General features: G+C 37.0%; 1 protein-coding gene and 1 pseudogene across 4 annotated transcripts; one reads left to right on the top strand and one right to left on the bottom strand.

The window, feature by feature from the left end:
• Window positions 1-13264: 13264 nt before the first annotated feature.
• On the bottom strand, window positions 13265-56861 carry LOC149848293 (aminodeoxychorismate synthase, chloroplastic-like). Of its 4 annotated transcripts, XM_089988663.1 has the most exons (15): window positions 56752-56861; window positions 53517-53956; window positions 39550-39681; window positions 39321-39388; window positions 32278-32342; window positions 31982-32048; window positions 29164-29451; window positions 28978-29085; window positions 28508-28756; window positions 25375-25454; window positions 25166-25268; window positions 15139-15221; window positions 14615-14968; window positions 14321-14434; window positions 13265-13961 (listed from the first exon to the last, which is right to left on the bottom strand). In XM_089988663.1, the coding sequence occupies exons 2-15, from the start codon at window positions 53857-53859 to the stop codon at window positions 13451-13453; spliced, it is 2565 nt and encodes an 854-aa protein (XP_089844789.1). In that variant the 5' UTR covers window positions 53860-53956; window positions 56752-56861; the 3' UTR covers window positions 13265-13450. The 4 variants fall into 4 exon arrangements, with proteins under 4 accessions (XP_089844789.1, XP_089844641.1, XP_089844714.1 ...); XM_089988515.1 differs by having other exon boundaries at window positions 14321-14968; XM_089988588.1 differs by lacking the exon at window positions 56752-56861 and adding an exon at window positions 56418-56589 and having other exon boundaries at window positions 14321-14968.
• Window positions 56862-57710: 849 nt separating this feature from the next.
• LOC149848292 (zeaxanthin epoxidase, chloroplastic pseudogene) lies at window positions 57711-58724 on the top strand (annotated as a pseudogene).
• The last annotated feature ends 13365 nt before the right edge of the window (window positions 58725-72089 follow it).

Genomic DNA, 72089 nt, shown 5'->3' with positions numbered 1-72089 from the left:
AGATGCATTTAGCATGATTCCTTTTCTAAAAATCACACCTTAATTCATGTTTTTCTAAGATAAAACCATGGTTTTTTAATTCATAAATATTCCTTATATATTGTGCACCATCAATTTTTTAACCTTTGGAAATCATACTTAATTTTGCAAGCATACGATCGAAAGCATGTGTCCTACCAAACAAACTATGTACATCACATCCATATGGTTACATTTTTTAAGAAAAATGAACACAATCGCCCATCATATATATATATATATATATATATATATATATATATATATATATATATATATATATATATATGGAAAATATAAGGTGGTTTTAATTATACCATGATGCTATACAGTCGTACATACTCTTTGTTTATATGGATCTACCCACCAAATGGCAGATCTAACCATGCAGATATATTTAGCCTTGTTCATTTACTATTTTAAAAAGTCAACAAAACCACGTGGCATTCATCCAAAATGCAAACAGACGGCCACGATGTCGGCATGAGCAAAAACGCTCATGTTCAGCATGACCTGATCTGCTTCCTGGGAGGAGAGGGAACATTAATATTCAATGGGGAGAGAGAGAGAGAGAGGTATAATGAATTAAATGATAATGTTTAATAGTAAAATAATGATAACAAGTGATATCGTATTCACTGAAAATGGCACTATTTTAATGCATTTTAAATAACTCTCACGCAGTTAACTCTCTATCTAAATTTTTTGAAAATTGTCATGTCCAAAACATAAATATCGCTATTAGATTGTGATATTTACATTTTATCAAATATATTATGATACTTTGCAAATATCGTTTTTTTGGCAATATTTTGAAAATATATCCCATATTTTCTATGCACACACTGGCATATATTTTTTTAAAGTTATATGTTTTATATTTGTTATTATTAATAACAAAACACGCTTTTATGTTAATTTTCTAATGTTTTGTATTATAAATCATATATTATTATTTATTTTTAATGAATTAAAATAAAAAATACTAGGACTGGTTCAAGTCACTGAGTTGACAGGTGGGTTGGTCGATCGGACAACGAGTTGGCTCTGAGAATGCCAACCATGATCTCGATTACAGTACAGTTGGGTAATCTAAAGCATGTTTCCAAGAAGCAATATTGCTGCTCTTGGCAAGTTGGATCATGAATCTTACTCATACCCACGAATTCCTATTATTTTTTAAGTGTGTTTTTAAAACTTGATAATATATCAAATATATGTATAATACATATAAATATATGTTTAATCCATGTACAAAACATATATAATGTACATTTTATGTATATAATATACAAGTATATATAAATATATAATAGTATGTACAATGACCTATACAAGTCAAACCAATCGAGCTTGTCATGTTGGTGCTCGCCTCATTTGCCTAAATAAACTAGCTAATATCTTGATTCACTGAGCTCAATTTTTAAGACAAGTCGAGTCAAGTCAAGCCAAATGATAAGTTGTTCATCTTGTTAATTTCCCAGCGCTAGAGTTTGTGCCCATCCTAGTTCAAATTCATAGCTCCTCCGTGAATAAAAGCCTCGTCATGTAATTATTCATTAAAATTTTCAAACAAATTGCTGAATTATTTAAGAAAGAGAAAAGTTTCTAACTTAAAGTAATAAAATAACAAGTTTGATGTAGCTTATAAATGCCTCAAGATTTAGATTAATGACTATAAATTTGCTATTATTGTTTACATATGCAATATTTAGTAGAGAACACTATTTTTTTGTTGGTAGATCTAACCTTATAGATGTGATCTACATAGTTTCTTTACTAGAAAACAGGTTCTATCACGTTTTTGCAACATGTAAGTTGATTTTTCAAGAGCTTCAAAAATCAACAGACCACAATGTATCAAAGTTTCATGATTAAAAAAAAAACAAATTTTTACATCAATTAAAATAAGATTATCGAAAGTGTGATCCTTAGCGAGCATACTTTGTTGAACACAACTATGAGGTTAGATTAAGTGGAAGAAACTTGCACATATAATTTTTCAACTAGACTCTACATACAGTAGACAGTAGCAAATATATATTTATTTTAGAATCCATCCCTGGATTATCTCGTTTTTCAAATTCGTCCTTTACATTTCGTTTTTTAGTTTTCACAATAGTCCTTGAAACTTGAAAGTAATCCTTTAGCTCACTTGACCTGAAGGATCTTTCAGGGATGGTCCAACAAAAGGTATATAAGTACAAATGCGAGTAATACTTATTTATACATGACCCATAAGTTAGGAACAATTATGGAAAAGAAAAAAAGAAAAGAAATCAACAACAATATATATGTGGCCTTTCCTAAATAAGTTGCTGTACTGCATGAATCGATTCAAACTTTAAAACTATGATCTGAGAGATCCAACAATTCTTAAATTTTATTCATCAAACAATTATTGGTACATGAATGCATATATCAATCAAAAGCACAAAATAATTGTTTCTAATTAAGTGCTAAAACACTAGTTATTGCCACTAATTTTTATTTGGATCCAGACAAGAACACCACATGTCCAGCCCATTGGCAGTACTGTCTACGATTTCTCACAAAATCCAACTTGACCATGGAAGATGTGGGAGAAAGACAAACTAGTGTTTGGTTGCACACGATAATCAGCATCCCAACTTGCACATGATGATAAAAAAATTCAAATTTAGTCCACAAAACCACTGATCATTCTATATTCTCAATTTTCAATGTTGATACATTATTGAGGGACCTAATCTTGTCCCTTATGGATATTTGTTGTTTTTAAAATAAATTTGAAAGGGCTCCCCTTAGAGCAACAAATCATTTACCAACTTTTTAGTGATGAAGGAAAACTGCCAATTTTATTGGGAAAATAGTGAAAGAAAAATGCATTTGATGCCCACAAGGGCTCTCTGCTCATCTGGTAGTAGGGATCACTTGTGAATGTCACCAACTTGACAGGACGTCACAAGTTCGAAACCCACCCACAGGTTGCATCCCTTGCCGCAAGGTCGAAGCTGGGTGTACTCCCCAGTGATCAGGGCTGGGACCTCAAAGGTTTTACCAATCAGAGGTCAGCCAATATGCGGTCGATTCGGAGAGAGCGGATCCATGTGGATTATCCAAAAAAAACATTTGACGAATTCATAAAAGGTTTGTGCCCACAATGCATGTTTATAATTTTATTAGTTTCCGAAGCACAGAATGTGCGAGAAAGTGCCAAAAAATTTTAGAAAGCGAACTACTCAATTTTTTTTGGCCCCCAATTTAGGAGAAGCACGCTTTCTATTTAAGAGAAGTGTGCTTCCCTCGCTTTTCTTTATTTTTTTATTTTTTTTCTTACTTTTTTTCTCTTTTTTTGCTTTCCCCTATCTTCTGGTTTGCTTTTTATGTCGCTTTCGGTTCACTTCCTAGGTTGTTTTCAAGACGATTCTTGATTCGCTTTTTAGTCATCCCACGCTTCCCGCTTCCGCTTCCCCTCCCACTTCCCAAAATAACAACTCTGGTTTTAACAACCATTAACTGGTCATAAGCTAAAGCAAAGTTCCCAAATTCAAACCTGAAGTGTCAAACCAATTATCATTAGGGTCGGGCCAATCCAGTTATAACTCAGTAGGCTTGCCGAGTTCAACTCAGTAAAGTTTTTCCCTACAGTGGAGACAGAGACTAGTTGAATACCGTGCCCAGTTCATGGCCCAGCTGAACACTCCCTTGTCACTTGTCAGACCTTATTATGTAGTTCAGATGCAAGCTTTACTGAATCTGACCTAATCTGATCCAGAATCGAATTCAAATTTGGATAGTAAAAGGTTAGTGCCGATCTAGATGCGATAAGCTTAAAATATCTAACCATATATACTTTTCCATATAATCAGATCGGATTTACATTCAGATCTAAAACTCTGTTTCAAAATCCAAATCTCATTCAATTGTCTTTACTCTGCCAAATCTGATGCCTTTACGAAATCTGGTTAAAGATATTCGGATTTACTTGGATATCCAAACCCTGACATATCACATTATCAAGGGGAAGATTCAGGAAATAATGAAGCCGTGATTGGTGCTATGACGTTGAAAATTTAAAAGGGGGTCGTTGCCAGTCATTAATATTTGTATTAGGGTTTTCTAATGATTGAAAGATCTCAAAAAAAACTAAAATAATTTACTCTTGCTTTTGCAGCAAGAATGCCGAGATCCAGTGGTATATCTTAAAGATTAAAAGAAACTGATGTTTGGTTGAATTTCATGTGATTTGAAGTCATATGATTTCAAATCACATATTCCACTGTGATTTGGAATCACATGAGATTCACTTAAAATGTGATTTCTTATTTGCATATGATATTCCAAATCACATGTTTGGTTATCCGTGAGATTCATTCTCATGGTCATTTGCATGACATTTCAAATCACATGTTTGGTTAGCTGTGCAAATGAGATTCCAAATCACATTTGAATGAAACCAAACATGCCTTGAAGAAAATGAAAAGTAGATAGAAAGCTAAAAACATATAAAACCGTGCTAAATTTGTGATAAATTCAAAATATCGTCAATAATTTTCAGACATCACATGCATAGTGACAAATGTTTTTTTCGGTAAAATCTTGTTTTTCAAAAACTCACAAGAAATTAAAAAAAAAATCATAAATCTTGCATTTTTTTCAGCAAAATCTGGGCAATAAAAAAATAAATTAAATATATATATATATATATATATATATATATTATAAGAAAACATTAATAAAAATAATTTAAAAATAAAAATACATGTTTTTTTCATGATAAATAGCCATTTAAAAGGTAAATATCGCATTTAAATCGAGGCATTTATGTTTTTTCATAAATCTAGCGATATTTTGAACAGAGAAATTGCCGTTTTAAACGCAATTTCTCACGAGATTTTCATAAATCTCGCGATATTTGTCACTATGATCACACGTCTTTAATTAATTTATTTATTTGTTTTTTTATAAAGAAAAAGAGTCCCGTCACAATCATCAGTTCCGCGTAGACACTCATCGGTGGGGTCTACCCCCGAAGACAGCTGAACAAGACGTGGACCTCAATCTATAGGATAGTTCAAATTGGGTTGGCCCAAGTGCTTTTCAGAAGCAAACAGCCCCAAATCAAAAAAATATTCGCTTGTAATCATCAAATTAGGGTTGGCTCTACTTTTTGTATGACCTGATTTCAACCTGTACCAGACCCTGTAGGATCAAGGTTTGGTAACAAAGAAATGGGTCCAATTAACTATTCGGGTCAGACCCGTGAGGCCTGGCTATTATATGGGATGGGTCTGGTTTATGAAACTATATACCAAATCTGGGTCCGACCTGAATTCCGATTAAGATCAGAAATTTCAATGTAAAAAAATATAAAAAAAAAAAACTATTTTACCAGGTACATACTGGATCTCATTTATATAATTCTTATTGGATCCAGGTATGATATTTCTTATGAAGGATCTGGTCCAATCGGAATCCAGACCCAATACCAGTACCTCTTAGTCAAATCTAAGACTAGATCCACTCATTTTAGCAAGGGTCCAACGCATTGACACCTTTATTTGCCACAACAGTGTGGGGCCAAATCCAATTAGGGCTCAATCATGTTGGATTCTAGGTCAAGAGTAAAAAGACAACCCCCTACTAAAGATACCACGGCTGGACCAACTACAGGTAAAAACTTAGCTAGACTGCCGACATGGGTCTGAACTGGATCAACCATATTATCCTACTGAGATATCATATATCCGAATCTAGGTCAGATTCCTAATAAATATGTTTGGATCTAGTTTTCATCTATGTCGTCAGGTTAGGCATAAATGAGGTGCAAGTCTAACCCAACCGGTTCTATAATTTTTCAAATAAAAAAAGAGCAGATTTTTTGCCATTTTTAGCAGATCTAAGTCTGGGATGAACTAGAACCATATTGGAGTTGAATTTGGATCCGGAACTGAACCCACTCTTCAAAAGTTGGGTACAATGTGAGGTAATTTATTAGCATATTCTGAACAAATTTACGGCTCCAAGAATGTTCATCGTTAACATAGAGACCGATGAAGAATCGATTGTCAGTTTATGGATAAATGCATCCTCAACATCAAACCAAATTTTAACATGTAATCGTATTTGGATTTAGACCAAGAAAAGCTCATACCAGACCCAAGGGTTTTGGCGTAGTGGGATGGAGCCTACACTGTTTGACGGCCACTCTAAGTTCAAATCCCATGAGCGTCACCCGGGGTCGAGAGGGCAGAGTTTTACGCCAACATGAACAGAGACCGTAAGTATGATAGACTGAACCAGCGCGGCTAGGTATATGTGCCTGCGGCTGTTTCTCTGAGTAATAAAAAGCTCACACCGTATCCAAAATTTGATCCTAATGTCATATATCATAGAAGCTTGCATGAGGGCGGCCCCCATGAAATGATTCCTCTATTACTTTCCACCTCCACGGAACCGCTTTGTGAGCCGGAGCCCTTAGACCACGCGTGCGCCCATCTCGACTCGCGCCCGATCACGTGCAGGGCTTGTCTTTTGTCACGTGACTGCGGACGCACCTCGATTAATAAACGAACGTCTTCCCCGCATCACGCACGCGGTTCGAAACCCTTCACCTCTCGAGAACATCGTGCGAGGTACCGAGACTCGGGCTTTGGCGCGGACCAGGACGAGCGGCGAGCCCATTCTTGGTTCGAGCTCCGCGCGTGTCTGTGACCAGTCTAAGACTTGACCCCACCCAGTCGACCGAGCCATTTGAGTGCAGCCACTCTAATGGTTTTACCGTCGACAACATTTCGTTTGTTGATTGACCTTAAGTGGGGCTAGGACTTGACCAAGTCACTCAGACCCCGACTCTGCACCATAGCTAGCCTTTTAGTCGTTCCAGTTTCTGACAGGAGAAGAGTCACAATGCCGTACCGAGGCAAAAAAAATGCGGGACACAGACATTCTAGATTATAGAATTCGGGTCGTGAAAGGAGGGTGCAGCGTGGGGCTAGGGTGGGACACCTTACACCTAGGTTCTCGGAATCCAGTGTTTCTCCCTTAGCAAGCGGAATGGTGAAATGACCAACATACCCTTAAGTCAATTTGAATGTTACGCTCTTAAGCCTTTTATACCGAACAAATTAATCATTTCGTTGCATTTGTATTTTTCACGTTTTCTGGTGGATATTTCCCGTGATTTTAACAATTTAAAAATATGCCATCGTACACCGAGGCGGCGAGACCATCTCTCTCTCTCTCTCTCTCTCTCTCTCTCTCGGGGTAGGAGAGAATGGCCAAGCTCAACGTTATAAAGGCGCAGGAGGAATCTGGCAAAAAGCGCCTGCTCGCAGCGATGAGGAAGAAGATCGTTCGTTTTCCGGTGACTGGAATCCTGTTTTCCGGCATCGCCCTCGTGGGTTTGCTCTTTGTGTTGGGGCTCCGATTCGAACGGTGGGGCGACTGGGGCGGTTTTGCGGCGGGGACAAGGGAGATTGAGGTGGTGGAGGGGATGAGGAAGGAGTGGGATGCGGTTTACGGGAGGTTGGCCGGGGACGAGGTGGTTTTCAGGTTAGGGTTCCGGCGTCCGTCCGAGACCTCGTGCTTCTTGTGGGTGGAGCGGTGCGCCACCCTCGCCTCACACCCCGCCATTATTTCGGTCGGTAAGCTGTCTTTTTTTTCTGTCAGTTTTTTATTTAATTACTTTTTTACCCTTAATCTTTGAGTCATGGACGGAAACGGGATTTCCGTACATGAGATGATGAGAATATGAGACTCTACGGCGACGGGCGAGAGCGAGAACTCGATGGCCATGTCAATGGTTTGGGTTCGGCTTGGATATGGATAATAACTCAATTAACCAGATTCGGATCTGGATCCTGAATTGATGGGGAGACCTTTTACCGGATCCAAATGCAGTTAGCTTCGTACTAACCTTTGGGTAAGGTTCGGTCTGAGGCAGATTGGATTACTAATGCCAATCTTACAATCATTTATTCGGTTATTACATGTATACGAACTGAATCCAGATGGGGAGATCCGACCCTGTTTAGTCGGGAAATAAAAAAAGGCATGAAGTTGGGTTTGAGGTTAGACCCTTATTTGGTTTATAAACACCCAAACCAGTTCACTTAATAATCGGACGTCATGGATCCAATCCCATTAGCATTTCGGGTCCATACTTGTTGGTTAAAGTCTGTTTTTTATTGGTTTGGATCCGGTTGTATAAAGTATATTACAAGTATCAACTCTTAGCAAGTGGGCTATACCGACCACATTTCTATAGTCAGATTTTCGGGTCTTATCAGACCCATTTCTGAATGGGGTCTAAAAGTAAGACCCAAACCCTGCCCAATCTCATTCGGGTTTGAGTATGGCTGAAAACTGTGGACTCATATGGGTTAACGGGTTCAGGTGTACATTGGGTCAGGTCTTTAGTAGACCCGTTTTGATTCGGGTCTGGGTATGGCTGAAAAATGTAGACCCATATAGATTAATGGGTTCAGGTATTAATATGAAGCGGGTTCGGGTACAGGTCGGTTCAGGTGTGACTTGAATCGAATCCGATGGGGCCTGGTTTTGGTGGTCGGGTCAGAACCACAAGATTTGAGTAGCATATGGACGTGGGTCTGGCTTATAATTTTCCTAACCTGGGTTTCAAGAAATTTTCAGAGTAAAATGTGCAATGAAAATAAAGAATTGAATCTTGCCCACACCCGGGACCTAAAGTTGGAATTGGTTCTGGACAGGTCGGATCCGTTGACATCCCCACGCTTGCTGCGCTACTTTTCTTATACAAATCTGCTGGGAACTATTTTCCAGAAGGAAAATTCTTTAGGGGCCATCTGATATCCCGGGAAAAATATTCATAATGTTTATCCAATATGCCTACCTTTCCTGGGCAATCAAACGGCCCAAAACTTTTTGCTGAGACATTTTTCATTGAAGAAAGTGTTGGGCTAACTGTGACACTTTTAGTCAAAGATATTGTAACGTACGCTTGTTGGAAGAAAAAAAAATCTCTGTTTTATTAGTTTTAGCTGAAAAATAAAATTGTAGGTCCCATGCACTTTTCCATTTTAAATTGGGAAAAGTTGTTAGACCCCATGATATGGGAATCTTTTTTCGGAGAAAGTTATTTAAAAAGACATTTTTTTAGAAATCAAAGTGTCAAGCGTTTGTGATGTGGCCGAGAAATTGGCAAAGTACATCCCCCCAACAGATGGGGGTGAGCCAAGAGTAGGGGTGGTAATCGTGTCGGGTTGGCGGGTTGGCGCGTCGACCCAATGGGTTGGTGGGTCAGCATACCTCAACCCGAACCCGACCCGTTTAATAAACGGGTAACCCGACACGACCCGCCAAGCCATTTAATAAATGGGTCGGGTAAACGGGTTCACGGGTCAGGTTGGCGGGTTCACCCACCCGCCTAACCCATTTATTAAACGGGTCAGCCGGGTTGGCGGGTTGGCATACCCCCAACCCGAACCCGACCTGTTTAATAAACGGGTTACGCGGGTCGACCCGTTTATTAAACGGGTTGGCTTTAGCCCAACCCGAACCCGCCTAAGAGGCGGGTTGGCGGGTCGGGTTGGCGGGTCGTGTCAGGTTTTGCCACCCCTAGCCAAGAGAGACCCATAGAGGTCTATCTAACGAATAACCACCAGCTTACAGGACGATGAGCCCGCCACCAACACACGTGGCGCTATTCTATTGGGGCCAAGTACTTCCGTAAATACTCGGCCTCGAGTATTAGATCTGCTATCTATGGTAAGTGATCACGTGATTACAAGAGTCATGTTGGCGAGACAAGTCCATGAATCCCCATCGCCAATGAATTGAAATCAGGTACAATCTGATTGTACACATTTTAAGTGTGCTGCTGCACCTAATCACCCCTCATCTGCCTATAGGCCCCACAGACAGGTTGTACCTCAAGTACGGGTGATTAAGTGCAGCAGCACTTGCACCCAAGGCTGGTAAACGAGCCGAACCGAACAGGGCATGTTCGGGCTCTGCTCGTTTACTAGTGGATTGAGCTCGTGGATTGGCTCGTGTTCGTGTTTAACCGAGCCAAGCTTGAGCTCGGCTTGTCCCTGAAGGCGACAAACACAAGCTGGCTCGTGTCAAAACATTTCATGTTATTTATACATAGTACATATATTTTTATATATTATACTTAAATATATATATATATATAGCTTTTTATAAATTACACTTAATAGTCCATATTTTATGTATATATTTTTCATTCATCCTTTTTATATATATTTTATGCATTCTCCCTTTTATATATTACAAAAAATATATATTATTCATAAAAAATATATATGTTTTATCTATACGAGCCGAGCAGAGCTGAATGCCTTGTGTTCTAGCTTGACTCGTTTAAGCTAAACGAGTTGCTTGTGGCTTGGCTCACCAACTATACCAATCAATCACAAATGAGTTCGTGATGAGCCCAAGTGAGACGAGCTGCTTGGTTCGTTTACCAGCCTTACTTGCACCTGATCCTTCCTCATTTGCCAGGTGGCATTTGTTCAGGATGGGGTTCAACTCGTGAAAAGATCAAGTGCAATATGATTGCACAAATATTTGTGCATTAAGCACCTGATCGCCCTCCATCTTAGGGACAGGCCCTTCAGTTGTGGAGCCCAAGGCCTGATGGAAGGAATCAGGTGCTTAATGGTTCGAAACTGTTGGAGTTATCACTTGCAGCAAGATGAAAGTTAAGGTATTGCCTGTGGATAGGAGGGACCTCAAGGGTTTTACCAATTGGTAATCAGTGATGGGGGTTTTCTCTTAGACTAGCCAAAAAAAGTGCATCCCAATGATAAAATATTCACATCTAATACTCTTAATCTTTCCTTCTCTTTTTCAGAGGCTAAATGGCACTTTGGGTCCAAACATCATCCTCTATGCCATCAAGTTCTTGAGCTCCAAGGACCCTTCTGATGTGGTCATCAACATGACCATAACTGCCAAGAACTGCCACCAGGTTGCTGATGTCATCATCGGAAATCTGGCCGAGATTTCCCGGCAACCCCACCATAATCAGACCTCTAACCTCACCACCACAATTATGAACTTCCCATATGAGTCCTCTCTCAGTGACAGGCTTGGACTCATCATCCATGGCAGCCAACCTTACCTTGTTCGGCAAGCTCATGACCAGAACTCGGTGATCCTCCGGTATGCCTCAGCTGCATGCCCGATTCGGATGCACGCAAAGCTTGACCCGTACCTGCCACCAGTACTGCAAGTTTCTGGTCAATCTCTCCGTGAATTGAACGATGTCCGAACCGGTCTTGCGGTCTCCGAGCTTCCTCTCAACTTCAAGCCAGCTCATGAGTTTAAGCTGCTTCCTTCAATCCCAAAGTTCAATATTACCTTATTTTCATGGAAGAGTAGGAACTTGAGCAATCCCATATTCGGGTGCACGGCGACTCAGATCCTTGATAGAGTCACCTTTGAGTTTCTAGTGTACCTAAGGGACTTGCATGTGTTCGAGCCCACGACTTTACAGTCGAGCCAAGATGAGACGGCTCTAGTAGCAATTACTGGATCTTTCAGGATCCAAAGGTTAGACCGGGGACCAAGCAGACTGAAGGAAATTGTGGAATTGAATGATCATGGGTTTGCTTATGTTCCTTCCGGAGTATGGCACTCCATAGCCGCTGCTTATGAAGGATTTGGCTCATTGGTTAGGATCAGGTGGAAGGGAAGGAAGATGACTAAAGACTACTACTTGGCGAATGGTGAACGACCGGTCAGGTTACAGAGTGGCCAAGCATACGATCCATGGAACGACGGTAATTGTGATGTCGTGGTGGTTGTGATCCAGGGAGAAGGGTTGCAAGTCTTGCCTCATGAGGGTGTGGTAGGGAAAGGCCAGGCTCTAGTTGTCTCTGCTAGGGAGCCATGCTTACTGTGGAACTCTAGTAGGGGGTTGGTGATGTTTGTGGCATTTCATGTTTGTGAGAGGGACAAGGACACACATAGGACTTTTAGTGGGGATTGGGATTTGGCTTCATATTTTAGTAGTGGGGGTAGGCTTATGAGAAGATAACGAAAACTGCAAGATGTGTAACTGTACAGCTTTAACTACAGGAAATTACACTGCAAACTAAAATTTCATGAGCATTCTTTTTCGCTTTTTTTTTTCTATTTCGGAAGCAGTTCCTCGGTTCCTGAAGCTACTGACTGTAGTTGGTCCTTTCAAACTATGGTCATCAGGGTCCAGGGCGTGCGTGTCCAGCATTGATTGGCTGGAAACTAGTAGAGTATGTACTTTATTTTCTTTTTCTCCCATACCAAAGCTTAGGGGTTAGGCGTAGTGGGATGGGGACCTAGGGGCAGTCTAGGTTCAAAAGGGAATTAAGGTCCCCTGCTTTTTACATTGGGTAGAGGTTAGTAATTCAACACACTATACCCGTGGGGAATCGAACTTGCAACGTCCCTGCACTTGGTGATGTGCACAAGCTGCACCTACCAGATGAGCAGAGCCCTTGTAGGAAGTAGTGCATGCACTTGCGAGCATTAGATCTATTATAGGGTTATCCAATACCATCTGGAATTGCCCACAAGGTCTCCGCTCATCTGGTAGGGGCGATTTGTGAATGTCACGAAGTTGACAAACCTTCACAAGTTTAAAACCCACAGGTGGCATCCCTTGCAGCAAGGTCGAAGATGGGTGTATTCCCCGGTGGGTAGGGGGACCTCAAGGGTTTTACCAACCAGAGGATAGCTAATGTGTGGTCAGTGATGGAGGGGGTAGGGGGGTTTCCCTTGCAATACAAGCTCTACCATTTCTAATAGGTTTTAATCATAATTCAAAAAAAGTACATTATTATATATTAATAAATAAATAATTATTGATTAAAAAATTGTCTGTGTGTGCGTTTGTTGTTTATGTGCTGTACATCAAATAGAATTCAGCTCAAAAACGTATTAGAATGGACCGTCCTTGGGATCGGCTTGTTAGATAGCAGTAACTTTCAAATGCCTGAGGCGCTCACCCAGGAAGTGGGTTGAGCTACTAGGCTCATTTCATCCATTGGCACACCAACTCTGGCCCTGCAAGTTGCATCAGCTACTTCCACAAACAAAACAAGGTTGAGAGTTCACCCCTTGGAACTCAGATGATACAGGCTGGTTCAGGTGGTTCAATGGAACCGACTCATACAGATATGATGAACAAATTGATCCCAAGCCTGCATTTGAATGCTGTTACTGAAACTCTCCTCAACTCAAGCACACAGAACAGAGTCATCTGCTATCATGGTGAACAAACCAAATATCTATGGCATATTCTTTATTACAACTGTACAGAACAAATGATGTTTAGGTTCTTTATCGTATAACTGCCGGATAGCAGAATATGAATTGATAACTGCCGGATAGCAGAACATGAATTGATCTTTAAATTATCTAAAATAGAAATAGAAAATGACTTACAACATACACTCCCTTAAGCATCGGATCTGAAATTCTCAGACTGCTTTTCATAATCAACTATAGCTTTCATGAGGGCAGATGCCTTCAACATGGTCTCCTCGTACTCATCTTCTGGTTTTGACAAAGCAACAATTGCCCCACCAGCTCCTATAGAAGCTTCATCGTTGTGGATAACAATGGTTCTGATCACAATGTTCAAATCAAATGTTTGGTTATAAGAGAAGAATCCAATACAGCCAGAATAAATTCCCCTGCTACTGTCCTCGAGAGAATCAAGGATCTCAACTGATCGCCGCTTTGGTGCACCAGTCATTGAACCTCCTGGAAAGGCAGCTCTAACACAAGCAACGGGTGATGTGTCCACCTTTTTTTTGCCCCTAATCGTACTCACCAGTGTGTGAACAGTTGCATATGTCTCCAGTTCCATGAGATGTGGCACATGCACTGAACCTGGTTCACATACTCGGCCCAGATCATTCCTCAGAAGGTCTACAATCATTAAGTTCTCTGCTTGGTCCTTTTCACTGTTAATAAACCATGAAACAAATAATAAAACTCCATATTTACAAAAACAAAACTTCTAAAACAGAAAGGTATCTATACACACGAAAAAAAAATGAAGACTATGAAGATACCGCCAAGGTATCATAGCAAGCATTTGCATGAAGCCATGAGCAAGGAGTTTCTTAACTAAAACAGATGTAGTCAAGGAAAGATACCTCAATTAAAATCAACATACTAAGGATATATATTGTATCATAAGTCTTCGATTAAAATCAAAGTATCAAGGATATATTCACTCGATCTGAATATACAACTAATAACACCTGAGGCAAAGTCGTTAAGCTATTGATGAACTGAATTGAAAAGCACTTCTTTTCACCTGTATTGTAGTTGCAATCTATTATGTTCATCTTCCTCTCTTGATGAACCACGGCCGATGGTGCCCTTAATTGGCTTTGCTTCTAAAACACCATCACGATCCAACCGTAAGAATCTTTCAGGGGAAGAACAACAAACGAGCAAATTTTCATCAGAAAAGTGGAGCCAGGCAGCATAAGGGGCTGGATTTTTTGTTCTCAAATATAAATATAGTCCAAGAGCATCTATGTTTTTGATCTTTTTTTTAATCTGCATCGTTAAGCACAACTCATAGCTTTCACCATCATTTATATACCTCATACATCTCGCCACATCTTTCAAATACTGACTTCTTGACTTTTCCATACTAAAGGCTTCTCTGTAATGCGTCGATGTCAAGGGAAGCAACTGCATCTTCTTGTCCTTAGTTGTCACTGCTTTTAGCCTAAGAAGTTTCAGTTCAATCTCATCCAACCATGATCTTTCACTTTGGACATGATGCAACCCTCCATTGGTATATGTGGAAGCATTATCGCATATAGATAGGATGTAGACATCATTATTGCTATGATCAACAACAATAAATTGATCAACAAAGAAGAAGCACGCATCTGGAGTTTCAGAAATATGAGACTTAGGGGTCATGCCACATTCCTCCATGATACCATATCTGTGTGAATGAGTCGATCAGACTTAATGGATCATAAACTATAAACTTTGCAAAAGAAATACCCAAAGTATGTCAGATTATGAGCATTTTCTTTTAGAATCAAAATTATTTCTTTGAAACTTGTGAACAAAAAAAGAAAGAAAAATATAAGAACTAAGTGAAAAGCTCACCCTAGGAAACCGACATATCCTCCAACAAAGTCAAAAGGCAATCCTTCAAACTCTTCCTTCTGACAGCGAAATGAGAGGAGTTCCTAATAAAACGTCATACGATAAACAATATGAATACATACAACAAAGTCTCAAAAGGACGTGCAGAAGATGATAATAGTATGTACAGTATAAAAATACATAAAGCATAAATATAATGTATAACGCACCAAAATTTTGAACTTATAAACTTTTAGAATAGCTTGAAAGAGGCTAGAAAATCCTTTGCTTTTCAGAGTTTCTGTTTTTGTGAATCAGCGAAAACGATTTTTGAGAAAAGAAAAAAAACAAGTCGACAACCTTGGGCGCATTAGCGTAAAACCTTCATTTTACAATAGATTGTATCTTCACAAATCATTTAGAAACTGATGCAGAGCAGGACCGGATCGGGTCTGTACCACGTGACCAAGGCATGGCCAGGGAACCCGATCCAAAGGGGATGGACGATCGAACCCAGGAGTTGGATCCGATCGCAGGTAAGGTGCATCGGCGCAGGGACGTGACCCTGCGTACCTACTCCAGACGATGAACAACCCAGAGCGTCATCGATCCAGCTCCAGAATGATGACGTCTCGGGTCCAAGATCGGACCCGAGACCCGGGTCCACTTGAAGCCTTTAAATAGGTCATTCTAGGGTTGCGTGCGACAGAGAACTTTTGAGAATTACCGCAGCCTTTCTTTTTGAGTTTTTTTTCTTGTTTTCAGCAGTTTTAGCTTGAATTCTTATTCTCTTCACTTTGTTGATTTATTTTCTCCGTTACTTTTTCATTCGATTGTTGATTCAAGTCTTCATTGAAATAAAAAGAAAACAAGCACCGTCATTTTCGGTGCTCATTCATCGTGTTTCTGCACATTGCACGATCATGGAAGTCGTGATCTCCATTTCCACACCCTAGTGCCCGTGAAAGTCGATCCCCTCGCTGCATCAGAAACCCTATGTATAAGAAGAAAATATCAAGTTTATACAAAATGGGATTTCCTGAAGAAACCTTTATACAAAATGCAAAACTCAAAATGTATCTAGGACGCGGAATATCGGCAAAAACAGTGGGATCTTAAAACCATCTTGCAATCGCATCATCGCCCGTTTCATAAACCTAATCATAACATGTACCCATAAGATAGGTCAGTTTCATGAAAAAACGGTAGGTACACAAGTTTGACAACATAGAACAATTCTAGCATATGTATTTAATTCATACATGATACACAATTCATCAGTAATATAAACAATTCTAGCATATGCAGTTAATTCACACATAATACGCAATTCAACAAGTGATGTGAGCAAGATAATTTTGTTTTGATATTAGTTGTCTTGCGGGTACGCACAGACGCGAAACGTAGAAACAACTGAGACTAATTCGGGGGTTTATTATATCATGTATTTTCGATACCCCGGATAGCTAGCTGAGTCCGCTCTTAAGGGGACGGTCGATGACCGAGAGAGGATTTTCCAAAGGCATATGTGGCAACGGATGCATCCAACTTCTGCAAAAGCCCATGGGATCTACGACGTAGTATAATCTATATTAGTCTTGTCCCCTAACTCCAATGACTGGGGACACCGAGTCATTTGCCCAAGGGGTGGTTGTTAACAACATGTCCAACGAAGTTTTAATATCAATCCATCATCTCCCTTGACGGAAACAAGAAGCGAATGGGTGCGTCAGGTTTTATTTAACTGACGACTCATTCTATATGCTTTAGTCTTTCAAACCAGCTCGAGCATCTTGCCTGTGAAGGCGATCATCACCATTATGTGATTTCAACAATGTGCTATTCGTACACTTCGAGATTTTCACAAACCTCTCATCCAATCATCGTAGTACTAACATGTGTTTGTCTAAAAGTACGGTTACGATAAAAGGGGCATTGGTTTCTCAATAGAAACCCCAACTCAATGTTTCATAAAAGAAACGATGCAACTATTTAGTTTAGTTTGACATGATTTGGTCTTTCCAACTATTTTTATAACATTATGCAATTTGCATGATACGAGATTCTCAGGAATCTCTCATCCAGTTATCGTAGTATCAACATGCTTTGCATGTCTCGCGATACTCCTTACGATAAAAGAGGTACGGGTTTCTCAGCAGAAACCCCGTTCAAACACATTTTCATGCCCCAACCGAGGATATCTGGGTCATATCGGATATAAAACTGAGTTTGTAAAACATTTCACCATAATGTGCCGGCTTGAAAAAACTTAGTTGCAATTTGGCAACCCCCAAGTGTGCAGAATTTGCTTTGCAAAAACTATGTATTTGGAAAGCTGGATTCTCGCAAGGAATCCCTTTTTCTTTAAAACTCTAGCGCCAATGCGCACACCCGTGTCTTTTGAAAAATAGCAAGTAGGAAACAAGTAGGTTTGGATACGCTCTTACACGTCCCACGAGGTTACGTTTATTTAAGAATAATACATATATAACAATGCAAGCTTGTACACATTGCAGCGTGACGGCAATGTATAAAGTAAGACTCGATGTACAAAACCGCACATCAAGCTAAATAATTGCGTAAGCATTGCATGAGGTATGAAACTGTACCTCAACTAAATAAATGTGTAACCAGTAGCCTGTGCACTAAAACATAACAGCAAAGTAAATGACATAAAGGAAAGAGGACAAGGATTACAAAACTACGTCCTTGAATTAAATGCGTAAGCAGTAGCCTGTGCACTAAAGTGCGGTGGCAAAGTAAATGACATAAAGGAAAGAGGACAATGATCGCAAAACTACGTCTTTGAATTAAGTGCATAAGCAATAGCCTGTGCACTAAAGCACGGCGGCAAAGTAAATGACATAAAGGAAAGAGGACAAGGATCGCAAAACTGTGTCCTTGAATTAAATGCGTAATGTATATATATATATATATATATATATATATATATATATATATATTGTTTAGTTCACAAGTTTTAAGATTTGTCCTTTATTATTCATTGTGCAACTTTTTCCTACCTCGAAGATTGTCGGAGTTGTTGACGTCTTCGGGCGTAGGTGATCAGTGTCTCGTGCCTCGGTGTGCGCATAGAGTCTGTTGCGTTGATGGGGTGTGCTAATGGGTTAGTCGTACTGCAAAAAAAAGTAAGAATCATATGTTGCATTTGGGTCACCAAGGGCGAAACTTGAAAAAGGGAGGGCAGGGTTGCACCCTTGCTCGTCATCCTCGAAAGAAAAAAGGAGGGCAGGGGTCGCGCCCCTACCCGACAACAGAAGAAAAAGAGAGGGGGCAGGGGTTGCGCCCCTGCCGGCCTGTCTGAAAGCGGGAGGGGGCAGGGGCGCAGCCCCTGCCCGCCAGCCTGAAAAAAATGAGGGAGGGCACGGGGCAGCGGTTGTGCCCCTGCCCACCGACAGAGAGGGAGGGCAGAGGCCGCGCCCCTGCCCACCGACCTGAAAAAGGAGACAGCAGGAGCATCGCCCCTGCCTGCCAGTCAGAAAACCCAAGTGACGGCAAGAGAGTATGCCCTCCTGCCGGCTGTCCTGAGAAAGAGAGCGAGAGAGGGAGGGAAGGGAGCGGTGCCCCTCCCCTGCGAAGCTGAGAGAGAGAGAGAGAGAGAGAGAGAGCAAGGAAGGGGGCGGCGCCCCCTCCCTTGCGAAACCAAGGAGACAGAGGGAGACAGAGAGAAGACGAAACTGCGAGGAGGTGTTGCCTGAAATGAAATGGGGATCTTCGAAACACGAGCTTTGATTAACAAGAGCAAGTGTCAAGAATGACACTAAAGCATAACCCTTAAAAAGGGTATAACTGGAAACAAAATAAAAATAAAAATGTATTCTTTATTGATATGAAAAACCAATTGCTTAAGAAGCATTGGAGTGAAATACAAGAGGGGCTGCACCCCTTTATATACACAGCTGAAAGAGGACTCAATAGAGCTGTTGGGCACAGTCCAACAGCTCTATTAAGAGTTGTTGGACTGTGTCAGTCCAACAGCTCTATTGCTAGTCAAGTCTGGACAGGACTTGACTAGCAACAGTCATTCTAGTTCAAACTGAACTAGATGACATAAAGACAAAAAATAAAAATAAAGGAAAAAAAATACAGAAAAGAAAGAAATTAAAAATGTATTTATATATATATATATATATATATATATAATAATATAATATTATTATATATACATATATGTACAGTTTTACATTTTAACACTCCCCCTCAAACTTACGGTACAATGAGTGAAAGTTTGTCTAAGAGAAAGTGAAATCGGGGAGCAGCGAGAGGCTTTGTAAAGAGGTCTGCTAACTGATATTCTGAAGTGACATATGGCAGATCAATTATCCCGTGTAGATATTCCTCTCTGACGTAGTGACAATCCATTTCGATGTGTTTGGTGCGTTCGTGGAATGTTCTGTTACTGGCAATGTAGATCGCACTTTTGTTGTCACAACACATTTGTGAAGCCTTTGTTGCTTCAACTCCCATGTCAGCAAGCAGTCGTCGGAGCCAAACTACTTCCATGGTCGTGGTTGCCATGGCTCTGTATTCAGCTTCGGTGGATGAGAGAGATACCTTCTGCTGCTTTTTACACCTCCACGAGATTAATGATTCCCCTAAAAAGACACAAAAGCCAGTGGTTGAGTGTCTGTTATTGGGATCACCTCCCCAATCAGCATCAGTATATGCAATTAAATCAAGAGAAGAAGAGGAAGATAAGAAAAGTCCTCGTGAAAGAGAGGACTTGATGTATCTGATAATACGCATGACTGCTCCCATATGAACAGAAGTAGGAGCATGTTGAAATTGACTTGCTGTATGAACAGCATGTGCTATATCTGGTCTGGTAATGGATAGATAGGAAAGTGCCCCGACAAGCTGTCTGTAAGGAGTAGGGTCTGCAAGAAGTTCTCCATCATCAATCTTCATTTTAACATTAACAACTTCTGGAGTGTCAACTTTCTTATCATCAGTAATACCAGACCTGAAAACAATATCAAAAGCAAATTTAGTCTGAGATAATAAATATCCTCTAGGAGAATAAGCAACTTCAATGCCTAAAAAATATCTCAACAAGCCCAAATCAGTCATTTCAAAATGAGATTTAAGAAGTGTTTTGATTGTTTCAACTCCCTGTTTATCGCTTCCGGTGATGATCATATCATCCACATAGAGAAGAAGCACAATGATCCCTGCATCAGAATTCTTAATAAACAAAGCAGTGTCAGTTAAACAGAATTGAAAACCAATATCAATCATAACACGACTAAACCTATCATACCAAGCTTTTGGTGCTTGTTTAAGTCCATAAAAAGCTTTTTCTAAGCGAAGGACTTTACCCTTAGGAATACTTAGACCAGGAGGGGGTTCCATATATACTTCTTCAACTAGCTTTCAATTTAAAAAAACATTTTTGACATCCATTTGAAAAATAGACCATTTTTTGATAGAAGCTAAGGCAATTAAGGTTCGGACAGTAGTCATACGAGCCACCGGAGCAAAGGTTTCTTCATAATCAATCCCATATTCTTGGGCATAACCTTTGGCTACTAAACGGGCTTTATATCTTTCAAGAGTACCATCACTCTTGGTTTTAATTTTATAAACCCATCGACATCCTATAGTTTTCTTCCCTGGAGGAAGATCTTGAATATTCCATGTAGAAGCCTTTTCAAGTGCATCTAATTCAACTTTCATGGCTTCTATCCATTTGATATCATTTTTTGCTTGAAAATATGTGGATGGTTCTTCATATGAGTGAATTAATGCAATAACTGCCCTATATGTGGGTGAGAAAGACTCGTATGATACAAACTTTTCTGGAGGCCTCGAGATTCGGGATGATTGTCTAGTTGGAATGTTAGAATATTTCTCAAGTGCACATGGAGTATTAGACTCTTGTCGCCTGGAATATTGAATACTAGTATCTCTATGAACTTCTTCATTTTCAACATTAAGATCAATAATTCTTGGGTCATCATCAAAGTTACAATCAAGGTCATATTCATCAGATGTTGATGTTAGATCTAGCAAAAAGGAGTACTCAGTGACGTCTTTTAATTTTCTAAAATCAAAGAAGCTCTCCTTTTCAAGAAAGGAAACATTTCTAGACACATATAGTTTATTATTTTTGAAGTCAAAACATCTATAACCTTTCTGGTTTTCAGCATATCCTAAAAAGGCACAGGGAATCGCACGAGGGGAAAGTTTATCATTTTTGTCAGTAAATATGAAACATTTGCACCCAAATATTCTTAATCTAGAGTAGTCTGGAGAAATGTTCATAAGTTTTTCAATGGGAGTGATATTTTGTAACGAAGAAGATGGCATCCTATTAATGAGATAGGTGGCAGTTAAGGCAGCTTCTGCCCAAAAGTCTTTAGGGACTTGATTTGCTATTAATAAAGTTCTAGTGGTTTCTATAATATGGCGATGTTTTCGTTCTGCCAGTCCATTTTGTTGAGGTGTATAAGGACAAGATCTTTGATGTGTGATGCCATGCAATTTAAGATAATTTTGAAAATCTGTGGATAAAAACTCTCCCCCTGAATCTGTGCGAAAAATAGTAATATCATTTTGAAATTTGTTTTTAACCATATTATGAAAAGTTTGAAAGTATGAAAATACTTCAGACTTATGTTTGAGAAAGTACATCCACGTATGTCGGGAGAAATCATCGACAAAAATAACATAGTAAACAAATCCTCCTTTAGAAATTACTGGTGCAGGACCCCAAACATCCGAGTGTATTAATTCAAGTGGTCTTGAAGAGAAAAAGGTTCTGTTCTGAAATGGTAATCTTTTCATTTTGCCGAGAATACAATCTTTACAATCAAATGATTCAGAGTTACAAAATTTCCCTAGATTTGGAAAATGTTGGATTTTGGCTATATGTGGGTGACCAAGTCTCTTATGCCACAGTTCCAACTCTATTTTTTGAATATTATAACAAAAAGCTTTCTTCGGCATTTCCAAAAAATCCATGTAATAGAGTCCTCCTTCTCTATGGCCTTCCCCAATCAGCTTGCCTGACTGGCGATCCTGTACCCAACAACCATGAGAAGAAAAAGAAATATTACACCCATAATCAGAAATTTGAGATACAGATAAAAGATTTAAATTTAATTTGGGAACATGTCTAATTTCTGAAATAAAAAAATTTTTGTTTTATAAATTTTTTCAAAATCTCCTATTCCTTCTATTTCAAGAGAAGTCCCATCAGCAGTAAAGACCTTTGACACACTTGTTTTATTTTTAACACATTTGGATAGACTTTGATTATTTGGGGTCATATGAAAAGATGCACCAGAGTCAAGAAGCCAAGAAATTTTACCTAAATCAGAAAAAGATGAGGCTGCTGCGCCGGTTGAAGCTTCAGATGAGGAAGAGGCACCTTTAATGAGAGGTTGAAGGATCTCCATTAGTTGGACCAGGGAAACTGGTGCATCCTGATCTTTAGGCTCCGATCCAGCAATTGCAGCTCTTTTTTCTCTCAGCTCCTTAAGTTTAGGACATTGTGGCCTCTAGTGTCCCGGTTCATGACAGTGATGACAAATAACTTTCTTCTTATCATAGTCACCATTTTGTCGGTTAAAGTGAGGAGGCCTATATGATCGAACATGATTCCCTGGTCTAGACACGGCTAAAACGGAATCATCTTCAATTTTTAAAGAACCTTTCCGGAGACGATTTTCTTCCATTGTTAACTCTTCAATAGTTTCAACAATAGAAGGAATTTTTTCCCGGTGAAGTAGGGCCGATTTAGTGGTTTCAAATTCCGGCCTTAATCCAGTGATAAACTGGTAAAAATGTTCAACATCGAGTTGTTTCTGACGAAGCTCGATGTCTTCGGCACAATGTCACTTTGGTTCTAAAAGGGAAAGTTCTTCCCAAAGTTCGGACAACCCATTGTAATATTCACGAATAGTTTTGTCTCCTTGTGTCATCATTCGAACTTTTTCTTGGAGGTTGCACACGTGTGCAATATCTTTAAGGGAATACATATTCTTAAGGTATTCCCATGCCTTATCGGCATGATCAAATTTGGCAAGACTTGAGCATTTTTTAATGTCAACGCTATTGATAAGCCATGACATTATCTTCGCATGAGATATTCTCCATTCTTTCCATTTCTTCTCGTATGAGGCAATAGCCTTGATTTTCTCTTCTTCCGATAGAGGGACGTCTTTATCTCCCTCCTTTTTAGTAAGAGATAGCTTAGGTTCCGAATCGGAACCATCCACAATCCCCCATAAGCCTTTTCCCCATATATGGTGCTTCATGATTGAAGCCCATGTTACATAGTTCGTATCGCTTAGTTTCATAGGCATGATGGTGACTTTATCATTGTCATCCATCGATTACAAGGAGAGAAAGAATAGGGATAGAAGAGAAACAAGAAGGAAAATGAGAAAGAAAGAAAAAAAAAAACAATACAACAAGATGTGAAATCTTCTCCAATGAAGTGATAAAACACTTCTCTTCAAGTGGCGAACACTTTTGCAAACGGGCACCGAAACCGAGGCAGCTTTTCCTCAAGATTTAGTACTTCCGCGGCTCTGATACCATGAAATGAAATGGGGATCTTCGAAACACGAGCTTTGATTAACAAGAGCAAGTGTCAAGAATGACACTAAAGCATAACCCTTAAAAAGGGTATAACTGGAAACAAAATAAAAATAAAAATGTATTCTTTATTGATATGAAAAACCAATTGCTTAAGAAGCATTGGAGTGAAATACAAGAGGGGCTGCACCCCTTTATATACACAGCTGAAAGAGGACTCAATAGAGCTGTTGGGCACAGTCCAACAGCTCTATTTAGAGCTGTTGGAATGTGTCAGTCCAACAGCTCTATTAAGAGCTGTTGGAATGTGTCAGTCCAATAGCTCTATTGCTAGTCAAGTCTGGACAGGACTTGACTAGCAACAGTCATTCTAGTTCAAACTGAACTAGATGACATAAAGACAAAAAATAAAAATAAAGGAAAAAAAATACAGAAAAGAAAGAAATTAAAAATGTATTTATATATATATATAATAATATAATATTATTATATATACATATATGTACAGTTTTACATTTTAACATTGCCCCTCCCTGTAAACCGAGGTGACAGAGGGCAAGGAGGGGGCGGCGCCCCTCCCCTGCGATACTGAGGAGAAAAGAGGGAGACAAGATAAGCGAAGAGAGAGGGGAGCTCACCTGAAAAGAGGTCGGCTGGGGGGTTGCCGGCATCGGGTGGCCAGAAAAAGGGAGAGAGAAGAGGGGAGCCGGAGAGGAAGACGCAGGGTGAGAGAAGAGAGTGGGGGGTTTCCCTTTTTGCGTAAAAGGGAAACCCCCTGGTGCTTATTTATAAGCACGGGAGGGGGAAAAGACTCGGGTCTGGATATGAGTCGGATCCGGATCCAACCCGGGTCCAGTTTTTTTTTTCTCTTTGAAAAACCGGGGTTTACATAATGTATAATCACTACTGACAGCACGACAGCTACCTAAATGGAGAACAAATCAACTATATAAAATAATTTACTTGTTTATTTCAGGACATCAAGAGACAAGCTGCATTCAATTTGAGACCCAATATCCAATAACACTTTCATAGCATGCCTAACCATAAGAAACACAAAATTTATTCAGTGATGGAAATCATTTCTAATGCATTGATAGAGCCAAATTAGATTTTCTTAACGGACATGATAATAAGTAAATTGATATCCATGTATGGGAAAAGCAAATTTCCGCATTAAAAATATATCAGTTCAAAAGGTATAAAATGAATTTGGACTGCACAAAAACAAAAAGATACTGTATGCTCAAGAAATTTTAGTTAGAAAAAACTAGATGTAATGCAAGGCAACTATGCCCTCTTGACATACAAGGCCATGTATGAATAGCATGATTTACTTGATCCAGTTCGTAGATTCAAAGAAGCAAGAATAATAATATAGAAAGACTTGCACCATCAATCACCACTACAGTATAGTCAAAGTACCTACGTGCACCCATATGTGAAAACAACTTTAATCAAGCCATATGCAAAAAAAAAAAACCTTTTCAAGAAAATCAAGGAAACCATTCTCTAAAAATGTGCTTCCACTTATGCCACGAGCATCTTCAAATGAAAGGTATCCACCACCTTGAGCAGTTGTATCACTGAAAAAGTCAGTCCAAATCTTGAGGAATTATACCAGCAGTTTTGGAGAGAAATAAAACACTAATTCAATGTTAAAATAAAAATAATATGCTGCCAGAAACATACTCCTTATTTGATACACGAAATGTGAACCGTTTCCACAGTTGACCACCAACTCCACCCATAAATGAGAAGCGTGCCCTTCTCTATACAGATGCCAAAGAAAGAGAGAGAGAGAGGGAGAGAGAGAGAGAGATGTAACTGTTAGAATATAGGTAGTTGTATATGTTCTTATATATATATATATATATATAGTTCAGGGGTATTTTGGTCTTTTGACCATTGTATAGGTGTCACCTCTTCTTAGGGAGTCATTTTTTTGTGTACTTTGTTGTATTGTCAAGGGCATTCTTGTCCTTGACAATTACAACAGCTATATAGCTGTTGGGAGCTCCCAACAGCTAGATTTCTAGCCATTAGGGAGCCTCCCAACAACTATATCTTGGAGCTCCTTACTTCCCCTTGTGTATAAATATGGGTTTTTGACCCCCTTGTATTCTAATACATTTTGTATGCATTTTCAAGTGAATAAACATATTTTTAAATTGTTGTGTGTGTTCTTCTAAGCCCCTAAGTGGCTTTTGTGCTTTTCCTTCTTTGTGGGATTTGTATTGGCCTCTTTTATCGTGGTAGAAGCAAGCTCGTGTGGACGTGAGATCGTGGATCGTATGACGTAGACTCGTGGTGCCCAAAAGAATTCTGCCCTCATTCTCTTCTTATTCATCTCTATTTCTCTATCTTTCTCGCTCTTTCTCTTCTTGTACCTATGAAGGATGAACGAGAAGTGGTCACCACCATACCCGTGAAGCTCAATGACTCAAACTATGTGATGTGGGCATCCATAGTGAAACACAAGATTTGGAAAAAGGGCCTATGGAGTTTGGTGGATGGATCCGAGAATAAACCAAAGCTCGTACTCACCAAGAATGAAAACGGCAAAGAAATTACACTTCAAGGAGATGAGATGAATAAAGTCATTGCCGGCTATAAAAAGAGATGAAAGGAATGGAAGATGTGTCATTCCAAAATCATGGGATGACTCATTAATAGTATTGAAATAAAGAAATATTTTAGCTTAGCAAAGTTTGAATTTGTTAGTAACGCTTAGAAATATCTTCAAGATATGTATTTTTTAAGAGATGTAGCCCATATATGTAATATCCAAAAGAAAGAAAGATTCATGAGCCAAGAAGATATGAGCATAAGAGAATATTACAATGCTCTTTCTCTCTTTGAGATGAATTGGTTTTCTTTGAGCCTAAGCGGCATTGCCCACTTGACATTGAACTCCGATAAAAAAATCAACTAAGAGAATTTTTACCATTTCATAAATGGGCTTAGGCCTAAATTTAAAGGAACTAAATCGGCCTTTCTTTATAGAAGAGGTGTTCCTTCCATAATAAAAACTTTAGAAGAACTAACTATGGAAGAAAATAGATTAAAGAAAACCACCTCTATCAAATAAGAAGAATTGGTGCTTGTTATGTCAAGCCCGGGAATCATACAAAAACATATAGGCCTCCTCACTTTGGAAAAGGCCAAAATGACTATGGAAAGAATTCGAGTGAGTATAGGAAGAGCTCAAATGACTATGAAAGAAATTTTAGTGACTATGAATACAAGAGAAGTGGTATGATAATATGTCACTTTTGTAAAGAACCGGGCCACATCAAGTCATTTTTCTAAAAAAGGAGAAATGAAAAGAAGGTAAGCCTCTATGAAAGCATCAAGCAAAAAGAGCGGCGTAGATGAAGGTTCCAAAAACATCTCCTTTGCTCAACTTATGGAAATCCTCCAACCACTAATCAAAGGTCAATCTTTCTCTTTCTCCGGTGCAGCCGTATTAACATGCATAGACCTCGGTAAGAACTCTTGGATTCTTGATTCTGGTGCCTCTTTCCATATGACTTCAAATGAGCTCATACTATACAAATGTTTAATTAACTCAAATGATTTTTATGTTTCAACCACCGATGAAACATCTTTAAAAATCAAAAGTTTAAGTATTTTTTAAAATTCTTCTAAAAACAATAAAAAAAATTATGTTTCAAACATTAGAGTAGTACCCAAACTTAACTTAAATATCTTATCGCTTTCTCAAATTACCGACTATGGGTGTGAGGTTACCTTTTCATCTAATGATTGTTTAGTATAGGATCTCCAATCCAAGAAGCTGATTGGGCGAGAGGCCATAGAAGAAGAGACATCTACTACATGGACAACTTGGAACTATCAAATCAAAAAAATTGTAGTTTTGTTGAAAAGAAAAGTATTGAATATTGGCATAAGAGATTAGGACATCCAAATATGTCGAAAATGTATTTTTTTCTTTTCTTGAAAATTGTAATGAAAAAGATTTGACTTGTGAAGATTGCATACTTGAAAAAATAAAATCTCTACCATATGGGGTACTCAAGCATGCTTAGATAAGCTCATATCATCTTTTCTTTCATTTTTCTGTTTTTTTTAACTTCTAGTGAAACCATATGGGGGCCAAGATTCAAACCTATCAAGCCCTTATTGAGCCTATGGCGAAGCTCAAACTCCACTTGTATGATTCACAGCTTGTATAGCTAAATGATCCCAGGCTTAGGCTTGGTGCAAGCTCAACCCAATCTCTTACTGAGCTGAACTCAAGCTTCTCATGAAAAACTCAGCCCAGTGTGCACCCCGAATATTTCCCATCTACATGGTATGCAATTTTTAATAAGTCTCTCCACAACACTTCTTAAACTTCAAATTTCGCTTGATGCTTCCCACACACTTCATGTTCACTCCATTGTGGGCTTCCTTATACGCTGTTTGCTAATGATCTTTTCTCTTTGGAAAAACCAAATTTCCCACCTTTTTTGCTAGCTTCCTTCACCAGCAACTATGATCTAAAGTTTGGTAATCAAGGGCACACAAATGCACAAGTTCTGGAACTTCAGAAAGTTTAGAGTTCTGATTATTTAAATGGTACTAGGTTATAGTAATACTTTTCATTCATTATGAGGAAGAAGTGTTATTTAAAGAGAAAAAAGAAGGAAAATTATTCTTATTAACATAAGAAAGTTCTTTCTCACATTTGTAGTTAATATAAATGCAAGCTTTATTGCATCCTTGAAGTTCAGCAACTATGTTTCTCTAGCCTCTCAATCAAAAAGATACCACAGCACAGCATGTTAGACAGAATTTTTGTGATGGCATTTTGTTTTACCTGATCTGCAAATGCACTGTCCAACCAAAAGGTGTCTTTAGCCTTCTGATCGCCGAACAGTTCACAGAATATCTTCTCTGATCCACCAACTTGATTAGAAAAGTTGTCCAACTTTTTCCATTGCAACTTAAGATTTTTAAGTGCATTCAATACCCTTTCATGCATATCTGGAGATTTTCTGATATATCCATTCTGAACTGGAAACTTTCCTCTTAGCAGTGCTCTATCAATGGAACAAGCATGAGATACCTACAAGTAACTGAGAGCAAGTGAGCAACAAATCAATGTTTATTTTTCTATTTTTGGATAAAAAAGGAAGACCATTATTGTATGAGAAACAAAGCAAAGTGATGATTAGGAAATATGCACACTTCCATAAAATCTCTCATCACAAAATCTAGCTCAATAAGAATAGACATGGAAATGGAAAGCAGTAATGAAAACAACTCAAAGTTGCCACACACGCAAACCTTTCTTTGATCTAACAAGGATGAATCAGACCAATAGTCCAACGTGATGTTACGAAAGTTTTCAAGTATTTGCCTCCCATAACAAGTTGCAACGCTCTCGGGATGAAACTGGAAGAGGATAGTGACAAGATAAGCTGGAAGGAGACCATAAAATGAACATATTATTCAAATGTATTGAAAAGTTACCTGTACACCATAGTGAGGCCTGGTTGAGTGCATAACACTCATGAGGACTCTGCTGCCATCCATTCCCCTAGTACTTTTGAGGCACTGGCTGAATCCATTATCTCCATGACCAGTTGCAATATCATCAAGGAAATGTTCATCAGACCAATTCTCTGAGATGGAAGATGCCATTCTAGATCCCTCAGTTTCAAGATATGAATAGGTACGTGTAGAAGATGTCCATGCAATTGGTATAAGTTCCACTGGGAGGGAATCTGAATCTATGACAAGTGAATGATACCGCACAACCTGTAAACCAGCAACTGATAGCATTAATATGAGCTAATATATAGGATTCCTAAGGAATTCAGAAGAATGGCTAATTTGATATTTGAGACAATAACTATAGCATGAAAATAGCATTCAATACATGGACTTGATCATCTACCTGCAATTATGCACTGAGTTTGTCGTGCACTAACAGTGCCAATAGATTTGAGGATTGTATCTCATATTTTTACCTGGTAGTGAAAACACAAATACTATGTCCCCAACTATCCTCTTTGTTAACAACTGTCATTTGAGTCTTCCATATAAAAAGTCATAACAGTTATCAACTTTCCATTTTCTTCTCCATCAAATCAGACACCCCACTTAGCATGCATATCTGTTGACACAACAAGCTAGAGGAAGAAGATGGAGCATGGGTATAGGGGTCACTTAGTGAGGCTAGAGCTAAGTCACACGGACTCGGCTAGGGAGGCGACGCACCCGCGTCGACACGCCCCGACACAGGTGCGAACGCGGGTGCGGCTTCAGACACGGGCCGGACTCTGTCAACAATGAGTCGGACTCGGTCAACGAATCGAGGCCAAGTCCATCCTTGTTTTGGACTCGATCAACATTGACCGAGTCCAAAAATGTCCATTTCAAAATATGTTTTGGATCTGGGTCGGGTCTGGAAACTTCATCCAGAAACCTAAAAGGGGTTTACGACAGGAGAAGAGGATTACCCTGTCGATTTTGCCTCCCCCCATCCCCTGCAGCTTCCTCCTACACTCACGTCGGCGATCCAGACTCCGACGACGGTAGCCGCAGGCAACACCAGCCACCGTCTCCCCCTTTCCTCCGTCAACAGGTATGCCCCCTATTCCCACTCTCTCCTCTTCGTTCAGCAGGAGGCTCCCCCTTCCTCCTTATTTTTCGGCAGGTGGCGGAGCCCCTTGCCTCCGCCCCCTGCCGGAAAAAAAGAATGAGGCAGGTTATATTTTGGTAAGTTTGTGTTGTTAAAATTTGCTTTTTTATTTTTGCTTTAAAATTAACAATCTTTATGTGTTAATTTCTTGTTATATATATATAATTATATATATTTAAAATATATATATTTTTAATATATATATATAGCCGAGTCCCCATGTCCAAATTTTTTGAAATTGCGCCGCACCCGTGTCGCACCCGCACCTGCACCCATGTGACATAGGGCTAGAGAAAACAAATGCAAGGCAAAAGAAAAAGCAAGAGGATAAGGCAAAGCAGGTTGTCCTTTGATTGGGAACCTTCTCTTTATGCTAGCTTAGAAAAGTAGAAAAGATGGTGAAATTTGGTTAGGTTCAGCATAAGGCAACAGATTAAGAGATGTTGGTGCACGTCTAATTATTTGAGAAGCCTATTTTAGACCAACCTCCTCTCACAATTCAATGCAAAAGAATTTTTCCCCATATATATATATATATATATATATATATATATATATAGAGAGAGAGAGAGAGAGTAATGTGTTCCTTAGGCCCCCTTTTTCGTTAGGCCTCATTAGGCCCCTTCAAAAATCATAATTTTAAGTATTTTTTCTCACATCTAACACCGTAGATGTGATCTATAGGCTCTTTTAAAGGGAACTGTCTTTTGGATTGCCAGAATCTGACCTGTATACAGGTTTTTCCAGTGATCTAAAATCAATGGCTATGAAGGTAACAGTTTTTCCCGACTCAGAAAAACATGTTTTTTTGTCGAAAAAACATGATCCAAGAGTCGATTGCCACTAAATCGTGCATGATAAACACATCTAACGGTTCAGATCTATCATAAAACACTTAAAACCTATGGGGCAGAACAGGGAGAACGAGAAATGGGGCCTAATATGTTCAGTTCTTATATATATATATATATATATATATATATATAGAGAGAGAGAGAGAGAGAGACTTTGCTAACATAACATTGTCTTGTGCCAACTCACTGATTGCTCAAACACATACACATCCATGGGGTAATGGCAGATACAGGGTGCAAGAGAGGATAGGTGAAAGGATGGATTTTATAAAAGAAATTATCCCTTAAAATATAGTTCCTGATACTTAAAGGTCCAAAATACATGGAAACCAAAAGGTTACTTCCATTTAAGTCCATGAAATTTTGAAATTTAGCGCAACCACTAGTAGATTTACTTCTGTGGCAAAATTCTAAACCGAATAGATTTCTCCTATAAAAGTGAGAAAATGTAAATATCTTAATATATTAGAACTCTACTCTTTCTAAACCGATACTTAAAACTACTTTATAAATGTTTCTCTTTTAGCTAATATCATTTACCATCTACCAAACATCCCCCTCTCTCTCGTGCGCACATCAATGATCTGGTTTTGCTTGCATTGTTCCCCAAGTTCCGATGGCAATACATAATCTTCATGGCGGGACAATGCAAAGTAATTTAAATAAATTAACATAATCTTTTCTCTGTATTATCCCACTTCTAATTGAACCCTCTTCCCCTCATTGGCAGAGATCAATTCCTTCTACAAGGACAAGGGCTTCGTACTTCAACTAAATTTCTGTAACTCACCTTGAACCCAGAATTTCTCCCGGATGGGATGCCTTGGAACAAGTTACACCCAGTGTGCTCAATTTCACTGAAAAAAAAGAAAAACATGTTCCAATTTACATTTGATCAAGAACAAGTAAATCTGTCACTAACATTCAAATAAAATATATGAAACATCATGCAACAAAAACTAAATCTAATAAACATGTTTAAGACAGAATAATCCTCAGTAGAGGTATCTGAGAAAAAAAAAGAACATTAGACCCTAATTACGTATAGAAAATGAATCAATAAACTATGGACACAAATATAGATACCTCAAACGGCCATGGATTGGACTAGGTGCATGAACTATTTGAGCTCCATGTGCATATCCCAAGGCCTAGACAATAAAATGATGTCAACCAAACATATTTACGAGTATATCCACAGCACAGACAGATGTCTACTGGGCACACACTTGTAGGTGTGTGTAGCATCAACAAAAATCAAGTATCATGAATATATTTCAGTAAGAAAGTGAACTTCTACCTAACATGCTTTGACCCAATCTGATAGGTAGAAGTGGCTTTCAAATATATAAATAAATATATATATACATATACTTTTAGATATATGATTACAAGCTCAAAGGGCTTCAAATGTAGAAAATGACCTTACTCTATCAAGACTGGAGTAAGGGGTAGCTGCCTACTTCGATCCATGCCTACCGCGCCTATCAGGCTTCTGAAGGATTTTTTTCTTGTTTTCTTAAATCTGACCATACAAATGTGTTCTACATGCTTCGTTTTATAAGAATGAACTCTTGGATCATCTGACTCCAACACGTGGGTAGGCTTTTATAAGGTTTGAAAATAGATGGTTTACAATTTTCATGAATATTCAAGCTGAAAATTAATGTTTTTTCAACAAAAAACACGCTCCAAGTCTTGTTTTCTAGCAAATCAACCATGTCGAACACATCTACAAGGTCAAATTTGCAACACCCCAAAAAACCACCGTTCAATTGCAGTAGGCTCCTAACTTTGGTAGGCATCTACTCCCCAGTCTGCCATATAAATGTCAATGTAGTCCTAGTGATTGTGGTGCTTGATACAATATAGTCGGGTTGGATATGTTGGATATACTTGGTCAAGGCTGGATCTGCAGGTCTGGTACAGCAAGGAACCATGTAATCCAAGTCCGACACAGACCCATTTGTGTGCGACATAGGAAAGGGATGACTCCCCTGCATAGGTCAAGTTGTTCTCCCCTGTTTGCAATTAATTCTGACACCAGGTTAGTGAACACAATCATTATCATTGCTGTCACTCGACTGGACAAGTACTATCAACCATGATTAGCATGATCAAGAAGTAAATTTGTGCTTAAAAGAAAAGGGGTAGAGGATAAATTAAAATTTAAATGGCCAGTGGGTAAGGGTTCATGTAAATCCCAGCTTCAAAAGTACTATTTAGAAGAAATTCTTGAAAACTTGAGGTTTAAAAAATTATTGTTGGAAACCAAACTATTGAAAATTAATCTCTAAAAACATAGTTTTGGGCTTGGATAATTAAATGGGTAAGCATCATCTCCCCCCTTCACCAATGCCACCACCTGCTCTACTGACATATCTTGCGGAAGCCACTACATTGGCATCATAACTCATGGAAGCCAAGATTGGGCAACTAGGTCCCTAGAAACGAAGCTACTATCATTGAGTTGGAGTGCACCTAGGTCGAGGCCATGGCCGAGCTTATGATCCTCTTGAAGCATGGTGACGATGAGGACCACCCTAAACTATTGTCATCAAGGTTGTCCATATCGTACGATATGGCACGATATGTATCGTTACTTTTTGACTTAACGATACGATAGACACTCGTATCACGATACAAGTCGATCATATCTATATCGGGTGTATCGTATGATACACCCCTATATCGACATGTATCGTACAATACGGGGTCTGGAGCACTTAAAAAAACCCGAAATGTACACTTTTTGTTTTGAGTTTAAAGGCCCTCTTAAGGTCTGACTTCTACATTAGGCTCTTGGAAGGGAACCCACGCACCCTAGGTTCCGTGAGATCGTTTTGTGGGCCAATTCATGTGAAAAGGAGAGGGCTTTTGCTATTTTCTCAATAGTGCATTTTCACTCATTTTTTCACTCGAGGAAGTGGGTTAAGGTAAAAAAATCTCTATTCTTTGTTTGTTATTGAGTGTTTTGGGGGAAGATGGCATCGAAAAAACCGGCATGGCAATGGTGCACTCAAGTAACAAGTGAAAACCGATTAAGAATCAAATGCAACTATTGCCAAAATAGTTTTCAGGTGGTATCGCTCAGTTGAAACATCATTTAGTCGGGATACATCATAATGTTGTGGCATACACCTCAAGAAAATTGTCGAATGTCATAAAATGGCAATGCTAGCAATTACTTGATGATCTGAGAGAAAAAAGATAAGAAAGAGATATGAATGAGTAAAAAATGGGGTATGTGTAGCCCTAAGAGGATGTGTATTACGAAGATGAGCTCCCTACTTCTAATCCTACAACCCATAGCATAGGATCAGAAATAAGAAGTTCTACAGCGAAGAAAAAATGTGTGGTTGGTGCCAGTAGTAGTGTCGCGAGCAAAAAAAGAAGAGGAGCATGAGGGAGTTCTTCGAGAGGAGGACCAGGAGGTAGAGCTAGAAGCTCTATTAGGAGTTTTTTTCCTCCTAGGACTGCTCCTGGGGCGTAGTCTGACATTCGTACTGCTATAACTCCTCAGCATTTAGTCGAGCAGGCGAATGTCACGACTGGGAGATGGTTCTATGATGCATGCATTCCTTTTAATGCAGCAAATTTCTTTCATTTTCAGGCCATGGCAAATGCCATAACCAGTATCGGGTCTGAATAGAAGGTGCCTCCATATCATGCTTTAAGAGGAAAGATTTTAGATGTTAATGTGAATAAAGTTAAGGTTTATTGTGATGAGATGAGGCAGTCATGGAGAAAGATTGGGTGTAGCATCATGGCAGATGAGTAGACAGATAGAAAGTCAAGGACCTTGATAAATTTTTTTATCTATTGCCCTAAAGGAACTATGTTTTTAAATCACTTGATTTGTCTAATATGCCCAAGACAACAGATGTATTGTTGAGGGTTTTTTACCAGGTCATGAAAGAGATTCAGCCTCAAAACATTACATAGTTTATTACTGATAATGCAGCAAATTATAGGGCAACAAGTAAAGAATTGACAGAAAATTTTAAGACATTCTTTTGGACCCTGTGTGTTGCCCATTGTGTAGACCTCATGCTTGAGGACATTGGTAGCATGGATGAAGTACATCAAACACGTGAATGCTGCCAAGAAATTACTAAATTTATTTACAATCACGCATGAGTTTTGAGCCTAATGAGAAAGTCCACTAGTGGTGCTGAGTTGATTCGTATTGCAGTTACTATATTTACTACAAAATTTTTTCCAGTGCAAGGTTTAGTAAGGAATAAAGTTGTACTAAAAAAAATGTTTTCATCGGATGAGTAGAATGCATATCCCCATGCACAAAAAAAAAGCCCACAGAAATTGTATATATTGTATTCAGAAGTGAATTATGGGATTCCTTGAGAATAACTATTCCTTTGGTGAAGGTGCTTCAATTGTTTGACGGTGAAGACAAACCAGCTATGGGTTATCTCTATGAGGCCATGGATAAGGCAAAAGAGGTTATTAGAGATAATTTGAAGGGGAAGAAAAAATTTTACGTACCTATATGGAACATCATTGATCATAGGTGGATTGGGCAACTTCATACTGCAACATACTATTTAAATCATGCATTTAGATACGCCCCTACTTTTAAAATCAACAAAGAAGTCAATAAGGGACTTTTGGATTGCATTGAAAGGTTGAACCCTAATTATAACATTCAAGATGAAATTCATAAGGAAATGAAAACTTATGATAATACATTTTATGATATAGGAGGACCTGCAGCAGTCCAAAATCGTGCCATAATGCATCCAGGTAATTTATTTTGTCTATTTCAATTTTAATTTCAAATTGTTATTTAGTTATGATGTTTTATATGATTGTATATCTGTTATTGTCTTATAATTGATTTCTTATTTTCTTGTTTTTTTTTAGACTTGTGGTGGGACAAGTTTGGAAGTGATGTTCCAAATCTAAGAGCTTTTGTCATTCCATTCTAAGTCAAACATGTAGTGCAAGTGGATGCAAGAGAAACTGGAGTGTCTTCGAGCAAATCCATACCAAAAGAAGAAACTGATTGGAGCACAAAAGGCTCAATGACCTTGTATACGTTCGCTACAACTTACGACTGAGGCAAAGGTATATAAAATTGTAAAGTTTATTTGTTATTTTCATTTAAAACTCAACTAATTTTAATTTTTTCATGTCATCTTTTTAGGCAAATTGAAAAGTTATCAACAAGGAAACACAAAGACCAATTTGATCCCAATAGTTTGGAACATTTTGATAAATTAGATGCATAGGTTGAAGAAGAAGCAGAGGCTCTTTTGAATGAAGAGGACATTCAATGGATTAACATGAAAGGAGCACAAGAGGTAAATGATGAAGACCCCACATATCTTGGGGCGATGTGGATGTCAAAGAAGGAGAAGAAGAAGAAGAAGATAATGAAGATGATTATGATTATTAATCATTGATGTATCATGTATTCGTGTTTTATTAAAAACTTGTTCTTGTGAGATGTTTTTGTTTATGTAATATAAAAGTATGACCCTTGTGGTATGTAATAGAGATAATAAATGCTTCATAATGTGATTTTATGTATGTAGTTTGTGCAATTCATCATTCTTTCATGTGATATGATTTTTTAGAATTTTTACTTAATTTGTCTGTTTTTCTTGATTTTTTAGATTTTTTTAGATTTTTTATTAAAAATTTATGATACGTTTACGATACGATACAATGCGGTGTTACTATAGGGTCGACCCATACGGATAACGATACGATACAATACGGTGTTACTATAGGGTCGACCCATACGGATAACGATACGCTACTTACAACCTTGATTGTGAGAGAATGCAGGATAATGCAGTGTTATTGATCGAGCTAATCATTTTTCTTTCTCGATCACTGAATTCAGCTACATAACATTGTATTAGTTTTGTAATATTCTAAATAATTTATCATTATTTTGAATAAAAGTATTTTATTTGTGTTATGTTATCATATTTTAAATTTAGTATAATCTTTTTTGTGTGCAACGTAACCCATCAAGGGTTTGACCCCTATTAAAAAATGTTTTTGCTGGCAATTTTAATAAATTTTTATAGTTTTTTCAAAAGTTGAAAATCTCCAAGGCTTTAGAGATAATGAAGGTGAGTGAAGAGTTTTTTTTTTGTTCTTTTTAGTCTAACACTGCTAGGGTAATTCCCCCAAAAATACAATCAATGAATTATAACACTGTACCACTTGATGTGCCCAAATGTGGACACCAATCCACCTATTTATTCACGTTATTGATGACAATAAACAAATCAGACATTAGAGAGGAAGGCCCTCCAAATGAAAAATCTAAGGGCATGTTCGGCAGCTCCCAAATCGCAAATGTCTAAGAGATAAAAACTGTTTGTGAGCTAATGAGATTTTCTCTTGTTGGATCCATCTCAATGGTGCATTCTAGAGCATGAACCCAACCTTGCAGAAGAACACTGACACCATGCTTCTCAACCATTTTTGCTCGTCTTCAACAACCCCTTTGGTGGGCTCCTCCATGTCCTTCATCACTTGCTTCACCATTTTGGCCTCCCATCTCACCAAAGTTTTTCCAACTGTTTAGCAAGCCCTTTTTCTCTAGTACCCAGCAGATACAAAGCAGAGCCATGTACCAAAGGCATTGCTTTGGTAAGTTCCTGGTTGTCCTTCCCAACTTGATTGTGTTTCATCTTTTCTTGATGACACAATTACAATCTCCATTGTGAAGGAGAAGAAGATGATGAGTTGCCAGCCAATGAGAGTGGGATTGGAAAGAGGGGTTGTAAGAATGAGCTTGATAATCAAGTGATACTTAAAACAAAATAAAAAAAATCATGAAGTGAAAAAAAATTGAAAACCTTTTATTTGGGAACAACGTCAGCCAAACAAGCTAAAACAAAAATTCTACGAAAAGGTCATTCTAAAAACTTTATTTTGCGAGACATCCAAATTGCCCCTAAATATTTTTTCCAGAAATATGTGATCGTGAAAGAGGTAAGTTAGGACCCAACAAGTGAACAATATAAAAGTATTTTTCACAAAATTCAATTATGGATTCCATTTTGTTAGATCCCGAGTTCGAATTACCCTGATTCTTGAATTTGATTCCCATAGTTCCTATATGCTAATGTGATCTTCAAGGACAAATCCCATACCCTATTTTATAAAATCAAAACTGAATTAAACCCATCTACATTGTTTGTGGATTTTTGAAACTCGTTTTTATTGCATTTTTTTATCCATCTTTTAAATCCAAGATCATGTAGCCAATATTTAAGAATTTTTGTTGTTTCACATATTGTTAACTATGGCTTTCTTACCACCAAAAATAATCCCTAGTGATGAACAAGATACCAAAGAAACCTGACATAGATCTGTCGCATATGGATCATCCATCTCTATGCTGCTATGCATCTTCAAGAAGAATTAAGGTTCACAACTTCGTTAAGAAATGGTTGTTTGCATCACAACCGCCAAAGATATTGAGTAAATTCTGTGGCATGGAAGACCTAATTTACAGCACTTGCAAATGTCAAAATCATAATAACATAAATTGTTTTGATCACATATAGATAAAATGTTGGCATTTATTGTTCTGAAGCAACAATCTCAAAATAATAAAAACTATTGACATTCTCCATAGATTCTTAAAATGTTACAAAACATAAAGCGCCCTAATGCATCACGCTCTGTGTCATGGAGAATAATGTTTCAAGTGATTTCTTCAATGGTGAGAATAAGCAATTATCTAAGGCCATATGTAACATGTCCTAAACTACAATCAAACCAGACACAAAAATATGCTGGAAACAGTATGAGAAAAGAACAAAAGTGCCTCTTGCATGATGAACCTTGTACAGAACATTGCCAGGATATGATCCCAGTGTGATTTTCATACAAAACATACACAAATGGTAAGTACAAGGAGTGGATCTTTCAGTAGAAATGTGATCCAACATTTGCAGATTTTGGTCAAAGCATATTCTTTGGTATGAGATTCATGATTAACAATTTCACTTTATGCTAAACAATTACAAATGACCAATGTTGAATATGAGGATTGAATCATACATCTAATATCCTCAATCTGAGATGCAAGAATAGACAATATCGCTTTTGGCTATGCCACAAAAGTTTGCCCATACCTGGTGACCAAGACAAATACCCAGGATAGGAAAATCCTTGCACTCCTGCAATATCTTTAAGCATATTCCTGTATAATGAAAGCAAATAATCTCATTTTATCATTAAAAGCCCATTATCTGGAAGCAAGATAACTTAAAATACCTATCATTCCTATTAAAAAAATGTTCATAGGGTGTCATCACGTGTCCAACATAATCTATGAGGTCAGACATACTTAAGATTGTTTACCTATGTCTGATGGAGATGTTGGAGATCCAGGGCCAGGGGACAAAACAATATTGTCAAAAGCCTTCTCTTCATACAAATAACAATGAATATCCTCCCATGTCAACTCATCATTGCAAACCACCACAGGAGGCACTGTCATAAAACAAACACATGAAGTAAACAGGCAGATAAAGCTACATTCCTCGAGTGAGCAGCACTCAAAGGATAACAACTGCAATGATTACTAGGGGGAGCTTATCCAAACTGCACAAACAAAGCATCTTCCATTTTAGAGTGATTGACAAAATGAAACCATAACAAGAGAGTGAATGGACAGAAGCAGGACAGTACAAGATGGGTTAGTTTATTTGGAGCCATTGCATCCTAAAGAGCAACTTAAGTGTGCAAGGTAGGCTCATGCATCTATTATGCTCGTGAGTATAACAGTAAAAGCCTACATAATGAGCAAGGAATCCCATGTGAAAGGCACACCTAGGATCACTGTGTTAAGTTGTACACACACACACACACACACACACACACACACACACACACACACATATATATATATATATATATATATGTATGTATTGTCATACATACATAATTGTTTTATATTGTACATATATACATATATATATATATATATATATATATATATATGTATATAATGATGTAATAGGTAAATACCCTCTAGGGGTATTTTCATCATTTTACTCGCGTAACAGTATTTTTCATTAGGAACAGTTCCTCTCTTATTTATTTTTTTATCTTTTTATTTAAAGTCTTTTTGGTAAAGAGCATGGGCTCTATGGTCAAAAGACCATAGAGTCATTGGAGGCTCCCCAACGGTCACATTTGTGACCATTGGGAGCTCCCAACGACTCTACTGGGAGCTCCCCAATACAGCCCCATGCTCTCCCTTTGTGTATAAATAGGTCTCTTGTAGCTAATGCTTCTCTTAAGCATTTATGCTCAACAAAGATGAATATTTTTTATATTTTGTGTTTTTCTATTTAGTTCTTTAATGTTTTATGTGCACTTAGTGCTTATGTTGTTGGCCCTTGTTGGCTATTGTTTTGCCTGATAGTGGACTTGTGCTTGTGCACATTGTGATTGTGATCTTGTAAGCCCTTAGTGGCATTGGTTTGTGCTTATGCACTTTTGTGATCATGATCTTGCAAAGTCTTTAGTAGCATTGTTTTTGTATTTTTCGCTATTTCATTACATGGTATCAAAGCCAAGAATTTTTTCTTGGCATTTTGCCTCTTTTGGGTCTTGGAATTCTTTGGTTCGAGTTTGTGTTTCGTGAAGGATTCATGATCGTTGTGTGGCTTGGATTCAAGGGAAAACTAGACCCGGTATGTATCTTATATCTTTAAGTATTTCTTGTGTTATCTTTTTCATGCATTATGCACGAGGAAACACTTGTTTTTTTTTAATCTTTAAATATATATATATATGTTTTCCTTTTTATTAAAACAAAAAAAGCCTTTGAATGTTTTGTTTTCTATTATTGTTGGACTTGTTCTTATAAGGTTTATTTGTTTAATCTTGTAAAATTAGATATATGTATGTTTTTTGAAATCATGTTTGAATCTTAATTTTTCAAAAACTTGCTTTATTTGATATATTGTATACAAATTTGTATGCTTGAGCATTTGTTGGCTTTTGTTCTATTATTGAACTTTGCTTTGTTTTTTCTTGAAAATTTGTTATATATTTTAAAATAATTTGAGAAATTTTAAAATAATGGTGTTGTGTGTATTTCATAAGTATGATCTTATGAAATTTTGCTTAAACTTGTTTTTAATTTTTCTCTTTACTCTTGGTGTATTAAAAGTAGCATATGAAGTGTTAAAAATTATGACCTATCTTATGAAAAAAAATTATATTGATATTTGATTCTTATGATCGCCTTACATGATGAATAAGACTGTTTATTCATGCATAAGGTATTGGGCATAATTTCTTATGGGCAGTTATTCAATTTAATGAATGCCTTTTATGGTCCTTTTGTGGGACAATAGTTATGATATTGGGTGTTTCTCTTGTTGGGTTTTTTTTGTGGTCCTTATGATTATGTTATTTTCTTAGTCTCATGCCACTTTAATGAGCTAATATTATCTTACATGTTTTGCGTGGGATTTAAATATTATGTTTATATTGCACATTTAGTTTTTAATGAAATATTGGATTAAGAATCATGAGAAACTTCTTTGTGTTTTTCCTTTGTGGGTATTATAAGTGTTTCCCTCATGATTCACTTTAGTACTTGTCAATTATTGATGGGCGTATTTATCTACTTAGATCTTTGGTGAACATGTGTGTTCTTGATTAAAGACTCATAATTCATTGCATAATGGTTATTCATAAAATATAAATTTTTATATTGTGCTCTTAGTGCCTTAAATCTATCACTTGCATATATGCTTTAATTTGTTTTTATACATGTCTTTTGTATAAGATATGTGGCTTTAAGTTATTTAGATTATTGCATATACATGAGTTCTTTTAATCACTTTGCGAGTATCCATGATTAGTTATACTTGTGTATGCACTTGGTTTTGTATATGGTTCTTTAAGAATCTCTATATATGTTTTTGGTCCTTTTTAATGTTATATGGCATTGATTGTCTTATAGTAGACTTGTAATCGAGATTGAGCTATCTCTCTATATAGCGTGCTTATATTAATGATGCTTATGATTGCATCAATTGACATCTTGTTGTGCATATAATTTCACTATATTCAGTCTAAGTTTTTCATCTACTGTTATTAGATTTGATTTGAAACTTTTTTTTAATCGGTTCTTATATTTGAACTCACTTATTTAGAAAATTATTTTTCGTGAGTATTTATTGCTTTATTATGGCATTTGTTGTGTCCATCACAGAATTTTATATGATACATCATTTCTTTTGGCCTTCTTATTGTTGAACAAGAGTTTTTTTGTGGGGGTGAGTTGTGTGCACCTCGGTTATGTCAATTTAGATTGTCAACCTATAGTTTGGCTCTAACTGACGGTTGTTTGATCTCTGGTTTTATGAGTATGTTGTATCACTCATATGTTAGTTTGGCCATTATTACGTTGGATGCTCATAATTATGTTTATCTGTGATGGCTATCTATTTTTGAAACCATGGTGTTTCGAAAGATTGTACAAATTAATGGCATTAGTTTGTTTTCATTACAAGGTCTCTTACCTTTTGTATTTCCTCTTATTATGCCTCTTATTTAAGTGTCATTTTATGTAGACAAGATATTTATTCACACTTTTGTGTGTTTGTTTAGCTCATTAGTGGCATTATGATTATACTCTTGATCTAGTAGTTGATACACTTGATTTTTTAGTAACATTATATGTAGACAAGAGATGTTTACTCACACCTTCGTATGTAATTTTAGCCCATCGTTGGCATTGTAATTATGCTCTTGTTCTAGACGTTGATACACTTATTTTGAGTGCCATTATATGTAGACAAGAAATGTTTTCAATGTGGTGAGTTATATGCACACATTGGTTATGTTCTTGTTGTAGTCAATGATACACTTGAATTTTGAAGTTTGGAGGTCTAGTGAGGTGATTGCTTGTAGTGATCGAACTATTGTTGAAATTTGCAAATATCATTCCTTTTGTTATGTGGGATTTTTTAGAATCTCTCCATGAAATTTCAAAATGTTTTCTACTTATGTTTCCTTATAGGAAAAAATGTTTATTGAAAAAAATTTCATGAATTTTGCATACTTGTGATGTTTAATAAAAATCTTATTCTTTGTATTATGAGCCTTCTTGTGTGTGCCCCTTTGTGGGTGTTGAGAGTGTGTTCCTTACGAAAACACTTGTGTGTTGTCCACTTGATATTGGTGGACACTTTTGTTCGTAATTGAAGGCTATTTGATTCTTTATATTAAAATCATGTATTTTATGTCCATTTTATTGATAAAAATAGTTATTTTTATTGTCGTCTTATGTGCATCAAATATGCTTTAATTGCATGTTGGATATATATGCGTGTTTCATATTGATTATCTTGTTCACATTGTTGCATGCATAAATTTAATTAACTCTTCTTCTTTTGAGGGGGGTTTTTAGTGTTATACTTTATATGCATGTTGTTTTTAGTATAAAATGATCATTTGTTTCAATTAAAGAGATTTTCTAAAAATTTGGAATATTATTAATACATCATTGTTTATCTCTTCTTGATAAATGATATGTTTTTTAGTGATTAAATTCCCTTATGGTCAATATTTATGTTTTCTTGAAAAATATATTGATTCTGAGTTTATGATTATCTAAATTTGATTTCATAAAAAATTCTCTTTTGAACTATGTCACACAGACTCTTCTAACAGGGCACTGCACCCGCGTCACACCCGCACCCAGGCGGGTGCGACACTTGGACACAACTTCCTTTGTGTTAGATGAAGTCAACCACACTGAGGTCCATTTCTATCCAAAAGTAGATTCAGTTAACCTTAATCAAGTCCATTTTTATCTATATTATATATATATACATAAATGCACACAAATACATGTAGTGTTAACTTAAAACTGTTAAAAATTATATATATATCCTCCCTACACCCCCGCACCCAAGTTTTTTTAAAGTGTCACATCCGCACTTGTACCCGTACCTGCACCCGCACCCTCACCCGCACCTATGTGACAGATTTTGAGGTATACTCCTATCTTTCTTAATGGTTATCTAATATTTCTAAAAATTATCACTAATTTGCTCAAATTTTTTTCCTTGAGTGTTATTCTTGTTCAATATATATATATATATATATATATATATATATATATATATATATATATATATATATATATATATATATATATATATATATATATATATATGTGTGTGTGTGTGTGGTTTGAAACTTTATAACTATTTGGTTAGAATACCTTCTTTTTGTAGTTGGGACCTTTGTTTTGTTTTCTCTACAAAGATGTGGTGGATTGAGAAAGAAATATCTTTGATGCATCATGAAGATGGAGATAGCCGATGAAGGTGATTAGGGATGATCACCAATAAAAGACCTTTGAAGACTTGTATTTGTAAAACTCTCTAATATGTCATAAAGATGAAGATTTTCATTGAAGACTTGGATCCTTCCCATTGAATCTTTGTTGTATTTCCAAACTTTCAGTATATCTCACCATAAGTTTGAGGGGGAATGTTAAGTTGTATATATATATATATATAGTGATGTAATATGTAAATACCCTCTAGGGGTATTTTTATTATTTTACTCATGTAAAAGTATTGTTCAATAGGAACATTTCTTCTCTTATTTATTTTTTTATCTTTTTATTTAAAGTCTTTTTGGTAAAGAGCATGGGCGCTATGGTCAAAAGACCATAGAGTCATTGGAGGCTCCCCAACGGTCACATTTGTGACCGTTGGGAGCTCCCAACGACTCTACTGGGAGCTCCCCAATACAGCCCCATGCTCTCCCTTTGTGTATAAATAGGTCTCTTGTAACTAATGCTTCTCTTAAGCATTTATGCTCAAAAAAGATGAATATTTTTTATATTTTGTGTTTTTCTATTTAGTTCTTTAATGTTTTATATGCACTTAGCACTTGTGTTGTTGCTAGTTTTGTCTGATAGTGGACTTGTGCTTGTGCACATTGTGATTGTGATCTTGTAAGCCCTTAGTGGCATTGGTCTGTGCTTATGCACTTTTGTGATCATGATCTTGTAAAGTCGTTAGTAGCATTGTTTTTGTATTTTTCGCTATTTCATTACACACTGGTCCTAAGATCTCTTAATAAAAGAGTTTATTACACTATGATGTTGACTTGTGAAATCCCACGTTGACAAAGGTCCCATGGATTTAATTGTGCCGATGAAAGTAGTACATGAGTTGGGTTTAAAAATGTCATGGGAGTTCAATTCATATCTACCATTGTTGGTGTTAAAGGAAGAATTGCAAGGACCCGACCCTTGCAGGAGAGGACAAGGCTGGGCCAACTACTCCTTTACCAGTTATGCCAGGAGCAGCAGTTTGGGATGGAAAACCCACTGGATGACAGGAATCCTTTCAGTTCCTACAGGGTCAATGCATCAATGAGATGGATGCATATTATGTTTGGATAGTAGCACCTGAAATTGTGTAGGGTGTCCTTGGAGTAGACTTTGACAGCAGACATTCATCCTCACCATTAGTAGGTAGGTAGCCTGACAAACACAGTCTCTTCCCCAACATCAAGCATGGTTCATAGAGCATTTGCCTCATGGTCTGTATAGCTTCACAGCCTCCAAGTGTGCTGATGCTCTAAGCAAACATGCAGATAGGATGCATGTGTAATGAAATGATGGTCCAATAACTCACAAACAAGTGTCTATTGGAGACACTACAAGCATAACCCTTGAAAGGGTATAAAAGGAAGAATACTTGAAAAATAAATAATACTTTATTCATGCACAAAATGCTTAAGAAGCATTGTTACTTACATTGAAGGGGTTCACCCCTATACATACAAAAAAGTGGAAGAGAGAGAAGAGCTCATTTTGAGCTCTCCAAAAGAGAAGAACTCTAGTCCAACGGCTCTTATTATAGCCATTGGACTAGAGTCAAACAACTATTATTGCACAGTCAAGTTCCAATAGGAACTTAACTGGATCAAATATCTAATTCTTATTGAACTAGATGCTAAAAAAGAAAATAAAGGAAAATAGAAAAAGAAAATAATAATAATATTAAATAATATATGTATTATATGTATTACAACTTATATTTTAACACTCTCCCTCAAAGTTACAGTACAATGAGCGAAAGTTTGTCTAAGCGAAAGTGAAATCTAGGAGCAACGAGAGGTTTGGTGAAGAAGTCTGCTAATTGATATTTTGATGTAACATATGGCAGATCAATGGTTCCATATAAGTATTCCTCTCTGACATAGTAACAGTCTATCTCAATGTATTTAGTGCGCTCATGGAATGTCCGGTTGCTTGCAATGTAGATTGCACTTTTGTTGTCACAACACATCTTTGAAGCTTGTGTTGCTTCAACTCCCATATCCGGTAGCAATCATCTGAGCCAAACAACCACTATAGTGGTGGTTGTCATGGCTCTGTATACAGCTTCGGTGGAGGAAAGAGAGACCTCTTGTTGCTTCTTGCACCTCCACGAACTTAAAACTTCACTTAAGAACACACAAAAACCAGTAGTTGAGTGCCTATTATTGGGATCACCTCCCCAGTCAGCATCAGTATATACAATTAAATTTAATGAGGATGAAGCAGGCAAGAAGAGTCATCGTGAAAGAGAGGATTTTAAGTATTTAATAATACGCAAAACTGCTCCCATATGCACAGAGGTGGGAGCATGCTGAAACTGATTAGTTGTATGAACCGCATGAGCTATATCTGGCTTAGTAATGGAAAGATAAGAAATAGCTCCAATAAGCTGTCAGGAGGGAGTAAGATCATCAAGAAGTTCTTTATCATCAATTTTCATTTTAACATTGACAACTTCTGGAGTGTCCACTTTCTTATCATCTGTAATTTCAGACCTGGAAACAATATCAAAAGCAAATTTAGATTGAGATATCAAATACCCCCGAGGAGAATAAGTGACTTCAATGCCTAAAAAATATCTTAATAAACCTAAGTCGGTCATTTCAAAGTGAATTTTAAGAAGAGATTTGATATTTGCAACTCCTTGTTTGTCGCCTCTGGTGATTATCATATCATCCACATAGAGAAGAAGAAGAATGATGCTTGCATCAGATTTCTTAACAAACAAAGCAGTGTCAGTTAAACAAGGTTGAAAACCAATATCAAGCATAATATGACTAAATCGGTCCTACCAGGCTTTTGGAGCATGTTTAAGACCATAAAGAGTTTTTTCTACACAAAGAGCTTTACCCTTAGGGATACTAATATCAGGCGGGGCTTCCATGTATACTTCTTCAATGAGATTCTCATTCAGAAAAGCATTTTTGACATTCAATTGAATGATAGACCATTTTCTAATGGAGGCCAAGGCTATTAAAGTTCTAACCAGAGTTACCGGAAGCGCCTAGGTAAAAGGGGAAGCGCGCTTCCCCGAAGCGTGAGGGGAAGCGTCCCCTTTTTTGGGGAAGCGCGCTTCCCCAAAAAATGGAAAGTGTGTTTCCCTTTTATGGGAAGCGCACTTCCCCCACGCTTCCCCATTTTTTCATTTTTTTTTTGCTTCCCCCTCGCTTCTGGTTCGCTTCCGGTTTGCTTCCTAGGTCGCTTCCAAGACGGTTCAAAATTTTCTTCTAAGTGGTCCCACGCTTCCCCGCTTCCTAAATTTTTGAAATTGCCTCGCTTTCCGCTCCCGCTTCCCGTATTGCTTCCCGCTCCCGCTTCCTCGACTGGTAACTCTGGTTCTAACAGTGGTCATACGAGCCACAGGAGCAAATGTTTGTTCATAATCAATGTCATACTCTTGGGCATATCCTTTTGCCACTAAATAGGCCTTTTATACCTTTCCAGGGTCCCATCACTTTTGGTTTTGACTTTATATACCCACCTACGGCCTATAGGTTTCTTACCTGCATGAATATCTTGGATCGTCTAGGTGTTGGCCTTTTCTAATGCTAGAATTCTATTTTCATGGCTTTTATCCATTCTATATGATTTTTGGCTTGAGAATAGGATGATGGTTCAACATGTGATTGTATTAATATAATGGTTGCCCTATATGTGGGTGAAAAAGATTCGTAAGACACAAATTTTTCAGGAGGTCTAGAGATTCTAGACGTTCCTTTGGGTGGAACTTCGGAGTATTTTTGTAATGCATATGGAAGATTTTGCTCTCTACGTCTTGAATATTATAGACTAACATCCCTATGAATTTGCTCTTCATTATCATCATTTTCAACAACAATAGGACTTTGGTCATTGTCAAGGTCGCATTCATTGGATTTTGAAGTTGGATCAATTAAAAACGAGTATTCAGTGACATCCTTGGATTTTTCAAATTCAAAGAAAAATAATACATTTCTTGACACATATAATTTGTTATTTTGAAAATCGAAACACTTATAGCCTTTTTTATTATCAGCATATCCTAAAAAGGCACATGGGATTGCACGAGGAGAGAGTTTGTCATTTTTGTTGGAGAAAACAAAACATTTGCATCCAAAGACTCTTAATCTAGAATAATCTGGAATTAAATTAACAAGTTTTTCTATTGGAGTTGTATTCTTTAATGAGGAAGATGGCATCTTATTGATGAGGTAGGTGGCGGCAGTTAGGACCGCTTCAGCAAAAAAAATTTGGAACCTGATTTGTAATCAGCAAGGTCCTCGTAGTTTCCATAATGTGTCGATGTTTGCGTTCGGCTAGGTCATTCTGCTGTGGAGTGTGTGGACATGATCTTTGATGTGTAATACCATGTAAATTGAGATAATCTTTGAATTCTTTAGACATAAACTCTCCCCCTGAATCAGTGCGAAAAATAGAAATATCATTTTGAAACTTATTTTTAACCATTTTATGAAATATTTGAAAGTTAGCAAAGACTTCAGATTTATGTTTAAGAAAATAAATTCAAGTATGTCTAAAAAAGTCATCAACAATAATGACAGAATATGTATAACCACCTTTGAAAATAACTGGTGCGGGCCCCAAACATCCTAATGTATTAACTCAAGTGGTCGTGAAGAAACAAAGTTCTACTAAGAAATGGTAATCCTTTCATTTTGCCAAGAATGCAGTCTTTACAAAAAAAATCAGAATTACAAAATTTTCCCAAACTTGGAAAATATTGAATTTTAGACATACGAGGATGGCCAAGTCTTTTGTGCCATAAATCCAATTCTAATTTCTGAACATTATAACAAAATGCATTCTTGGGTAATTCCAAAAAGTTCATGTAGAGTCCTTCTCTATGGCCTTCCCCAACTTCTTTGACTGACGATCTTGTACCCAACAACCATGAGAAGAGAAGGAGATATTACATTCATATTCAGATATTTGCGAGACAGATAAGAGATTTAAATTAAGTTTACGGATATATCTAATTTATGGGATAAAAAAATGGATTTTTGAAGATTTTCAAAACATCTTATTCCTTTTACTTCAAGAGATGTGTCATCTGCTATAAAAACACATTCGGATAGACTATTAACATTTAGGGTCATGTGAAAAGAAGCAACAGAATCTAAAAGCCAAGAAAAGTTACCTGGATCGGAGAAAGATGCAACAACTGCTCCAGTTGAGGCTTCAGTTGAGGAGGATACCCCTTTGAGAAGAGGTTGAAGGATTTCCATCAGTTGAGCCATAGATACAGATGCATCTTGATCTTTTGACTCAGATTCAACACATGTAACTTTTTTTTCTTCTCTTCTTTTTAACTTTGGACATTGAGACCTATAGTGCCCCGGTTCATGACAATGATGACAAATGACTTTTCTTTTATCAAAGTCACTGTTTTGCCTTCCAAAATGAGGCAGCTTGTAAGTATGATTCTCCGGTCTAGACACAACTAAAACTGAGTCATCAGCAACTTTTAAAGTACTTTTTCTAAGTACATTCTCTTTTATAGTATCAACAATAAAATGAATTTTTCCACGATGTAAAAGGGCCGATTTGGTGGATTCAAACTCTGGCCTTAGACCATTGACAAATTAATAGAAATGTTTCATATCGAGTTGCTTTTGGCGAAGCTCGATATCTTCAGCACAATGTCATTTGGGCTCAAGAAGAGCCAACTCTTCCCAAAGTTTGGACAACTCATTGTAATATTCTTGAATAGTTTTATCTTTTTGAGTCATTGTCCGAAATTTGTCTTGTAAATTGCACACATGTGCAATATCTTTAAGGGAATACATGTTTTTGAGGTATTTCCAAGCCTTATCAGCATGCTCAAACTTAGCTAGACTAGAGCATTTTTAATGTCTACACTATTGATTAGCCATGACCAGTGTTGTGAAAAGCGTTGAGGCATAGCGAGGCATTCCACCAAAAAACGAGGCGAGGCGTAAGCCTCGAGGTGTAAAGCGTAAGCCTCAATTTTCTTTTTTTTGAAAACTTTAAAAAAATTATAAAAAAAATATCTAAAAATATAAATAAATTAAGAAATACTTTATTAATGAAATAACAACCAATAAGAAATAGAAAATCTCAAATAAGTACTAAAAAATATGAGATTAGCATATAAAAGTAACTAAAAACTGATTATATAACTGGAAAATATATGAGATTAACCAAAAAAAGTTAAAATTTACTAAGAAACTGATTACATAACTGAAATAACTGGAAAATATATGAGATTAACCTACAAAAGTTAAAATATATGAGATTATTCTAAAAAATATGAGATTAACATATAAAAGTACCTAAAAAATGATTACATAACTGGAAAATATATGAGATTAACCAACAAAAGATAAAATATACTAAGAATCCGATTACATAACTGGAAAATATATGATATTAACCAACAAAAGTTAAAATATATGAGATTATTCTAAAAAATATGAGATTAACATATAAAAGTAACTAGAAACTGATTACATAATTGGAAAATATATGAAATTAACCAACAAAAGTTAAAATATACTAAGAAACTGATTACATAACTGAAATAACTAGAAATTATATAAGATTAACCTACAAAAGTTAAAATATATGAGATTATTCTAAAAAATGTGAGATTAACATATAAAAGTAACTAAAAACTGATTACATAACTGAAAAATATATGAGATTAACCGACAAAAGTTAAAATATACTAAGAAATTGATTACATAACTGAAATAACTGAAAAATATATAAGATTAACCTACAAAAGTTAAAATATATGAGATTATTCTAAAAAATATGAGATTAACATATAAAATTAACTAAAAAATTGATTAGATAACTGAAAAATATATGAGATTAACCAACAAAAGTTAAAATATATTAAGAAACTAATTACAAAATAACTAAAAAATATATGAGATTAACCAACAAAAGTTAAAATATAGTAATATACTAATAAACTTATTACATAACTGAAATAACTAGAAAATATATGAGATTAATCTACAAAAACTTTGTTGATTATGTCTCATAAATCTTTTTGTAAAAAAATTGCGCCTTGAGGCACAGAGGACCGCGCCTCAAGGCGAGGTGTGCCTTTTGCGCCTCAAGGCTAACACTGGCCATGACATAATTTTTTCATGCCCTACCCTCCACTCTTTCCATTTCTTTTTATAAGAGGCTAACGCCTAACTCTTCTCTTCCTCTGTTAGAGAAACCTCTTTATCACCCTCTTTCTTGGTAAGAGATAGTTTAGGTTCCGAATCAAAACCATCCACTATACCCCATAAACCTTTTCCCAAAATGTGGTGCTTCATAATCGAAACTCACATTACATAGTTAGTATCATTTAGCTTCATAGGAATGATGGTGATCTTATCATTGTCATCCATCTTTTACCAAGGTAAGAGAATAATAGATAGGAGGAGAGAGAGAAAGAAAAAGAGTAGACAAGGGAATAAGAGAGAGGATACAAAACAAATTTTTATAGCACAAATCCTTCTTTCTTCAAACAAATCTTCTTGAGCAAAGAACAAGGTGATGAAACACCTTTTGTAAATGTGGCATGGAAATCGAGGCAGAAGCACTTCAAGATCTAAGGATTCCGTAACTCTGATACCATGTAATGAAATGATGGTCTCTAACAAATGCATGAATAACTCACAAACAAGTGTCTATTGGAGACAATACAAGCATGACCCTTGAAAGGGTATAAAAGGAAGAATACTTGAAAAATAAATAATACTTTATTCATGCACAAAATGCTTAAGAAGCATTGTTACTTACATTGACGGGGTTCACCCCTATATATACAAAAAAGTGGAAGAGAGAGGATAGCTCATTTTGAGTTCTCCAAAAGAGATGTTGGACTCTAGTCCAACGGCTTGTATTATAGTCGTCAGCTATTGCACAGTCAAGTTCCAACAGGAACTTTACTGTATCAAATATCTAGTTTCTATTGAACTAGATGCTAAAAAAGAAAATAAAGGAAAATAAAAAAAGAAAATAATAAAAGGAAAATTATAATAATAATATTAAATAATATATATGTATTATATGTATTACAGTTTACATTTTAACAGCATGGACCTTCCCATCACCTGAAGAGTCGATTGTCAAGTAAGGTGGTTAGCACATCTACAATGGGGTTCTTATCACGTTCTCCTGATGGTACACTTCACTCGGTTTCACCTGTGAGTATTTTTAGTCACAATCCACATGATACTTGGGTTATTGTATAAGCTAGTGATGCTTTCGGTTAATCACATAATATATTCTTAACAATTTCAATCACTTATTTTGCTTTTCACATTCAGGAATAGTAGAGTAACCAATTCAATGAATCTCTAAGTTTCTTGAAGTGAAATAATTGGCTTATTTGTTAATAGACAGCTACAATGACCATAACAAATTGTTGATAATAATTTGTTAAGAATTAGTTTGGAAAAAACTAAGGCACCATGATTGCATGGAATTAGAAATATCTATAAGCCCCTAATTGCTATTGGTACAGATTAAACAATAGTTGGAATAGACAAGGTTTAGAGCCTCTTAACTTGTCCTATCATGCCAAATCAAAAGCTTATATTTTGTTAATATTCCATCCAAGAAAGAAAGTGTGTCTTCATCCTCCTCTGTAGAATATACAAGCCACTTTTGATTACTAACAAAAGATAATAAGCATTATGCATCTCTTTTTAATAAAACAGCAACCATTAGGTACAGAAACCTTGAGTAATGATACATGACCTTTAAAGAATGGCTTTAATAGTCCATAAACAATTGCTGACATTTTAAAGTATTTGACGTATATTTTACATAAAAAGACTCTTTTATTTTTATGACAATTGCACATACATTATGTATTAAAAGTAGCATGTACAGTTATATGAAGTTAAAAGAAGATAGATATTCAAACAAATGGCATACAAAAATAACTTCTACCAATTTCAACTGCAAAAAGCAAACTTACCTCCATTAATTACAGCCAACTCTTGATAAATGTTGTATGTATAACTATCATAATTGTCAATCAACAAAGTCCGCACAAATTTTCTTCCAATTCCAATCTCTTTCTTTGGATGACGTGATTCCACCAAATCTGACTTGGATTGAATCCCAAAAGTCACATGCTTAGAAATCTTTTGTGCTTCGACATCAAAACTTGACAACAGAGGATAATTTTGATCATTAAAACAGCGAAAATGCAAGGAAGATTTTGGCATTTGTAACTTGTGTTGCACATGCAACAAGGCTTTGAACCCAGCATATTGAATTTCACATGCTGATGTCGCCAGATTGAAGCTCTTTCCCATAGCAAAACAATACGAAAAAACAATCACACAAGCTGCTTCAATTTCAGTAGATGTCTATTCTTATAAACGTCTGAAAATTAACAATGCAACTCCCAACCTGGCATATCATTCAAGGAAGGAAATAAGTCAATTGATGATCATGATGGTGCTGGTCATATCAATATTTGGCCTTCTCAAACATAATAGGAAATAGAAAAGAATCCTAAAAACCTAAAATTCAATGACCAATAAACAGAATAATCATTTTTTCATAAATTTTGATGTTTAGGATCTATGATACAACAAGACAGTCATTTGAAAGAAAAAAATCACTAGCAAGAGTTTTGCTGACTCGATACCATGGAGACAAGCAAAGGGCTTGTTATGTGATAGAAAGCTGTCTCTGCAATTAAAAGGTCGTTTCTGCAAGACTGCTATTAGACACTCATATGGTACTACATGTTGAGCAACTAAGAAGTGAGAAAAGGAGATTCTGGATGTTGCAGAGCTACATATGTAAGACGGCTGTTTGGAGCTATGAACAGTACATCAAAAAGCATCTATGAGTCCTACACCAATAAAAGAAAATACAAAAAGAATGCCATTTAAGATGGTTTGGACATGTTGTTAGGAAGTCCATTAAAGACTTAGAAGGAGGCAACGAGAGGTGGTATGAAGGACCGTAAGGAGATTGAAGTTGTAGCTCTAAACAGGAAGGAATTGAGGAAAAGGACTCATAAAGCTCACTCCAATGATGATGAAATAATCATTTTATTAAATCGTGCTTACGCATATCTTAACAATACAACACCTGGAAACAGCAGTAGTGACACTAGCAGCATTATTAGGAGGGCAGTGAATTTTATATCTTAGCATGCATTGAATACAATTAAATTTAACTTTATATATATATATATATATATAAACTAAGTCACAAATACCTATACTATCTCTTGGGTGCACACACACACACACACACACACACACACACACACAGAGAGAGAGAGAGAAACGCAAAAAAAAATTGCACTAAACGATGCCTTAAGCTATCATAGTCACATAATGACTAATCGACTGTCAAAAACTTAAGAAATTGTGATTAATTATAGATCAATAAATTTGATTTAAGAAAGAAAGTGATTATGGAAATCATTCAACATGGATTTGCTTAATAATGACAACAAAACTGTAGACTACCTTATTAAGCAAATTTATAAAGTACCTTATCAACTGGCTTCATATTATATGTTAGACTTTTGCCAAAGTTTTTAAGCAACCATTCGCTTTCTCATATAAATTAAATCACACTATCTTCATTAGCAAAAGTATTTAACAATTTGATCGTCAAAATTCTCAAGATCAATACAACAAAAAAAGTGTGACAATATTTACGTATGGGTGCTTTGGTACTAATTAGATTGGTGTGTGAATGATGATTACCCACAGTGAGTAATATGAGCATATGGGCATGTATTAGATATAACATGCCTGCATGCATGTGAACAAGAAGCATACAAACATATGGAATCTCCATATCAAAGTGCAATTCTTTACAGAAAATCCTTTGACACATCAATTAGTTGTTTAACAAACCCACTCGTTAACATATTTCTTGCTTGCACCTTCTAATGTAGCAGTCTATCTGAATCTCCATCATCTCGTGCAGTTTTGTATGCAAACAGTTGCATAGCCGAATTTTCCTTAGCTATTATGTAAGCCCTCCAAGTATCACGCTAGATAGATAATAAACCATGGAAGAATACTATATTTGGGCCTACCTGTTTTGCCAAATCTACAAGTCAACATACTGACTCTTTGGACCCTCGCAAGGTAGAAGAACGCAATTGGATCTCTATCATCAAAGACAGCATTATTTTCAGGGAACAATTGTATACCCAAAGCTCTCTTTGCCTATTATGTATGCCCTCCAAGCACCGCATCACTTAGAAAAGAGGTTAGAGATGCTACCTCCGGTGCCGGCATTTCTTCAAATAGATAGTGAGTGAACTATAATATTTTTATAAAAACAGCAAAAAAGATGCTGACATAATGTCTCGCATGCTCGAAAAAGTTGCAACTTTATCAAATCAAAGCGCAAAAGATTTGTCAAAGACAAAATTTTGGGCTCTACAGATACATTTGTACATAGTCAAACATAAACAAAAAAGTCTAAACATAAAACTGAATCAAATGGTGATAAACAATCAAAAGGAATTTTTTCCATATTTCTGGCTGAAGTATGAATGAAAGCAGGCTTAAGGCAACAAGATGAAAGGAGATGCAAAAAATATATCAGCAGGAAACTTCTCACAAGCAGCAGATTTTGACCGTAAAATAGCATAGCAAAAATTCATCTCCATGATAAAAGAGCGGAAATGCAAAAATATCGTTCCCACGATTTTAATGCAGTAAGCTGGATCTCCATATAATCTTAAAGAATTACAAGAGAGAGAGAGAAGAAGAACTCCTCCAACTTCTTGGGCTTATGCAAGTTTAATTGGTATTCAAAATAAGAAACAATACCCATCTGGAAACCAATAAAATTGATCAACGAGAAGAAAATAAATTCAACAACTCACCACTTGAACTACCACAACCACCAATTATCCTACTATTCAACTACCAACAAATTCAAGCTCATTACGACAATTGCCACAAAAAATTTATTTTCCTATCGGATCAACTAGGCAGGCACAAGAGGGATTGGAGTACAAGTAGAGCACGTTATACTATGAAGTATGAACACAATCTCATTAGTCCCGAACAAGTTTTTAGTCACCCACACTTGAATGTTAAGGAAATCATATGAGAGAAAGAGAGAAGAAGAAGAAGAAAGCAAGATGATGATGATGGTGGTGGTTGTGGTGAGAAGGAACCGAGAGAAAGTGAGTACAAGAAGAAAAGGACACTTACAGAGACGCCGTCGACCCCTTCACGCTCTCGCCCAAAGGCCACTTAGAAGATGTAGTTTACTAATTTTTTTCACTGCTTCGCACTCGTTTCCTTTATATGTTTTTTTTCGCATCTTATACGCTTCTACAATCGTTTCCGATATGAATCCCGCTTTACGCTTCATACTACTTTTTTATGCAGAGCAGATCCGGAACCTCCCAAATACCCAACCCTTGCAAGAGGATATTTTTGAGGAGTCTAAAAAGCTTTTGGCATTTTTTTTTTGCAGCGGCACGTTCCTTCTGTTATTGTTTTTTTTTATTCATTTGATTTGGTCCCTGTTAGCCATTATTTTTCTTTGATTAGAGCTTGTAAATAATGTCAGTTTTCTTATTAATACATTGTTTCTCCGATCTTTTGATCCAAGCCTTTTCCTTCCATCTGGTTTGAGTTACCGTATTATATAGTCGTGCATTGAGAGGATACAGCCTACGACAATCCAATTGACAAGACTAGTGGCATCCTCACTACACCAGTAGACTTCACGTCAACACTCTACCAGTAGACTTCACGTCAACACTCTTGCGTGAAGGTTGCGGTTCTCACCACTGCATCAAGTGGTGGTTGTTCTTCTCATCGTTGAGCAGCACACGACCGTGAGGATCGTGTCCTCGTTTGCCAAGGCCAAGCACGTGATGTCGGTTGTTCTACTGCATCAAAGGGTGATCAGAACATCTGATTTCCACGTTGCCCTATTTGTTGCACCCAAGTGCATCTCCGGATTTGATCTCCATGCTACGTCAAAGAGTGTCAACGCAACACCCATTAACATGAAGTCTTGATCTTTTTCGCTGCATCAAAGTGGTATCAGAGCCCAACCCCTCTTCCTTGGTCAACGTCATGTCGCAAGAAGCGAGGGACGATCCTACGAGCGGAAGGCGTTAGAGGAGATCGACAACAAAGATCCGATGATGCGGATGATGGACATGTTGACAAAGATCCAGGAAAATCTGCTACGCCTATACAAGGATGTAGCTGGACTGTCAAAACGTATGGATGGACTTGAAGAATGGCTCGTGGTCCTCGAGTCGTCGGGGAAGACGCACACAACGTCCATGCTGACAACGAGTGGTGGATTGGGTGTCGATGTTGTTGGCCTCCCAAGTGTTGTGTCGGTCGACCCATGCCCAGCGAACCTCCAACTGTCAGTTGTGCCACCGGAGTTCATCGAAGCCAGCCTGCACAGGGATGTCGGCCGCACGATTCCCCAGCAATCCGTGACAGTGATACTGGAGAATAGAAAATGTTATAAAGGTGATCTTTTAGTTGGTGTTGATGGTATCTGGTCTAAGGTGCGTAAAAAAATTTTTGGACATCAATATGCAATGTTCTCTGCCTACATGTGCTACACGGGTATTGCAGATCTTGTGCCTCCTAATATCGAGTTTGTGGGATACCCTGTATTCTTAGGCCACTGTCAGTATTTTGTTTCCTCAGGTGTGGGTGCTGGAAAGATGCAGTGGTATGCATTTTACAATGAACCACCTGGTGGCACTGGTACTCCCAATGGTAAAAAGAAAAGGTTGCTTGGGATATTCGGGAATTGGTGTGACAAGGTTGTGGACTTGATCCTTGCAACCGATGAGAACATAATCCTTCGTCGTAACATATATGATAGATTTTCAGCTCTTTCTTGGACTAAGGGTCGTGTGGCCTTGCTTAAGGATTTTATTCATGCTATGCAGCCAAATTTGGAACAAGGTGGTTGTCTGACTATTGAGGATAGCTATCAACTTGCTTTAGAATTTGGAAAGGCAATGTTTGAGGGTATTCTTGTCGAAATACCTTTTGCGACTTTTTTTTTTTTGAGCAAGTTGAAGAAGACGTATAACTACCTCAATGACTTGCCTTCTTTGGACACAGAATGGTACCAACATCTCCTTTTCTTGAAGCATTATAAAGACAACATTTCTGAGTTAGGTTGTATTTCATAGTCGTAAATAATAAGTACGGTAAGCAAACTGAAGAGGATCTCCTTCCAGGTGGACAAGATTTACAACAACTCATACGGCCAGATTGGATAGAGATATTCAAGGAGCATGAAATCCAACTCCTTATTTCATGATCACTTGATGGTATGGATGTTGATGACTTATGATCAACTGCACATCATGCTAGTGGATATCATGAGGAGCATCTTGACATTGAGATATTTCGAAAATGCCTAAGGGGCTTCTCACCGGAGCACAAAAAGAAAATTTTGAAGTTTGTTACTAAATGCTCTCGTGGACCCCTTCCTGGATTCAAGAATTTGGAACTAAGATCTTATATACAAAAGGTAACTACTGAAGGTATGTTTGATCTATATGCATACTGTGGTGACAATAAGTCGTCAAAGCCGACTTCTTCTCAACCAGGAGAGAATGATGCAGAGCAGGTCCGGAACGTCCCAAACGTCACAGACCCAACAATAGCAGAGTTTGACTCGGGTTCGGGACCGGACCCGAGACCTGGATCCAGTTGAAGTCTTTAAATACCCATCCTAGGTTTGCGTGCAGAGGGATATTTTTGGAGAGTCTGAAAAGATTTTGGCATTTTTTTGGCAGCCGCACGTTCCTTTTGGCTTATTCTCTTTCTTCTGTTATTGTTTTTTTATTCATTTGATTTGGTCCCTGTTAGCCATTGTTTCCCTTTGATTACAGCTTGTAAGTACTGTCAGTTTTCTTGTTAATACATTGTTGCTCGAATATTTTGATCCAAGCATTTTCCTTCCACCTGGTTTGGGTTACCGTGCTGCACAGTCGTGCATTGAGAGGATATAGCCTACGTCAATCAAATTGACAAGGCTAGTGGCATCCTCACTACACCAGTTGACTTCACGTCAACACTCTTGTGTGAAGGTTGCGGTTCCCACCGCTGCATCAAGTGGTGGTTGTTCTTCTCATCGCTGAGCAACGCACAATCGTGAGGATCGTATTCTCATTTGCCAAGGCCAAGCACATGACACCGGTTGTTCTACTGCATCAAAGCGTGATCGAAACATCCTATCCCCACGCTGCCCTATTTGCTGCACCCAAGTGCATCTCCAGGTCAGATCTCCACGCTGCGTCAAAGAGTGTCAATACAACACCCATTAAGGTGAAGTCTCGGTCTCTTTCGCGGCATCACTTTTTAACACTCGCTTCCCCACTTCCATTTCACGCATTGTTTTCTCTATCCGTTTTGCTTCTTGGTAGCTATAGAACAAAGATACCAATGGGGGCTCCGCGTGGTTGGTAGAAGTTGTCAGTACACGTCTCCCTGTGGTGGGATGTTGCAGGTTCAAAACCCGACTGGTATGTTAAATAAGAACTGGTGGGTGCCTAACCCCAGCTTGCCTTTCAAAAAAACTATAGAACAAACATCACAAGTTCGACTTTTTCTTAATCAAACCAGCAAATTGTGTGAAGCAATGGGCAAAGTCCATTCTCCTATGATTTACTACTAAAAGGTAGGGTTAATTCTATTTAGTTTTAATCATCCCTATCATCATAACCCTTTTTGTGATCTCATTGATTCATATTGTTTTGATCAAATCAAACCCCATAGATGTAGTCTACATCGTCTACATCGTCTATTTAGTAAAAAGACGCATTTGAATGGCCAAGATCCAACTTGTGCGTAGGATTTTTTGTTGATTCAAAAAAGCGAGGACGGAAAAAAAAACATGAAAATTTTGTGGTTTAAAAAAAAACATATTTGTTCATCAAAGAAACATGATTTAAGGGGGTTGATCCCTGTTAAATCAACCATGTTGAATTCGTCTATTAGGTCGGATTTGATCAAAACAACTTGCTTTAATGAGATCTTAAATGGGGAATGATGACAGGGGATGATATAGGAGATGAAGGAAATAGGTTGGGGTTCGATCCGGATTAGATCCTATAGGAAATTCTAAAAAATACGCCTAAACTTTGAATGGTAATAAAAAATGCAACTTCGGGTGCCTCAACTCGACCGGATTTGAAATCAGATTTGCTGATCATTCTGATTCCAAATCCTAGGGCAACCAGTGGGATTCTGAAATCTCATGGGTTGCCGTGATTTCAAATCAGAATGATTTGAAATGGCTGCATGAAATCTCTTCATGTTCGGTTGAAAATGAGATTTCAGGCCTTTAGAAATTGAGAAAGCGATTCTATGGGAACGAACCTAACATCTTAAATTTTCAAGGAGGTTTCCCGGAAACGCATGGGCCCCATTATGGCAACACAAACAGAGAAAACTCTTTCCACGATTCAACAAGGACTGCAACAAGATTTTGTCCATCGCACATAAACATACTTTTAAAGCAAGATAAGAGATGAATGAAGACATAAAGGTCTTGCGTCCCTTGTTACTTGGAGTTGATATCTTCTTCCTGTTAAGCATCATATTAACTTGGTATTACTCAATGATATCCCCTGCAAAGTAGAAATGAGTAGAAATCACTTTTTTCTTTAAAAAAAAAGTATAGATCAAATGTTACAGATTGAATCATGTCATTATGAAAAGTAATTAGGATTTTAAAGGAGTCAAAAATTCAATGGCCCCACAATGTGCCAAAATTTTATAACTCAAAAGATCACATTTTTACATCAGAAAAGCATGATCCAAGGCTTGATCATTAGCAAAGAAATCATGTTGAATTGAGTCAATACAACTTGCACCTATGATTTTTAGCTTATTAGTTTTATACCTTCATTAGTAGCAAATACTCTCTCTCTCTCTCTCTCTCTCTCTCTCTCTCTCTATATATATATATATATATATATATATATATATATATATATATATATATATATATATATATATATATATATATATAAAAGATTTTCAGTGTTTTTAAAAAGTCTGACCGTACAGTACGATTGATTTACTAAAAAACGATACTTGCATCATGCATTTTGGACAAAAAAATGATATTTAGAGGTCAAACACTTTAGATCACATATGTAAAGTCAGAATTTTGAAAAAATACCAAAAATCTGATAAAATGTTTTATTTAGCACAGACCGTGTACCCATATATATATATATATATATATTATTTATTTATTTATTAAAAGAGATTTTTTCCTTAAAAAAGATTTTACCATTAAAATGTACTGAGTTTTAGACCATTGTCATCCCAATGTCATGACATATGGGGAAATGGGAAAAGGGCAATCGAACGATGGACGAGGAGACTCAATTATTAAAAGTTATATATTTGGTATTTGATACCATTTTATTGCCAAAATTGTCCACTGGGTTTTCTATTTTGATTATAATAAAGTTTAGTTTGTTTATAAATGCATCATAGATGCCAATTTAGAAATTACTCTATAATTTAAAATTGAATAAAAAACAACAATATTAAAAAAAAAAAGAGTGAAATTAACGGAATCACGTTACAAGCCTGCGTGCATTCGCATACTTCACACCTTCCAAAGAATATACAACGTTAATGAATTTGAAAGAAGGCCCTCAGCCCTAGGAATGATTTTTATTTTTTATTTTTTTGTTTTTATTTGCATATGAAGGAGGACACTTGAGGGCTACTATCAAATTCACTCATGTATAGACAGGGAAGCACAACACAACACCACACACCCATCAAACAGTGAGTGAATAAGGCTCATTGTAAACTGTTCGTTTTAAACCATTCAGATGCCGTCCATCTGAAACACAAACCACATCGGGAAAAAGAGTGGGGCCCATCCAAGTGATAGGCTTCTCGTTTGTACAGGTTTGGGTGCCGTTCATCTTGAGATCAACGACATTCAAATATTACTGAGTTGATCCCATCTCCCTTAATTTACTCTCGTCACCCACACTTTCATTAATCCGTCGACTTATATTTAATCACCGTCGCGCATCGCTTGGGAACCGTGCATATTGGAAACTTTGAGAGTGGGGACCACAACATCTCCATCAAGTGAAATGTACGGTGGGGATTGAATGGAGCCTTAGAATCAATTATATGCAATACCACCTTATCTGCTCGAGTCCTCCCCAGCCATATACACCACAACTTCCACATCTCATTGTTGATGTCTTCTCATAGCCTTTCTTTTTTTTTTTTTTTAGGATAATTCAATGAAAAAAGCCCGTTATCACCGGCCACACATTGGCTGGCCTCCGGTTGATAAAACCCTTGAACTCCCCTGCTCACCGGAGAGTAGACCCAGTTTTCACCTTGCGGCAAGGGATGACACCCATGGGATTCGAACTCGTGATGTCTCATCAGCTTTTTAACATTCACAAGTTGCTCCTGCCAGGTGGGTGGAGCACTTGTGGGCTTCTCATAGCCACTTTATTAACTAAATATTTTAAAATAAGAACGCTATGGGATCAAACTAGGTTTTCTACTTTTCTTTACCTAATTCAATGAGCTATAAAGAATTGATCGTGCTAAGGGCCAACATGCGATCAAAGGGTATAATCGAGATCTACTAAATCCTCTAATGCCTTTCCAGCCACAAAAAGGGTGTAATTATATTTTAATTCTACTAGATTTTTTGAATCCATGGGTTACCTTAAAATTATTAAAAAGACGGTTTAAACCATCAACTTAATAATATCGAGCTTCCTCGCTAGAGGCCTAGTACTCCTTTTTTTCTTTGAAAGGCTAGCTGGGGTTAGGCAGACCCCCCACCAGTTATTATTCAAACGTACCACCACAAGGAGACGTGCTCTTACCAACCATGCGGAGCCCCTCACTGTTACCCAGTACTGCTTTTTTGTGATCTCCTAATCTGATACCTCAATCTGATAGAACTCTCATGCATGGACCCAATTAAGGATAATAAAGATAAGTCAGTGATAGATAACCTGCGCTTTCACGCAATGACAACAATTGGAGGGTGGATCGGGTGCAATCACATTCGCACACTTTCAGCATTTTTGCTGCACCTAGCTACGCTCCATCTACTCTTGGACGCCACAGCTGACAGGTTGTATCCCAAAGACAAAGAGCAGTCAAGTGCAACAGCACATTGAAAATGCGCAATGTGATTACACCTGATCTGCCCTCTAGCATTTAAGGGGCAAAATTCCTAGATTGCTTAACTACAAGGAACAAAGTCAATAGCAGCGACTCTTTAACCGCAATAAAAAAGTCACCGCTATTGACTTAGAAATAATGACAATGTTATATATCCCTGTGAATGCCTTAGCCTCACACAAATGTCATCGTTAAAGACATGTCTATAACAATGCCTTCATGTATCATCATTATAGGTATGTTTATAACAGCTACATTATATGGCCGTTAAATATGTCACCATTATAAACAAACCTATAACAGTGATTTTAGACATTGTCGTTATAGGCAGGGGCGTAGCTAGGGGGGGCAGGACTGGGCTGTAGCCCAGTCCTGCCTCCCCAAACAGTTAATTTTTTTTTTTTTAAAGCCCAGTCCTAGCCCTGCCATGATTCCATATGAAATAGATTTTTATCCATTTTTTAGCCCAGCCCAGCCCTGACTGCAGCAAATAGTTTGATTTGTCCATATGAAATAGATTTTTATTAATAATTGTAGCCATTTTTTATTTTATCTCAATTTTTTTTCGGGGGCACTGCCCCCGAACCCCCGACTATCACACAAATACAATTTTTTTTCTACACCCCTGTTTGCCCCCCCCCCCCTCACATGAATCCTAGCTACGCCCCTAGTTATAGGCCTGTTTATAACAACGATATTATATAGTCGTTAATTATTGCCGTTAAAAAACTTTTATGATAATATTTAACGAGCATATAATATTATCACTATTTATATATAACAACAAGATAAAAAGGTCATCGTTATAGCTTTTCTCTATAATGACAACATGTCAGTCACTTTTATAGCATGTTTTTTATCTCTATAACGATGGCCTTTATGTTGCCGTTATAGCCTAGTATTTTAAAAAGGCCTGACATCCTTTTTTTTCATTTCTCCTCTTCTTTCCTCTCTGTCTTTCTCTCTCTCTCTCTCTCTCTCTTTGCAATCTCTCAACACATTTTTATTTTTTTTCCTGAATCCTAATTTTCTCCATCCACCCAAAGATAATGGCAACAGTCAACAACTCCCATCTGTGGCACAACGGTGACCAAATGAGCTCTCTCTCTCTCTCTCTCTCTGAAACGTGAACCAAAAGAAGGTTGTGACCTCTCTTGGTTAAGGAGGAGGGGAAAGGGAATGAGGACCTCTCTCTCTCTCAAATGTGAGGGTTGTAACAGTGACGGTGTGACCTCTGTCTAACTCTGATGGGGTAATGAAGGTGGAGGAGTAGGGAAAGCAAAATCATCTTCTCTAAAACATGAACCGAAAGAGGATATATTGATCTTAATCACTCGACCTTTTTTTGTGTATTGGTTATGCACCTAACATCACAAGGAATGGTTTATGCGATGCACCCCTAACCCTAGTTTTAATTTGAAAAGCAAAAGCGAATGAGGTGGTTTTGCTTTTAACACTAACACTAACCCTAATTTTAATTTAGGAAGAGTGAGAGATGGTTTTAGTGGTTTCAACACTAGCCATAATCCCAAATTCAATTCAGGGAGAGGGAGCAGAAGAGATGGTTTTGTCCTTCATCACATTTCTAATTTTGATTTGGGAAGAGAGGGCAAGCAACATTTTGAAAGCCCTGGTTTGGGTTGGAGTTTTGCCTTATCACGAAAGTACTCAGAGAAGTTTTGCTATAGATCAATTATGAAGGATCCATGAAAGTTTTGGTGCCGATTGGGGGAAGCTTGCTGATATCTCAGTCAGTGGATTTAACAACTTCAGAATTACAAAGGTTGTGGCTTCTAAAATCGATTAGTACGAAAAAGACAAAAGTTGTAGAGGGCATAGGCAGGCTGAATATGTGATTTAGCATTGTTGATTGCTTGGTTTAGTCACTCGAGGATGTTGTTTGTGACCTTCTTAATGTATGAGAGCGAAACAATTTGATGGGAATAATTGTTCAGGCATTTGATAATGTGAATTTTTCCATGGCTATGAATTTTTATCTGTTTCATAGGAAGATCATCTGAATTTTTTTTATATCTTAGGTGAATAATGATTCTTTTGAGTTGTACTCATCCAATTGCAATGCCAAGATGGTATATTGTGTAATATAATGTAGATTATTTGAGGCCAATGATATTGTGACATTGGTTATTTACACTGTAGAACACAAATAACTTCCCAAAAAAGCACAAAATCATGTGTTTAGATCATTCTTTTTATTAAACAAATTTTCCCTTCAATGGGTGTTGCCTTCTATTTTTCCTTTGAATTTATTATGAAGACAATATGCCTATCTAGTGATGGATTAGAGATACTTGGTGATTTAATTATGAGAAGTTTTCATAGTAGTTGAGAAGCTTGTTGCTCTTTTATTGTAAATGGTATCTCTAAACCATAATGCACCAAATGTTAACAAAAAGGGAATTTGATCTTTCCACATGCAATCTTCTTTTATTTGAAATTTTTCTCATAATTTAAAGTCTTTTGGTTCCCTTTTTGTTGATTATTTTAGGCTTTCTTTTAGCCTAATTTTTTCAACTTTACTAGTCAATTTAAATTTATTAAAGATCTTGAAGTTCAATGCTTGTTTTTGTTTTTGTTTTAATTCATTGATATTGTTAGATTGCTTACACAAATTATGTTATAAAATTTATAGTTAGAGACACTAGTTTAGTTGTTTGTTACATCAATTTTCTGTTAGTAAATGACTAGATGTAGCTTAGTTGTAACTTAGCCTGTTATTTGTTTATTTAGTGAGTTTAGAATAAATTATGTCATTTTCTAGTTTTTTTGGCATTTAACTAGCTAATAATATATTATTTTTATACAAAATCAAAAGTTAACAAGACCCAAACGAGTCACCGAGTTGACCCATATATATGAGATAAGACTGTGGAATATGTTCAATAAAAGATATAGTTGATGGCATGTCAATCATCGTAATATATTTGTTGCTTTTTTTGTTTTTTGTTTTATTCTTATCATATATATTTTGTTAGAAAGTCCTAATTGGTTGGACTCGTGGATAAACCCAAAAATTGATATAAGTGCAATTGAACAATCTACCTATTGAAGAGTTGACAAAGAATCTAGGGTCACAAAAGAAGTATAATGTAAGTGCATTTGTGTTCTTTTTTCTTCTTGAAAATGAGTTAAAAAATATATATGACCCTTGTTTATATTTCATAATTGTGTATTATCTTAACTTCATGATCTCGTTGTTGTTGTTTATTTGATTTAATATTTTTTTGTATGATAGTGAATATTCATGTATGATTCAATTCTAACAGATGTCGACATATCATTCATAACGAGGAGGTGGGCATTCTTTTTCCCCGTGGATCAGTTCACCACCCGTCAATCAAAGTGAACACCTAGACGAAATCGACGTTAGATCACAGGTGGGTGATACTTCAAGGGAGTAAGACGAGACCTCCCACACACTAGAGGCCATTGTAGCTCCAGAGCCATTCATGGTGGCCTCAAGTAAATAGTAATCCAATATTTATTTAGTATAATAAAAAAAATATTATTGTCACTCCTATTAATATTTGTTTGTTATAACAAATTAGCAACTGCAGAATTTTATTAGCATAAACGTGGGAAGAACAAATATGTAGCTCACAAAAAGCAAATTAAGCAATGAAAGGCTTCAATAACTATCAAGCATGGGATGCAATGAGTCGTGAACTAGGACACTTTTGTATTCTCCATAAGGCTTTTGTGCATTGTCAGGAAGGGAGCCAACATTATTCATAAGTCATGAATAAAGGTCTCAGAAGACGAGAAGATGGTTTTGTGTGAGGCAGTTTATATAAGTATATTGTCTAACTATATTTTGATAAACAAATTAATCTATAAAAAAAAATATTACTAACTGTATTTTGATAATTTGGTGTATGCCGAGTTTGATTTAGACAAGGATATAGTTGAACATCATGGTACTGTAGATAAGCAACTTTAACTATTATACTCAAGGGTATGAGAAAGTTTTTAAAAGCATTACAAGATGTTTGAAAATCATGAGGAAGCAGCAAAACATCCTTCCAAGGGAGTCGACTCTAAAGTGTGAAAAGGAATTTGATCGAAGACTATTGGATGATAAATATTGAATATATATTCATAAGTAAATAAATATTCAAATTTTTAGATTTTTGTGAACTAATCGATCTTTTTTTTTATTAACAACAAATGTCAGAGACAATTTTTGCGAATAGAGCAAAATAATCAGTCAAACATACCAGTGGATCATCTTCGTAGATCCAGAGGTTTTATACGAGCGTAAGTTTCTTATTCGCCAAATTTATTTTTTCATATAGTATTATAATGTTAAATATGTTTGATTTAATAAATTCTAAATCTATTATGTGCAGGCTGAAATAGAAGGGCACGAACCGACAACGTGCGTTATACAAAGAGGTGCACACTCATTCAGATCGCAAGACATTCATCTGCAGTAAAGTAGAAGATACATTTGTAATTAAGTAACTCACATTTTGTAGCAACAAAGCAAAAGTTATATTCATTCATTCTGTTTTGTATAGTATCATTAGTTATTGATAACCAAATATTAATGTCGTGAATAACAAGTTTCACTCTATAGAGATTGAAAATGAAGAAACATGTTCTTCACACGGAGGCTCATCGATATTGGAGCAAGACATATTTGCCAAAGTTCTTGGAGAGCGGTTTGAACATGTGAGAGGGATGAGTGCATTTGTCATTCCATCTAAAGACAATGCTCGTGTTTCAAAGCTATGTTCTCAGTTGGATGTGAAATAATCAAAGTTTTAATAATTAAGAGAAGAACAATGGATGGACTAAATTCAACAACAACGAGAAAGAGAAGAACGAGAGTGAGAAAGAAATGAATGGGAGAGAGAGAAAAAAGAACATGAGCGACTCTTTCAGCAACTATAGCGAGAGAGAAAATTAGGAAGCTCAAAGTGCATATGCAAATATTCATAGATTCTCTCAGACAGAACCTCCCATCCTAGATATTTCTTATTTTCTCATAGATAAGACGGTGCGATGTTTATTTGTTGGATAAACATGTCATAGTTTTTTATGTTATGTTATATTCTAAGGGCACATGTTTGTTTATATATTATTTTTTCTATTTGGCTTGTATTAATTTTTAACATAATGAGATGTTAGTGTGAAACTTATTATATATATAAATTGATTTTAAATATATATAAACTTATATATATATATATTTGTTGAATTAAAGTTGATATCCTCTTGAATGTGAAAATATATTTTGTTAATGTTATATTTATTCTTTTTCCAGAATCTCATGAAAGTATAGGAAAAGGCAAATGCATTATCAAGTCTTCAATCATAATGTGATTGAAATATCTATAAGTTATGAGACTAAATTCTCATACTACTATCATCATCATTAACATTATCATAATTATTTCTTTTTATATTATTATTTTTTAATTGTCAGATTGTACTCATTCTTGAAGTGTGTTTGCTGCAAGTTTGAAGAGAATGTAGGGAAGAAAGTTGGAGTGGATGTATGTTTGTTTTTTAAAGTGTGTGTTGTAGGTTTGGAGATGATGTAGGGGAGGGGGTTGAAGATTATGTATATTTGTTTTTCGAAGTGTGCTTGTTGTAGGTTTGAAGATGATGTAGGGAAGGGGGTTGGAGAGGATGTATTTTTATTTTTTGAAGTGTATTTGTTTTTTAAGTATATGTTCATATTTAAATGTATGTTTGAAGTTGAATGTTTGAGGGGGTTGAAGATGATGAATGTTTGAAGAGGTTGTAGAAGTGTATGTTTACATTTGAATGTATATTTTAGGATGTATAATTACTAGTATATGTTTATATATCTTGAAATATATATTCAAATATATATTTGAATTGATGTTTGAAGTGTATATTTATATTTGAATGGATGTATGTTTGGAAATGTTTGAAGTGTATATTTGAATCGTATATGTCATTTTGTTTAATGTAATGTAAAAACAAAACTAATATAACCATTTTGTTCAGGTTTAAGACCTATGACAACGACATTACTATGTCGTCGTTATAAGCCTTAACCTTATGTCACTATTACAAGCTATAATGATGACTTAATTGTCGCCTTCATAGCTTATAACAATAACTTACTTCTCATCATGATTGACTATAACATCGAGTTAATTCTCTCTGTTACAGGCTATAAAAGTGACACATAAATGTCGTCGTTATAGGTGAGTCGCCGCTGTTGGGTAACACATTAATAATGACCTATAAATGTCACCATTATTGCTCAACTGAGGCAAAAAACTGGTGACCATTTTTTGTTGTTGTTATTAACCGATGATAAATAAAGCAACAATGTGCTTGTAGATGATCTAAAACCTCATGGGTAATTTATACTTTTGTTGCTGTTTAGGTGTAGAATCCAGACCTACGTTTAGGCAAAAAATCTTTTGATTAACCAGATTTTTCTAGACATTGGAAAAGTTTTGGTTGTTAAGATGGTCAAATGCACGTTTATCCTGACAAGGACAATGTTATCAATATCGGTATTGGCCCTGAGTCGATTTTTAAAATGTTACAATTCCAGCGCTAGCTTCAATTTGATAGGAATCGACCAATTTTCAACTAGGAAATGACATGTGTCAATAAACTATTAAAAATACACTACAAGAAAATTGTTAATTAGCGACGAAAATTTGCGACAAATTTTTTCCGTCGCAAATTAGCGACAGATTAGCTAGAGAAAACTTTCTTCATGAATCCGTCGCTAATTAGCGACAAATTAGCGATGAAAGTTGTTTCATCGCTAATCCGTCGCTAATTAGCGACAGATTAACGACAACAATTTTTCGTCGCTAATTCTCAATACAAGAAAACCATTTTAGTGAGGGATTTAGCGAGGGAATTTTTTCGTCACTAATCCGTCGCTAATTAGCGACGGAAAAATTCCCTCGCTAATTTTTTATTTAAATCGAGCGCAAAATTTTTCCTCTCTCCCCGTTCGAAATTTAAATCGACCGCGCACGATTTAAACCACTCTCTCCCCGTCGAAGAGCGCGCTGGAGAGCATGACGACGACGAGGCAGTTTCACGGCGGACGACGACGCCGGCAGACGACGCCGCCGGAGGACGGCGATGACTTCGGAGGACGCAGTTTCATGGAGGACGACGACGACGGAGGACGGCGATGACGGAGGACGCCGACGCCAACGATGGAGGACGATGACGACGGCGACGATGGAGGACAACGACGACTTCAGAGGACGCAGTTTCACGGAGGACGGCGACGTCGGAGGACGACGATGACTTCAGAGGACGCAGTTTCATGGAGGACGGCGACGACGACGCCGGAGGACGGCGACGACTTCAGAGGACGTCGTTTCACGAAGGATGGCAGCGACCAGGCTGAGCGATTGCTGGAGGACGGCGACGCCTGTCGGGTGTGGTATAAGTCCGGCTTATTGCTGCCGGAATACCGCCCGACTGGGATCAAATTTTTTTTTTTAAACTTAGCGACAGATTAGCGACGGATAATGTCTGTCGCTAATCTGTCGCAAATTTGCGACGGAATTAACGACAGATAAGTTTTTCGCCAATTAGCCAGCAAAAATTCGCGATGGCCTCTATCCATCGCTAATCCGTCGCTAAACAGTTTAACGACGGATTAGCGATGGATAGAGGCCATCGCTAATCCACAATTTTCTTGTAGTGATATTCAGATTTACTTGTAACAAAATTTAAGCATATTTTTTTGAAAAATCAGCCTAATCAGCCTCTTTTGTATCAGTTTGGGGTCGATACTGATACTGATTGTGCTGGCTCAGCCTCTTTTGTATTCAGCCTGCCATACGCACGGTCGTCGTGCCGACAACGTAAAACTCCAAGGTTATGTTATGACCCCTGCCCCCCGAGGCCTATGAGACTTATATGTGTTATTCTGCATATGGGCAACATTATTGTTACTGGTAGTTCTTTGCTTCATATTCATCGCTTTGTTGATAAGTTGAGCACTGAATTTGCATTTAAGGACTTGAGACCTCTCCATTTTTCCTTGAAATTGAAGCTACAAACATTCCTAAGGGACATTTCCAATCTCAACGAAAATATATACTGTGAGCCTCCATGGCCAACTGCAATCTTGTTTTAACTTTGATAATCATACACTTTACTGTATCATGGTGCACTTTACCACATTACTGCTACCCAGCTTGATCTTGTCTATGTGGAGAACAAAGTGTTATAGTTTAAGTGTGCTGTTTCTCTTGATCATTAGAAATTAGAATGCTGCGAAGCACATTTTACATTCTCTTAAAAGCACTCTTGACCATAGTGACAAACGTTTTTATAAAAAAAAACTTGTTTTTCAAAAACTTGTG

Source organism: Nuphar pumila, chromosome 1 (genome assembly GCF_984573655.1).
Source record: "Nuphar pumila chromosome 1, dmNupPumi1.hap1.1, whole genome shotgun sequence".
Lineage (NCBI taxonomy): Eukaryota > Viridiplantae > Streptophyta > Magnoliopsida > Nymphaeales > Nymphaeaceae > Nuphar > Nuphar pumila.
This window is presented reverse-complemented; position numbering and strand designations above follow the sequence as displayed.

What these genes read in the sequence shown, in the direction of transcription:
- LOC149848293 (XM_089988515.1), bottom strand. Translation starts at nt 53,859, where the DNA reads ATGGGAAAGAGCTTCAATCTGGCGACATCAGCATGTGAAATTCAATAT. An exon ending in GGAGAAATTCTGGGTTCAAG is followed by an intron (nt 29,452 to 31,981) that starts GTGAGTTACAGA and finishes GCTGGTTTACAG; the next exon opens with GTTGTGCGGTATCATTCACT. An exon ending in TCCTTGATTTTCTTGAAAAG is followed by an intron (nt 15,222 to 25,165) that starts GTTTTTTTTTTT and finishes ACGTTTTATTAG; the next exon opens with GAACTCCTCTCATTTCGCTG.